Source organism: Camellia sinensis, chromosome 3 (genome assembly GCF_055761805.1).
Source record: "Camellia sinensis isolate YWXY chromosome 3, ASM5576180v1, whole genome shotgun sequence".
Classification (NCBI taxonomy): Eukaryota; Viridiplantae; Streptophyta; class Magnoliopsida; order Ericales; family Theaceae; genus Camellia; species Camellia sinensis.
The window spans coordinates 189833279-189896379 of record NC_138963.1 but is presented as its reverse complement, the minus strand read 5'-3'; the positions used below and the strand labels follow the sequence as shown (position 1 = coordinate 189896379).

General features: G+C 37.0%; 1 protein-coding gene across 1 annotated transcript; it reads left to right on the top strand.

Moving 5' to 3' along the window:
• The first annotated feature begins 2375 nt into the window (after positions 1–2375).
• LOC114285988 (uncharacterized) lies at positions 2376–13161 on the top strand. The gene is made up of 17 exons (XM_028229074.2): positions 2376–2635; positions 2780–2842; positions 3271–3392; positions 4322–4381; positions 5776–5898; positions 6189–6308; positions 6448–6561; positions 7944–7971; positions 8675–8845; positions 8981–9136; positions 9385–9491; positions 10039–10129; positions 10256–10397; positions 10490–10646; positions 10911–11027; positions 11858–11993; positions 12874–13161. Exons 1-17 carry the CDS (start codon positions 2483–2485, stop codon positions 13123–13125), a joined length of 2112 nt encoding a protein of 703 aa, XP_028084875.2. The 5' UTR covers positions 2376–2482; the 3' UTR covers positions 13126–13161.
• The last annotated feature ends 49940 nt before the right edge of the window (positions 13162–63101 follow it).

Genomic DNA, 63101 nt, shown 5'->3' with positions numbered 1-63101 from the left:
GTTCATGAACAAGCTCGGCTCGGCTCGTTTAGTAAACGAGCCGAGCTCGACCTCGTATAAGCTCGGCTCGTTAAACTTGACTCGTTTATCTTTATTTAAATTATATAATAAATATATTATTTATATAATATAAATATATTTTTTATATATTTAAATAATATAAATAATATTAAAAAAAATTTATCGAGTCGAGCCGAACCGAACTCGAGTTTCATTAAAATTAACGAGCCGAGCCGAACCGAGCTCGAACACAATAAACAAGCTCGACAAGTAAACGAGCCGAGGTCGAGCTCAGCAAAACTCGGCTCGGCTTGTTTCGTTTGCAGCTCTATCTCCAACAAATTCGATTTGAACAATTGGCCTCCTATTAAAGTTTAAGTGTTCTGGCCAAACCAAGTATTGCGGGTGTCTGCTGTAACAGGACTCATTATTCGGATTATGTTTTAATAATTCGTATAGTTCATAATATAGGGTTGGTTAATTATATAATTTATATAAAAAATAAATTTCATCGGATAAAATATAATTTTATGATCAAGCCGAATAATAAGTTAAAAAAATTATTAAAATTATATTAATCGTTTATTTTTTCCTAAATATAATTGTGATCTTATTGTAAATTACAAATATCTAATTAATTTAATTTTTTTTATAAATGATTTACTTAACAAACTGATTTAAATTATTAAAATAAATGAGACACACCTTCAAAGACTCACAACAGTGTGTTGTGCCTTTAAAGAATGAATAATGTTATTTACACCAATTAGTGTACTAACTAGTGTATCAATTAATGATGTAACATAATTTAAGAAATTTTTGGTATTGGTAATGTGATTAATGATATACCAATTAGTGTATTAACTAGTGTACCAACACTAATTATGACATTATTATTGACCACACTCATTAATCACATTACAAATACCAAAAGAATAATGCTATATGCATTAATTAGTGTACACACTAGTATACTAACAAATGATGTAGCATAATTTTAGAAGTTTTGGATATTTGTAATTTGTATAATAAATGAGGTTTTGAATATTTATAATTTGTATAGTAAATAGAGTCATTAATGATATCACTAATTGGTGCATATAACACCACTGATACCAAAACCTCTTAAATTAATCACATCATCAATTGATACACTATTTAATATACTAATAACTATATATAATATTATTTCAATAATAATATCATAACTAATATTGATATATTAATTAATACAAGTAACCATACCGATAAAGAATAGCACCAACCCCAAGTTCCTAAGGAAAGTGACTAGCCCCATGGTTGATTATATCAATATTCGTTGACCAAATTCAGTAAACATATATTCTTTCTTCTTCTTCTTCTTCTTTTTTTTTTTTTTTTTTTTTAAATATTCAAAATATATATTATTTCCACGAATGTTTGTATAAAATATCATTAAAAGTGTGATCTAATAAGTTAATTGCATGATTGGGCATGCTATGCTTGGCTTTCTTTGCACGTTGACCTAAACGGCTATATGAAAAAATATTAGAGATTCCAAAAGTTTTGTTAAATGGGTCTAGCTTTGGTCCAGTCCGTCATCGCATTGAATTATATTGTTGAGTTCGTGGGGACTTATCATAGGTCTCGTTTTGAAAATCTGAACCGTTCAATGTGTAGAACTCGTTGAGTACTATACATTTACCAAAAAACCCCTTTGATCGGATATTAATAGCTATGCGATCAAATCAGTTTTGTATAAAAAAATGGACGGTGAATAAATTAACAGTTGATAGAAAACTGTTTTGATCACATAGCTATCGATATTCGATCAATGTAATTTTTCATAGATATATAGTACCCGACGAGTTCTACACATTCAACGGTTCAGATTTTCAAAACGGGACCAGTGGTGGGCCTCTATGGGCCCAACAGCACGGTCTACTCCGATGGTGGACTGGAGCAAAGCTAGGCCCTTGTTAAATTTTCTATTAAATATTTCATATAGGTATGGAATTCATATGAGACCCATATGGTGTGGACCCCATACCCATGACACATTTAGTAGAAAATTTAGTCATGTGGATCCCACACTTATATAAAATATTTGATAAAAAAAAAATTAAAGGTATGTTTGGTTTGAGTTTTAGAGATGAGTTTTAAAAAAAAAATTTCAAAAAATTGTTTGGTTTGAGATTTTTCTCAAAAAATTTCTAAAATCACTTTCTCTCTCTTACATATCAATCAATCACTTTTTCTCTCTCATCTCTCCTTCTCAATCACTTTTTCTCTCACACACATCTACTCAATTACAACAAACTATCAAATCATCCCAAACTCCCAAACTACTTCAAAATATACAACCAAACAAATCAAAAAAATTTCTAACCTCTCTAACCAAAATTTTTTTCAAAACAAACCAAACAAAATTTTTAGCATCTCTGACATTACAAATTACTCATGAAACAGTGGCATCAAAGTAAAGAGACTGCAACAGAAAAGAATGTTTGTCTACCCTTTTAAGGAACCTCATAGTTATTATGCACACACCAAAATGGCTTTCAAGCTTCTTCCCAATCCTTCTCCATTCTTTTTCTTTCTCTTTTTTGCTTTTTTTTGGCTGTGCCAATCCTTGCCCATTCAAACTGCAAAAGAGGCAAGGGTGGAGATGATGATTCTGTGAAATTTTCATTTTTCATATTCAATTCTGGACAATAATATATATATATATATATATGTATATATTTGACATCACATCTTTAGTTAATTCATTTCGTGGTTTCTTCAAAATCTCTTGCAGGAGATAGCTAGGCCATCAAATCTGTCTGCTACCCCGGTGCACCTGAATATTCAAGATGATCACGTAAATCTTTTTTTGAATTATTGGGTTATTTTACCTCTTGTGTTATATATATATATATATATATATATTATGGTCTTCAATAGATTCATAAGAATCAAATCATATATCTCAAAATTTTATGCGTCTCCTTGTCTCAATGCACTCTCAATAGAACAATCGTGCCTCCAAATGCTACATATAATATGTAGATATCATGGTCTTCAATGATTCATAAGGATACAAACTGAATCACGTGTCTTGGATTTTTCTTCTCTTTTTGTGTCAATGCATTTGCAACAGTAAAATCATGTCTCCAGATTATCATGTTTTGAGTTTCTCATATGAGATTTCGGAAGAGGGGATGTTTGGCTCAGAAGAGTCCTACTTGGGATTGTTCATTACTATGTTACCATCATCATGTATAGAATGAAGCATCTTTTTCGGTGCAGGTGGTGATAGACAATGGCATACTCCAACTCACACTGTCAAATCCCGGAGGAACTGTCACCGGAATAACATATGGTGGAATTGAAAACTTGATCGAACTGCATAATCAGGAATTGAATGGAGGGTACGTACATCGATGGTTATATATCTATCTTTGCTCTTTCAATTCTTCTTTGTTGTGATTGAATTCTGTGCATTTAGAAAATTTCTAGTTCTTTTTCAATACCTTTCAGATGATGAAGCACAATCTTGGAAGGAACCCAGAAAACAATTAGGACTAGTCAGAAAAGCAGTTAGAATTTTTTCGGTTCTTTTATAGTACTTTTCAGATGATGAAGCATAATGTTGGAAGGAACCTAGAAAACAATTTTACAAAAGAAAAGTAAAAAAGACTCTTTGGCCAAAACTAAAAAACTAGCTTAATTTTTGTCTTTTGTGTACTTATTTCAACTTTGAGTTGAATTTTTTTACCTTTTAGGTTTGTGTCGACTAAATGATTCTAAATATTATCATTAAAAAGTTTACTTGGAATCATTTTTTTTAGTTAAAAAGTCAAAAAGTTATTAAATTAGTCAAAAAGTCAACAACCCATACCAAAAAGTCAAAGATTCTCTTTTCTCTCTACTTTTTGCACATCTTTTTGTAAAAAGCTAAAAAATCATCCCAAACATACTAGTTTTTTTTAACTCATATTTTAGCTAAATAGTCAAAAAATTACTAAATTAACCTGTTTCTAAACGAGGCCTAAATATGAAAATAAGTTAAGTTTTATATGGAGAAAAAAATTGGCTTATTTTGTTTTGTTTTTTTTTTTTTTGGATTTTTTTGAATTTTTTTAAGTTTTAGAATCGTCCCGTCGAGACAAATCTAAAGACCAAATAAATCAAACTAAAATAACCAACTCCCAAAAGAAAATGTGTGACAACTATTTTAGAAAACATAATCATTTTTCATTTGCAGAAATTCATACACAGGTTTGAATAATCAGCTGTTAAATTGATGCAACTGGTAGTTAAAAGAGAAGGTAAGTTTATGTTCCGGTGGACTGTGCAGGTTCTGGGATCTTAATTGGAGCGAAGCTGGGAGTCCAGGAACAAGGGGAAAGTTCGATGCGTATGTAACCCCCCTCAACCCGAATAATTTTTTTTATCTAGCTAATAAATTCTTTTTCCTGTTATCAAATTACCGTTAGTCGTGAATATATTATTTTCAAACCAATGCATTTATATGATCATGTCTTAAATTTTGGTATTTTAAAATTTCTGTCAACAACGTGTTATTAGAAGTGCATTAGTGACCTTGAGACAAATTTTAGGAAGATCCCTGCCAATGATAGACTGAGTATTGTGTACCAATTATGTAAGATGCATTTAAAATGTGGATAGCTGATTTTATCATGCACTCATTCCTGCATCAATGGAAAAAATACCAAATTGGTGTATAGAGAATTACCCAAAAATTATTGTATGATCCAAATTTAACTTATGCATTGCAGGATCTACATGTAAAATGAATCTGAGGCGCGCAATAATTTTTTGAGCAATGCTTGGTAGCCCAAATACGAGGTTGGCTTGGATGGCTCGAAATTCACTTTGCCGATCGTCCGGCAAGGAGGCTGATAGCCGCGGTCGACAAAGGTGACAATCGCGGTAGAAAATCTTTCACCCGGTCGTCAAAGCAGACGTCCGGCCGGTCATTCGGGAGACGACCGGCCAATACCCATTCGAGCCCTTCCAATTCGACCTACCACACTTTTTCCTAATTTTTTTTGAGATGTTTAGGGATGGTTTGAAATGTTCTAAATAAATGCACTTTTTGAGTTTTTATAAAAAGATGTACAAAAAAATAAAGAGAAAATGTTGATTGATATAACCCAAAAAAAATAAAAAAATAAAAAAATGAACTAAAATATTATATGCCAAACAACCCCTTAATGAGTTTGACATGATCAACTATTTAAATCATAGATGTGAGTTTGGGATAGGACCTACCTAAGAAGACAGCACAGCCTACAGCAGAGACCCATGTGGTTGGTACATGAATATAATAACATAAAGATTAAGAGCTTGTTTGGTTTGTATTTTAATATATAACTTTTGATTGTTTGGTTTAAATTTTTAAATATTTTTTTTTTAGAATCATTTTTTTTTTATATACATCAATCGATCACTTTTTTCTTTCTCCTCTCTTCTTCTCAATTACTTTTTTCTCTTACACACGTCTTCTCAACTACAACAAAATATCAAATTATCCCAAACTTCCAAATTTCAAAACTATTTTCAAAATATACAACCAAACAAATCAAAAAAAACTTCTAAACTTTTTCCTCAATTTTTTTTTTCAAAATTTATTTCAATACACAAACCAAACACACCCTAAAAATCATATATATATAGGCACTGTTTGGCCCAAGTAATTTTCAAACTCTCACCATGATTACCGTGATTATGTTGGTTGGTAGCTTCAGAGTGAAGCTAGTTTCATAAACTGAGAATTGACAATTGCAGGATTGAAGGAACGAGTCTTAGAGTCATAGTGGAAAATGAGGAACAGGTGGAGCTTTCATTCCTAAGAATGTGGGACCCCTCAGTGCAGGACAACAAGCATTCCCCCTTAATTATAGACAAAAGGTTTTTTTTTTGGCTTAAATCATATTTATTCATGAGAAAAAAAAATCAATAAATTAATTGTAATCAGTGAGTGCAAGTAAGTGGAAAGTGAAAACTGTATCCAGAGGCTGAGGGTATATTTTTTACTTCTACTAGCCCACATCTTATTTGCACTGAATTGATTTGTAATTTGTTTCTCTATTACTCATTTGTCTATTTTTAAATAATAAAAAAAAATTATTTATGCATATTTAATTCAATAAAGTTTTTGATTGACAATAACGATGATGTTGATTTTGACTTTTATATAGGTTTATAGTGCTTTGTGGTAGCTCGGGATTTTACTCCTATGCAATTTTTGAACACTTAGAAGATATGCCTGCTTTCAACCTTAACACTGCCAGGATTGCATTCATGCTCAACAAAGACAAGTACATGAATTTCCTCTCCTATTTACTAATCAAATTAATTTTATTGTCCATATTGCGCAATAAAACTTTAGAAATAAATTTTTCAATAAATAAAGAAATAATTAAAAATAATCAATGTTAGTGTGTTTTGAGTTGTTAGGTTTCACTACATGGCCATAGCAGATAACAGGCAAAGATGGATGCCTCATCCAGATGACCGGTTACCAGGAAGAGGCCAACAACTGGCCTACCCAGAAGCAGTCCTACTTGTCAATAGGAATGGCAATGGGGGGCAATGGGGTGGATATTAATTCCCCATCCCCATTCCCCTATAATAAATTTTCCCCATTCCCCATTCCTCATTCCCCATGGGTACCACCCTCCCCATTTTTTAATGGGTATGGATTTTCCCCAACCCACTTTAATCCCCATTTTTATTTTTTATATTTAATGTTAACAACCACTTTTTTTTTTTTTTTTTTTTTTTTTTTTTTTTTTTTTTTTTTTAAGGTTCACAACAAAAACTAAATATACCTTCAATCTTTTTTCTTTCTTTTTAAATATATTTAATGTTAACAATTTTTTTTTTATTTTTTTTATTTTTTTTATTTTTTTTTTTTTAACAAAAAAAATATATTTAGCTTTGGTAAAAAAAAATTTTATATATTGGATGAGTTACCTACTCTTTAAAATATATATATTTAAATTATAACCAAAACTAAATATATATTTAATTTTTTTTTTTTTAAGATTCACAACCAAAATTAAATATATAAATTATAACAAAGTCAGAACCTTTAGCTCTTCCAACCATGTAGTTCCATGTATAATTGATAACCATCAATTAATTACCTTAAATATTGCAGCGATATGGCAAACGATTGGAAGTTGTTTTCTTTTCCGAATTTAAATTTTTTTTTTTTTAAAAAAAAGTATAAATGGAAATAAAGTTTCCACACATGGAGTATATAACAAAGTCAGAACCTTTATAAAAAAGTCAGAACCTTTAAATTTATATAACAAAGTCAGAACCTTTATAAAAAAAAATTAAATATATATTTAGTTTTGGTAAAAAAAAAATTAAATATATATTTAGCTTTGGTAAAAAAAAAAGAAAAAAAATTAAATATATATTTAGCTTTGGTTGTGAATCTTAAAAAAAAAAAATGGTTGTGAACCTTAAAAAAAATTAAAAAAAGGAAAAAAATTAAATGTATATTTAGCTTTTGTTGTGAATCTTAAAAATTTAAAAAAAAAATGGTTGTGAACCTTAAAAATAAAATAAAAAAAGATTGGACGTATATTTAGCTTTGGTTGTGGATCATAAAAAAAAAAAAAAAAAAAAAAAAAAAAAAAAAAAAAAATGGTTGTGAACCTGAAAAAATAAATAAATAAAAAAAAGAAAAAAGATTGAATGTATATTTAGTTTTAGTTGTGAATCTTAAAAAAAAAAAAAAAAAAAAAAAAAAAAAAAAAAAAAAAAACATATGGGGAAATTAGTGGGTACCCATCCCCAACCCATCCCCTGTGGATATTTAAATAATATCACCTACCCTACCCAATGGATAAGAAAAAGAGGGGAAAACCCATGTATTTGGGTTGGGTCTCCATGGATACCCACAGGGTAGGTTATCCATTGCCATCCCTACTTGTCAACCCTTTGGAGTCTGAATTTAAAGGAGAGGTACTTCCTTCCTTTCACACTATACATTCCTATATTTCATCATTTTATTTCACCTCTTATGTGTGTTATTATAATATGTGTATAATAAATATCATATTTACATATGTAATTCATCATATTTAAAAATAATAGGAGCCACATTAGCACATGAAAGCAACATATATAGGTTGTAAATATAGTAGTCCTAAATGGTAATATTAAATTATTTCTCACTATTCCATGTCATTTCTTCCATAACAAATTCTCAGGTAGTGTTTGGTTCGTTTGGATGAGTGATAGATCATTCCATTAAGAGACCAAGGAATGAACATCCCGTTACATTCTACTTTCATTCCAATAAAGCAAACATAGCATTAATTCTCCCAAATATATCGTTTTATCTTTTCATTTACTAGGTATGTAGTGTTTAGTTCACTAGAACGAAATAGAATGGAATGAAATGTTCATCCTCCCTTACCCTTCTTACAAAATGACTATTTCTTTACAATTTGTGAACGATGATTATGGTGGTGCTTCTAACTCACACGAGATCTTCTGTTTCTATTTTTTTTTCAAACCTAATTTCTTTGATTCTAATCATGTGGTAGAGATGAAGTTTGGAATAGAGAACTGGGAGATGAGCATAGTGGATCTTGTCTCCATGTGACATTAATTGCAATGCTACATCTATTGTTTTAGATGTTGATTCATTCCTGATGTGCAGGTGGATGACAAGTACCAATACTCAACTGAGGACAAAGATAATCGGGTTCACGGGTGGATATGCTTTGACCCCCCTGTGGGGTTCTGGCAAATCACACCCAGCAATGAGTTCCGGACCGGTGGAACCTTCAAACAAGACCTAACCTCCCATGTCAACCCAACAACCCTTGCTGTAAGTGACAACCCATACCCATTTTTACTTACAAATAATTACATGATCCATGTTGATTTCACTAATTTGTATTAATGCTTTTGGTGATTATCTCCAATTGATACATAATCTTGATCAAAATTGCATGTGTATCAGATATTTGTCACTTCTCATTATGCCGGACCAGATCTTGTAGTAAAATTTGAACCTGGTGAGATATGGAAAAAGGTTTTCGGTCCGGTTTTTATCTATCTTAATTCTGTGCCGGATGAAAATAATGCGCTTTCACTTTGGGACGATGCAAAAGAACAGGTTTGACATAATAATTATAGTGACACAAAAAAATTCTAAAAAAGTGCACATAATGTGTAAGTGGTAGCACTGCACTCTTGTATGGGGCCATGTTCCACCTAGATGAATGCATTGCTGCTAACACTACATTTCATGCACTTTTCTATGAAAAGTTTCTGTGCTTACAGCATTTTTATTGAGATAAATAACATAAATATAGGGAGTTTTTTTTTAAGGTGAATAAGAAATTTCTGCAATTTTTTCTTCAGATGAATATTGAGGTCCAGAGCTGGCCCTACAATTTCCCAGCATCTGAAGATTTTCCACCATCTGATCAGAGGGGCCAAGTTAGTGGTAGATTACTAGTCCAAGACAGGTACTGTTGCTTTCTTTGTAACATAGTTCATTCCTCTTTGGTTTGGGCTTCCTCTAGTGTGATGCTTTATGGATGTCAATCAAAAGCATTTTTTAACATAATTAAGGGCTTGCAATTGTGACCTGAAGCACCGAGATAATTATTATTTTTTTTTTTGGGGGGGTTACAATTCCAATATTCTATTACTCTGTTTAGTGTAGCTTATTGAGATTGTTTATGACTTTTTTATTTTAGAATTTGTGCTTTAATGTTTGGTACAAATTCTGAAACAAAAATAGTTTAAATAATCCGGGGGAAAAAAAAATGGTTATCACGAAACTGTATGAGAAATGTTTTTAATTTCTATTTCTTGATTATCAACTTTTTAGCTTATAAAACATTACACCAGATATGAATTATAAACTGCAGTCTCACTTCTAGTACACATGATCATTGGATTCAAAAATATTGGAAATACTGCATGGATGTGAGTCCCACGGTTCGGTAATCTATGTCCACAGGGAGCATGGTTGCATCATATTTATCTGATTGAACTTTAATTAGCTAGGTATATTAGCAAGGACTATATACTACCAAAGGGTGCTCATGTGGGGTTGGCTCCACTAGGAGATGTTGGATCTTGGCAAAGAGAATGCAAGGTAATTTTTTTCATCAACATTCTCAATACTATCATGCTATGGATAACCAACAATGTCACTGTTTATTCCTTGGGCAAACGAACTAAGGCCTCATTTCTGTGTTCTATCTCTGTAATCTCTTGCTAGGGCTACCAATTCTGGACCACAACAGACGAAGAAGGCTATTTTACAACTAAGAATATACGTGAAGGCAACTATAATCTTTTTGCATCGGTCCCCAGTTTTATTGGAGATTATCGATACGACGTTGCTATTAATGTAACTGCAGGTCTTAAGTTTGTCACCTTCCCAAGAAAATTTCAAATTGAACTGTGAAATCTGTAAATTTTTAGGGGGGTCTTAATAATCTGTATTTGGCAGGCTCTGCAGTTGATACGGGTGATCTTGTGTATGAACCTCCAAGAGATGGTTCCACATTGTGGGAAATCGGCATTGCGGATCGTTCGGCTGCTGAATTTTATGTTCCTGATCCTAATCCAATGTACATAAACAAACTTTATGTAAATCATCCTGACAGGTTAGCTCTCCTTATTGACAATTTTTATTGCACGACCTAAAAAACTTACTGAAAGTATTGTACTGACCACTCACAGGTCGGCAGGCCCACACAATGTGGGTTTTGCTGGCCCCAAATGACCTGTAAATGGTCGATACACTTTCAGTATGATTTTTTTGGGTGTCCACAAACTTTTCCATTTTTGTGGAGTGAATAATGTGAAATTTCTCAGTTGAGTATTCCAAAAACTAATCCATTTCATGGTAATCTTTGTTTTAAGAGCAGGTTTAGGCAATATGGGTTGTGGGAGAGATATACAGATTTATATCCTGACGAAGATTTAGTGTACACCATTGGTGTTAGTGACTACAAAAAAGATTGGTTCTTTGCTCAAGTAACCAGGTACACTTCTTCCATATATATGATGTCTATTTCTTTCAAGTCATTACACTCCTTCCCAAAAGGTTGAAAATTAATACATTCTTTAGACAATGTATGCGAATGTGTTTTGTTTGATACAATTTGCTTCACTGCTATATATATATTGATTCACGTATCACATGAAATGGTAAACTGTGTCCTGTTGCTAATGCTTCCTTTCTTTGCCTAGTACTTACATTACATGGGTTAAAGGTGGTTATAGTAATTAGGGATGGCAAAAATCGATCTGGTTAACCGCCCGACCCTTCTCAACCCTAATGAGACGGGTTTGGAGTTTTTTAGTATGATGAGGTGGGTTTTGGGTGGAATAAAGAATCAAATCGTGTTTGGTGCGGGTTTTGGGTGAGGAAGGATAACCCAATCTTCTTTTTTCTTTTTATTTTTTTTGGGTCACTTGTTACAACCAACACTAGTCTAATCTAAGAGGAAGGGGAAAGGGGATCAACCCCACTGCCCCACATGGGGCTTGAACCCACAGCTTCCACCATGGAGATTGGAAAGCACATCACTGGGGCACAAGGTCTTGTAACCCAATCTGATTATATGTACTTTTACAGTATTCTATTTTTCTTTTTTTAATTAATGCATTATCATATAAAATGATCTTTAAATTTTCTTCACTTGTATTCACTGCATTATATATCAATATTGATCAACGATTTATAAAATCACATGATTGGATTTGTTAATGTTTAAGAGGGTATTAATCATTTGGACTTGATGTTCTTACTACTACAGAATAGCTAGTTGTAGTACATGTCCAATTACTTACCAGTTCAATTGAATTGCAGGAAAATAGGTGATAACACATACAAAGGAACTACGTGGCAAATCAAATTCACACTTGAGAATGTAGATCAAAGTGAAACTATTGGTACCTACAAATTAAGACTCGCACTCGCATCTGTACATAACTCTGAATTGCAGGTACTATTTGCTCTAGGTAGTCTATCTTGAACTAAATAATATGAGCAAGGATCCTCTAGAGTGATTTTTCCCTAAAGTTTCCTAGAGTGCTACATTGTGTGGTTGAGATTTACTGGCAAGTCACATTAATTTTTCTGATGTGACTTGCCAGTAAATCTCAACCACACAATATAGCACTCTAGGAAACTTTAGGGAAATTTCACTCTAGAGGATCCTTGGTGAAACGTATATGGTTTAGACTGGCTTCTTTGTTTTGGTGAAAAAACGTTTTTTGGAAAATGTTTCTCATTTTTTGGTGTTTGGTATGCCGAAAACGAAAGCTAATGGAAACTATTTTCTGTGTATTTGGGGAGAAGATATCTTTTATTTTTGAAATATTTTTACTTCTGATATATGAAAAACGTTATTCAAATTAAAGTCTCACGAATACCACTATGCTATTGCCACCACCATCACTTCCACCACCCCAACCATCACCACCACCACCACTTCTAATACAACTAGTGGCACATTAGTTTCAAAATCGCAACCAAACATATGAAAAATGTTTTTTGCAAAAAATATATATATTTTTTAAAACGAAATATTTTGCTGAATTGACCGAAAATTTATCCAAAAAACAATGGTTAGTTTAGATTCAACTCTTGTTTGGTGAGGTCTTGACTTAAAATGAATCCGGGTCATACATTGATTTTTCCGGACTACAATGCCAAGTATGTAGCATTGCTCAATAAAATATACGATGAAATCAACACGTAAACATAAATCTAAACCACACACTAATTTTTCTAAATATATATTTGGGCACAAGTTCTAAGTATGTAGCATTTCTCTATAATATGTCCTGAGGCTTGGTTGGTTTTTTTTTTTTTTTTTTAAGGTTAGGGTTAATGATGAAGAAGCAAATCCTCCTTTATTTACAAGTGGAGTAATTGGGGGAGACAATGCAATTGCAAGGCATGGAATTCATGGAATATATTGGGTTTTCAATGTGGATATACCAAGCAGTCAGCTCATGCAAGGAGGGGATATTAATTCCATTTATCTAACCCAAACAAGGAATAACAGCCCTTTTCAAGGGATCATGTATGATTATATTCGTTTGGAAGGCCCTCCTGATTCTACTTCCTAGCTTTTTTTATAAAAAAAATCTCATTTTACTTGGTCATTCAAGATTAGAAAATTAACCCTTTATATTTCAGACTACCTCAGTTTTGGTCCCAATTAATTAGTGATGGGAAATTAGGCCATAAATCCCTCCTAGCTTCTTTTTCTGGTTAAAAGGACAAAAATAAATAAATTAGTACTTTCAAAAGCCCCCTTTCATATTATAAAGTCTTGTATGAAGGACAAAATTTATTATTTGAATATTTTATTTGACTATTATACCCTCTCTTTCTTCTTTTTCTTTTACAACACACTCTTTCTCTCTCTTCACCAACTCAATGTTGTTCATTGTTTCCATCATTTTAATTGTCTATCGGCGTCGCTTATGCTCACCGTTGGCCGGCAACCACCATTTTTACTGTCAAATCACCACCATCTCAGATTTGATACCTACGAACTCATATTAGAAACCAATAACTTCAGATCTGAGATAAAATAAAAAATAAAAAAATAAAATAAAAACTTGGATATGACAGAAAAATGAGAAATCAAGATATTACAATGAAAAATCAAGAGTTTTTTATTTGTTTGTTCATAGATCTAAAAGTAAAATTTGACTAGTTTGTTCATTTAGTATGTGCTCTATTTTCATAGCAATAAAATTTTGCTCTGGTTAATAACATGCTAATCTGCTTAACCAAACCAAGCCTTAAGTCTCATCAAATGGGGTCGGTTACGTTAATCATTCTTCTCCACGCTGATATGCTTAATGACAGTAAAATTTTATTTTGAATCATTTACTCTGAATCAGAGTAAAGTTTATTATGATTCAAAGTAAAATTTTACTCTAAAACAAGCTCTGAGGATGGCTTTATAGGAGAGTGTTGTGTCATGAACCAGAGTAAAATTTTACTGTTGGAAGAATAGAGCATCATGAGAAGAAGAAATAGAGATAGAGATATAGAGTGTGAAAATAGATGATTAAGAAAAGAAGAAGAAGAAGGGGAGAGAGAGAGAGAGAGAGAGAGAGAGAGAGAGAGCATAAGTAGTGAGTGACACACATACACACATAGAGAGAAAGAGAGCATGAACCATCAGAACCAAAGAAAGGGAGAGAGAGAGAGAGTAAAGGATCTCATATTTGAAGTTTGCAAACCATCGCAAATCGTCATTTTTCGATGACGATGACTATGAATGATCTCAGATCTGAAGTTGTGGATGCAACAAGTGATGGTGGCAATAAAGACGGTAGAGAAAGAGTTCCATGGTGAACGGCGGTGGTGCCCGGTGGAGAGTGTCGATGGCGCCGATGAAGAACAACAGTGATAAGAACGACAGAGAAAAGAGAGATTGAGAGTGATTGCAATTTGATATGCACACACACACATATATAAGGGTATTATAGTAAAAGAAATAAGTGTTAAAATACTAAGGGGTTTTGAAAGGATAATTTGATCTATATAATTCTCATTCTTTTGAAGGACAAGTTAAACATTGAGGGGTCTGTCACCAAATCCTCCATTAATGATAGTTTAAATTAAAAAGAGTGATAAAGTTCGAGATTTTACATTTCAAAAATAAAAAGATGCGATTTCAGCTTCTTTTTTTTGTTGGTTTGGCCTACGAGTTGTCGGGACCAAAACTGATATGTTGTTCCTAGATCCCTACTAAAATATCTTGTTACATCATTTTTTTTTTTTTTGTATTATTTTTTGTTTTTTGGTCTTTTAAGTTTTTGGTTTTTAGTTTATGTTTTGTACTCATCAGCCATTTCTTACCCCTTAAGTCAAAGGCCTCTCTAGTGTTAGGATTAAGGCACACTCAGAAATCAATCACACACAATAACACAAGAGATTTACATGGTTCGGCAGTAGCCTACGTCCATGGGAGAGATATTCACTATAGAATTATTCTGGAGAAAGTTTACTGCACTCACACTTCACTTTCTCTCTATAGCTCTCTCATTCACAAATACATACACTCTGTGTTTTTCTTGTAATCAGCCCCTCCTCCTCACCTCAATTTATACACAAAAATGGAAAAACATAGTCAAGCAAAAGAAGTTATTGGGCAGCCAACTGCTATCTTCTTTCCTACTTCTTGACTTGGAGCCAACCCCTATTAATTTCTCCACGTGGACTAGAGCCAACAATTCTCTCCGTCTACGCCCATATGAAAACTGACTTCTCACTTGAAGTCCATCCCAGTCAGATTTTTGCAAACTTCTAGCTTGTCTCTAGTGACAATCTTGGTCATCATGTCAGAAAGATTCTTGTCCGTGTGAATATTCACCAGCTTTATTAGCTACTTTTCCATCACTTCTCGTATTTAATGATACCGGACATTAATGTGTTTTGTACGTGAATGGTATATGAAATTCTTACTCAGATCAATTGCACTCTGGCTATCACAATGTACCTTGTACTCTTCTTGCTGTAGACCCAATTCTTGGAGAAACCGCTTCAACCACAATATTTCATTTCCAGCATCTGCAGCAGCAATGCACTCTGTCTCTATTGTAGATAAAGAAACACACTTTTGTAGTTTGGACTACCATGAAACAGCTCCCCCTGCAAAATTGAACAGAAATCCTAATGTAGGCTTTCTACCATCAAGATCACCCGTCATATTGGCATCTGTAAAACTCTCCAAAATTGGTTCAGCTCCCCCAAAACATAGACACATCTTTGAAGTTTCGTTCAAGTACCTAAGAATCCATTTGAGCACCTCTCAATGCTCCTTTCCTGGATTGGCGAGGAATCTGGTCACAACGCCAACTGCGTGAGCTATATCTGGCCGGTTACATACCATTGCATACATCAAACTTCGTACTGCGGAAGAATAAGGGATTGCCTCTATTTCTTTCCTTTTCAGAGCTGATCGTGGGACACAAACACTTTGTCACCTTGAAATGGTTGGCCAATGGTGTGCTAACTGGCTTGGCATCTTTCATGTTAAACCTTTTAATCACCCGTTCAACATATTTCTCCTGTGACAGCCATATCTTCTTGGCTTTCCTGTCATGAACAATCTTTATGCCCAAAATCTGCTGTGTTGGCCCTAAATTCTTCATGTCAAAATACTACGACAAGTCCTTTTTCAACTTGTTTATCGTAGCAATGTAATGTCCAATGATCAGCATATCATCGACATACAACAGTAGGATGATGAAGTTTCTATCTGAAAACCTTCGGAAGTATACACACTGGTCTGCTACTGTTCTTCTGTACTCGTGATCTACCATGAATGAATCAAACTTCTTGTACCATTGTCTCGGCGCCTGCTTCAGGCCATAGAGACTCTTCTTCAGTTTGCAGACTAGATTTTATTTTCCTTTAACTTCAAATCTTTCTAGCTGCTCCATATAGATCTCTTCCTCCAAGTCACTATGGAGAAAGGCAGTCTTGACATCCATTCGTTTTACCTCCAGATTTAAGCGAGCTGCTAATCCCAGAGCTACTTGAATGGAAGTGACCTTCACAATTGGAGAGAAGATCTCATCAAAGTCAATTCCCTTCTTCTGTCCAAAACCTTTGACCACCAAGCGAGCTTTATGCTATAATAGTTTACCGTTGTCATCTTTCTTCAACTTATATACCCATTTGTTCTTCTATGCTCTCCTGCCTCTTGGAAGTGGAACAAGCTCATAAGTACGGTTCTTCTGCAAAGAACTCATCTCTCATTTCATGGCTTGTATCCAACAGTTTTTCTCCGTATGACTCTTTGCTTTCGAAAAACTCTCGGGCTTCCCCTCATTAGTAATCAGAATATAGTGAGAAGTGAGATATTTGGTTGATGGCATTGCAGCTCTTCTAGATCTCCGCAATTGAGGCCCAGTTGCCTCTAGTTGAGGGGGTTGCTCCCCTTGCTCAACACACTCTTCATCCGGGTCTTCATCGTTTTCCTTCTCATCTTCAATTTCTAGCATAGGATCTTGCAACTCTGGCACTTCTTGTTGCACATCATCACATCTAGCATTTTATGATGGCTCGGGAAATGGTAACAAGTCTAGAGTGATGACATCTCCAGACTTTGCAGAATTTTCAAAATCTGCTACTATCTGGTCTTCCACGAACACATCTCTGCTCTTGAACATCTTCTTGTTCACTAGGTCCCACAACTTGTACCCAAATATTGCATCTGAATAATCCACAAATATGCATGGAATGGACTTGTCATCAAGCTTCTGTCTGTTTTCCTTGGAGATGTGTGCGAACGCCTTACACCCGAAGACTCTCAAGTGAGAATATGATACCTTTCTTCTGGACCAAACTTCCTTAGGTATCGCAAAATTTAACGGGACTGAGGGCAACCTGTTGATGAGATAACAGGTTGTACGGGCAACTTCAGCCTAGAATGACTTTGGCAATTTTGCCATTCTGAACATGCATCTGACTTTTTCAACAATAGTGCGGTTCATCCTCTTTGTCACACCATTATGTTATGGAGTACTGGGAACTGTTGTCTCCTGTCGGATACCTCTACTGGCATAATATACTTCAAAAGCATTGGAAATGTACTCGCCACCATTATCTGTGCAAAAACACTTTAACTTCTTCCTGGTCTCTCTTTCCATCATTGCATGGAACTCCTGAAAGTGTTGGAATACCTCATCATTCGTCTTCAGGAAAAACACCCACAACTTCCTTGATGAATCATCAATGAAAGTTAGAAAATACTTGTGGCCGCCAAGTGACTCCACTTCGGTTGGGCCACAAACATCCGAGTATACCATACTGAGCACTTCTGTGTTTCTCTTGCTTGTTGAACTGAATAATACGCGATGCTGCTTGTCATAAAGGCAATGATCACACGGCTTCAGAGCACTCCTTTTGGATAAGGGTATCCTAGATTGTTTTGCCAACAAATGCGATCCCTTCTCACTCATGTGAGCTAGTCTTCTGTGCCATAAGTCTGGTGACTCCTTGCCTTCTGCTACATTAAGACTTCCCAGACAGATCTTCGTTTGAGTCTTATACAGTGTTGAAGACATCTCTCCATTGGCGATTGTCAAAGTTCCTCTTGTTATCTTCTAACGATCATTTCTGAATGTACTTGTATAGCCCTGTCGGTCCAGGGCACTTTCAGAGATAAGATTGAGGCACAAATCTAAAACATGACTCACATCTTTGTGAATCAGCTTGTGTCTGGCATTAGTCTAAATACTAATGTCTCCAATGCTCACAATCTTCGAATAGCTAGAATTCCCCATTCGAACAGTGCCAAAATCTCCAAAATTGTATAAGCTGAAGAGTTCTCTGTGAGAAGTGGTGTGATAGGATAGAACTATGTCTATCACCCACTTTGTACAGCTGTGGTCAGCCACGTGAAAGCAATCCTCCTCTTCACTAACTGCAAGAAGTATTTTATCAGTTATTGTGGCTGTCGTGTTCTCATTTTCCTTTGACTTACTGCTTTAGCCTTTATCTTTTCGGCTGGGGCAATTCCTCTTTATGTGACGCTTTTAGCCACAGTGAAAGCAAGTGAAGCTAGAGTTACCTTGACTTTTACTGTCTCTGAATTTACTCCTATTGTTCCATCTGCCTTTACTCTTGTTTCTTCCTCTGCCTCTTCCTCTACCTCTGTCTATGCCTTTATCTTCTGTGACAAGAGCATGGGACTGATTACCTCATATGTCTTTCCTCCTCGTCTCTTCATTGTACATGGCATCTGTGACCATGCTCACGGTTAGCTTCCCCTCTAGTGCAGAGTTACTTAGAGAAACCGCCAACATCTCTCATTTGTCTAATAAAGAACTGAGCAGTAGAACAGTTTGCATTTCATCGTCTAAAGGCATCTTGACAGTTGCACGTTAATTCACCAAATTCTTGAATTCACTGGTGTGCTTGGCGACAGACACACCATTCTTCAACTTCAGATTACAAGCCTTCTCATCGCCAAGGCTTTGTTTCGGGCGGTCTTTGACTGGTACATTCCTTCTAGCATTGTCCAAAGAACATATGCATCTGTCTTCTAGGCGACATAGTGGAACACACTATGGTCTATCCATTGTTTGATCTGACCGACAGTCTTCCGATTCATCTTTATCCAGTCTTCATCTTTCTCTGCTTCTGGTTTAACCTCTTTTAGAGCAATAGGGGCAAACAGGTCTTTACAGTATAGGATGTCTTCCATCCGCGGCTTTCAGATTCCATAATTTGAAGCATTTAATTTGATCATCGATCCCAAAGTTGAAGCAGATTCCTCCATCATCTTCTTAATTTTTACAAAAACTTTGATTCAAAAATCTGATTGTATAGATCTATGTGGAATACTCCAAATAGTTGGAAACCACTATTCAATCGTCAAAATTGGACTTCAAATGTCTCAGATCTAGCGAAAATAAGTTCGACGGTTCAGATCTGCAAATGTACCTTAGCTGCGTAGCACTAGATAATCCCTCTGCTTTTGGGTCGGGTCAGTCCAATAGGTTGACCAGTTAACAATGTGCTGACGTATCAGACAATGGCGCTGACGTGGCACTGACACGTGGTAGTGACGTCATTGTCACACGCAGAACACTCTTATTCTTCCTTCCGCCGTGCGTCTGGTGCGTATCCGCGACTGGAATGACGCACCGATGCAAGTAACGGTGCGTAAAGCGCATGCCTACAATTGGGTTGCACTCGCCTTCTTTAGGTGGCACGTGAGAGCGCGTGAAGCCTTGTCTGGGGCTATGCTTTGTAGTTCTAGGCTCCTCTCATCGAGAGCTTCCTTCTAATATGCTCAAAAGTAAATTTCGAGCAACTTGATTTCTAGTAGTTTCTAAAAAACAGAGTATTCGAGCCTCTGTTTTACCTCCTTGCTTAACCTGAGCTCTGATACCACTTGTTAGGATTAAGACACACTCAGAAATCAATCACACCAATAACACAAAAGATTTACGTGGTTTGGCAGTAGCCTACATCCACAGGAGAGATATTCACTATAGAATTATCCTGGAGGGAGTTTATTGCATTCACACATCACTCTCTCTTTATAGCAGTCTCACTTACAGATACATACACTCTGTGTTTTTCTTGTAATCAGCCCCTCCTCCTCACCTCAATTTGTACACAAAAAATGAAAAACAAAGTCAAGCAAAAGAAGTTATTAGGCTGCCAACTGCTATCTTCTTTCCTACTTCTTGACTAGGAGCCAACTCTTATTAATTTCTCCATGTGGGCTGGAGCCAACATCTGGGCACCTTTTGTTCTGTACTCGACAACCATTTTTTGTCATGAAGGGAAACTTTTGGTTTCATTTAGAGGTGTGCAGTTTTGTTGTAAATTAAAAGTTGTAAATTTAAAAGTAGAAGTTAAAAATATTCCTCACTTATTAATTTTAGAAATCAATTTTTTTTTTATCTTATTAAGTTATTTCTGCTTATTAAGTTATAAGTATATCAAATTCTATAATGAAAAAATGTTATAAACAGTTAGGTATCACTCCATACTAATCATCAATTAACTCCCTTGTCTATTAGGCAAAATAATCAATACAAAATATTAGATTATGCAATAATAAGCAATTATATCTAAATTGTGTGCCACCTAGCAATGTCCAAAAAGACCAACTTCTCATTTTACATTTTTTTTTCTTTTTCTTTTTCTTTTTCTATATCAATAGCGCATTTTTTTTTCTTTTGGAATAGTTATTAAGCAATTGTATTTAAATAAAAGTTAACATTATATAGATCAAAAAAATGACCAAACAAGACAACTTACTAAAACTACAAAATCAAACTATAAGATTTGTCAAAAAATCAGCAGTCATATGAAAAAAATCACTAGCATTGTTGCCATCACCAGCGTCCTTGCCACCCGCTGCTCAATTCAGCAGTTGCTGTCGCTGCCTTTTTTGTAGATGAATCACCGTCAGAAGGCAGAGTTGAAAAAGAAGAACACTCACAATAGTAAAAGAGGAGAATTTAAATAAGAGAGAACCATAATAGATGTTGAAAATATAAAAATCTATACTAAAAATTAGGTAGAAAAGCTCTCAATCTCTTCCTAAGAGCATCCCCACTAGTTTACCTAAAATTTACCTAAAATATTATTAAAAAATTCATTCCCTATTTAGGAATCACTTTTTCATTTACTTCCCCAAACAGACTCCCTATTCTTTCTCTATTCTATTAACAAACTCCCTATTTTTCTTTATTTTATTAAAATATAATTTTTAATTATAAATTTTAAAAAAATAAAAATCATAAACGAGTATTGCAATTTCTAAACAAAGCAAAGCAAAACAAATATATATATATATATATAAGGGAACTACAGTGACTCCTTACAAATAGGGAGCTACAGTGACTCCCTACAAATAAAGAGTCATTGCAGCAAAAACTAATTTAAAGGATTATTTAGAAGAGCTGATGCAGATATATAGGAAGCTATTTATCCCTTAAAATAGGTAAGGATGAGCTTTAAGGGAGCTGGCAGGATGCTCTAAGCATAAAAAATTTAAATTTACACTTCAAAAGTGTTTTTACATCAATAGCTCTTTTGTATGTTGAATTTAAGCCCATTTTTTTTTTCCGCAATGGGAGTGTTTGGGAAGAGAGTTAGGCTAAAATAACCTACTAAAAGATAAAATAGATTAAAATAGTTAGTAAAACAAAATGTTACATCCAATCAATAATCATTTCATTTTTTCTCTCGCAATTATCAAATCAACTAAAAAAAAAAAAAGCTAACTAACTTTTCAAACAAACCATTTTAATCAGACTAAAATAATCAAAAAAAACCTAACTAACTTTTCAAATAAACTATTTTCATCAAATCAACTAATCAACTACCACCAAAGAAAAAAAAAAAAAAAACTAACTTTTCAAACAAACTATTTTAATCAGACAAAAATAATCAAAAAAAAAAAAAAAACCAAATATTCAACTTCCCAAACAGGTCGAATTTCAACCCACAAGAGTTTTAAATTTGAGAGCAGCAGCATGGTAGCGTGTGGGTCTGCATGCAACGTGCCAAAGACTTTCTTTTTTTTTTTTTTGGTGCAAGCCGAAGACTCAGGGTTCGTTTGGTTTGTATTTCTGAAAAATTTTTGAGAAATTTTCTTTACAAATAAATTTTTAAAAGTAATCAAATCAAATAAATTTTCTCAAAAAAATTTCTCAAAACTTGTAAACTAAACAAGTTTTCCAAACAAATCTCTCTCACACACACATCAAATCAATCACTTTTTCCAAAACTCTCTCTCAAAATAATTTTCCAAAACATCTTTTGAAAAAAATCAAACCAAACAATTTTTCGTACTTTTTATCTCTAAAACACATCTCTCAAACACAAACCAAACATTCTTTGAGACTTCATCGACTTGCGCTTCTTAAAATAACTTCCCAAATTAAAATTCAGAATCACTACAAATCTATAAAAATATATCTATATACATATAAATTACAAATAGGTCATATTTTTAGGATTTATTACCCATTAAGTTCTATTAATAAATTTATCAACGTCTCTTATTTTTATGAATAAATTTGTAATGATAAGTTTATCAGTTAAGACTTGTAAGTAAATAAGTTTAATTAATAGGACTGATTGGTAAGTGCGCCTAAAAAAATTTCAAAAAAAATATTTAGAATTTAAAATTAATGGTTAACATTTACTTAAGATTTGACATCACAATATAAAATTTAAACACACACCATTAATCAAAAGGAATTTGTTTCTCTCTAATCCAAAATTTAAACGAGAGGGTGTTGTTAGCTCTGTAGAGATTATTATGGGTCTCATTTCGACAACAAAATGAAGAGTTTACGATTATCAGATCGATCTATTTTATTTTTTTTAAAATACTCTACAAAATAAATAGTTTGGATTATTAAAACGACACATGTGGTGAACTATACAAGTTTAGATAGTACCCTCCACTCTAACTATTGAACAGTGGTTGGGGGGTGTCTCTTCGTACAATTGCTCAGGATTCGATTTTTGAGATCAAGCTGCGAGAAAGTAATTTTTTTTAAATTTTCTAATCATGGCGTGAATGGTCTGCATTTGACCAGATCGAAAAAGAGACTAGTCAAGATTACACATAAACTGGTCCAGACACTCTGACCACTAAACCAAAAAATAATAATGATAGACAAATAAATAAATGAAATCCTTAACACTGTGTTCTGTTAGAAGATTTGAGAAGTGATTTGGAAAATAAAAGAGAAAAGATGTGTAAAACTAAGTGAAATGTAAGTATATTTTATTCACATTTTACTCATATTTTTTTTTCTTTTTAATTTTTTTTTAAATTCTTTAATCAAACACAACATACAGAATACCGCAGCTTTTTTTTTTTTAAAAAAAATGCTTCCGGTATCATTAAGGCATCTTCATGTGCGTACAGTGACCTCATTATTTAAAAAACAATAATGATTCATCCTCCCTTTTCCCCCCACTCTTTTGACCCCCTCTCTCTCCCATTAATTACATTTTCTTTTTCTTTTTCTTTTTCTTTTTCTTTTTTTTCCTGCTCCTCCAATCACCACCCGTCACGTGACAAAGGGGGGTGAGGGAGTGACCCCAAAAAGGGGTCCCAAGCATTATTCTTTAAAAAATGTACAGCATTCTACCACCAAAAGTCTTAAAAAAATGTATAGCATTCTACCACCAAAAGTCAATACAGAATTTTGATCTGGGATGATGTGGCCATCTTGAATTTTATTACCTCTAAAGAAAAATAAAAATTTATCAGTGTCACTTATATTTTATCAATATCACTTATCAATTTTAAGAAATGTCGCTCATATTTTTCAAATTTAATTATTTTGTATGAATTTTGTGTTTGTTTGTGAATGACTTTCTCATTTATTCGAAGCACGTCAACTAATAATTACAATGACTAATCACCCAATGCATACTGATCCTCACCTTACTGTAATATATAGTATCAAATTAATAAATAAATTAAAAACTTTATGCACACAAAATAGAGGTAAATGATAAATCACACCTTTTTCTCTACTCTATGCAAGTAACAAATTTAGGATAAAAATTATAACAATATCATATATAGAATAATTATCATCTTGAATCCTGCTTCTGCGCCTAACCTGAGCCAATGCATCATATAATAATTAAAAAAAAATAATATGTGATTTAAATTCATTTCACATGTGAGTTTTTATTATAGAAGAGTTTAATTTAAATTATATATATATGTTGGTTCAAATTTTTTATCTCTTAACATTATTGAAAGTATGAGCATGCCTTTGTGAAGGTCCCATGTAAAAAATAAATAAATAAAACAAAAAAAAAAATTACTTTAGTGCAATCATGATTCTATGGGTGTTTCAGGAAGATGGTTAAAAACTAACTTTTTGATTTTTTAAACTTTTTTTAAAAACATGTGAGATATGATATAACTCAAAATGAATTAAAAATTGATAAATAACTTTTAACCCACTTTTCAAAAAAGATAATATCAGTATCAACAGTCATCAATTTCTCGTTATTTACCCCATTGTGTGGGTGAAAATCTGACCACACTGCTTGCTTAGTGATCAACTGGAGAGTACAGGCAGAATAGATGGCTTCAGCAACCTGAAACAGAAAGAATAGGCTCCGGCGGTGGTTCTTCCACCCGGGGGCACTCCGACGATCAAGTCAGTATATCTCTCAAAGATAATCAAGTGCAAAACTTAATACTCAAAACATAAATTGCATACCTTAGACCCACGGGGGTGCCTCTCTTTTATATTATACTCAATCCAAGTCCCACTAGAAGTATGACTTCTATGTACTCCAATTCTGTGCTTACTTTGGACTCCTCAAGAGATAAAGATAAACTCCCTAAGAGCTTTATCCTTATCTTGGTTAAGTCCCCTCTTCTTCTTAGGACTCTTGTCCCTTATCCGTTTATCTCGGATTCCGATATCTTCGGAGGAAACCTCGGCCTAGCCGAGATGACCTCGGCACAATGACCAAGACACGTGGCACGTCGGCTGACACATCGGCGTCACCTTGCCACGTGTTGGTACTCAGAAAATATATCCCCACAACTGCCCCTAGGTTCTATTACCTCGGCATTCTGAGGTGATGGAACCTATATTGACATTTCTTTCTGCATTGTGGCCAAGAAACTGTTTAGCCGAGATAATCCGCTTCCAGCCGATGTGTTCTTCTTCGGAGAACAAGGTTTCGAACGTACTCTTCCACGCGCATGAGCTGTCATGCATATCTAACCGTTCCTTTCACGTGTTTTATTTTTATTGGCCCGTTCCTGCGACGCGCCTTAAGGCTGTCTCTTCATCCGTCTGCGCCGTCTGACGTACATGGTGCTCCAGGCGTAATAAGTGCCCTATTTTTGCCGCCGTTTCAAGTTTTTGATAAAACTTTTCCTTCCATCTTTTCCTTTCTTTACTTTTTGTATTCTGACTTCTTGCATTCTCTCTCTCTAAACTTTCTGAAATCCACCATTGTTCTAACTCGAAGTTCTGCGATTTTCTTTCCCTTCACCTTAGCGAAGTTTCCTCTGTTTCGTCGTGCCTGCAATCGTTACCATTTCTCAGCGTCGTTCCTTCCGACTTCATTTGTTCTGGTAAGGCCCTGTTCTCTTTACTCCCAATCTTTTTCTGTGTTTTTACCATTACTGCTTTGTTGCTTGATTTCTCTTATATTTTGAACATTTGCACTGTTTCAACATTTTTCTTGCCACTGTTCTTGATTTTTTTTCACTTCTGTATTTCTTTTGTTTCTGAGAACTATACCTCTGGTCTTGAATCTGAAACTCCGTCTTTGTTTTCTCTTTTTGTATCTGCCCCAGATCTGTGCCTTCGATCGTGATCTTTATAGTTCTTAGACTTGGGATTTGTGTGTAGAACCTTCAAATTTTAGGAAAAAACCGAAACAAGCCTAATCAGTCCTTTCCTAGGCCTTTGGCGAGGTTTTTCCAATCCTTCTAAAACGCCCATCTTCTGAAAAACACTCCTTTTTGTTTAGGCCGACGTAATGGGTATGTGGAGGCATAGGGTAAATACCCCAACAAAACTCGAATACTTTAGGTAGGAATTCTCTATCCCAGCCGATGTTCATCTTAAGCTAGCTGGGGATAATGATACCATTATGCCTACAGACCATACGATGCCCTTTCCTATAGTGGCTTTCACCGAATGTGGACTTCGGCTTCCACTTGATCCCTTGTTTCGCGAAGTTCTTCATTTCTACAGACTGAACCCCATGCAACTTACTATCAACTCCTACAGGGTGATTAACGGTATTATAGCTTTAGCTAGGCAGGAGAATTTTAGGATCACCCTGGCCGACCTTCAGTACTGTTATACAATGTGCCCCCTCAACCTGAAAGATAGGGGCTTTGTTTGTTACCTTAAGCCGAGGTCAACTGAGTTTAAAATTGTAGCCGACCTCCCAAACTCCAACAAGGGGGCTGGGGATGACTTTCTTATTGCTTCGGGAAATTGGGAATTTGGCCCAGATGAAGATGTCCACCTCTACCCTTTTCCTCGAACATTTACAGAGGGCAAGGGTAAGAGCCCTGAGCCAACACTTAGTTGTTTTTATTTAAGTCTTTAATACCTTCTGTTTCTGACGTCTGTTTTTTTTGTCCTGCAGATCTTCATCAGCCACCGAAAAACTTCCGTCAATCCTTCTTCACAGGAACAGATCTGAAAAAACTCCTTGACCTTCCAGTCCATAAACTAAAAGCCCCACTATTACTAAACTTCATCCCTACATATAAATCCACTTTACCCGACGTCCCGAAAAGGAAGAAAAAGAGTCTTTCTCCTCCTACTGCCACAACTGTAACTGCGTCTTCATCCCGAACAGATCAAGGATCCACCTCTGACCCAGCCGATCTTCCATCCACTTCGGCCCCCTTCTCAATACCTATTCCAGAACGTAAACGTCGACGAAGACTTGTAAAGACTGCTGAGATGGTTCGTCCAAGGCCTGTCGTTCAAGATCTTCTTGCCGACCTTCCAACCGACGCTGATGCTGAACCATCGCACGCGATGCCCCTACCAAAGCCAAAGAGAGTAAAAAAGGCCCAGCCCAAGCCCAAGGCTACTGACACCGAGGTTGAGGATGCTTTGCCTATCTCCCAGCTGGCAGAAAGCAAAAAATCAACCTCTGCTACCACCAAGAAGTCTGCTGGAACCCAACCCTCGGGGTCCACACAATCAAAGAGGCCAAGGTCATCGTCTGCGACGACCTCGACGTCAAAGAAGCCCGACGTTCCATGGGCTCCTGAACTTACCCTGGAGGATAGGCCTATCATGGCAGTGAAAGTGCCGACGATATCAACGTTGGTGTCGCCCTCAGCACTGCTCTTCTTCTTCCAAAGGATTTGAATCGAAATGCTGAGCTTAGTGAGTATGAGAATTACGCTCTTATGCTCCAGCACTCCGTTCAAGTAAGTGTTCCTGTTTGTACTTGTGATTCTTCCTTCTTGTTTCTTACTGATAATATTTTCTAATACTTCTATTTTTTCTTCAAGCCATCCAACATGCCCATTCATTTTCAATGCAATCTTTTGAAAATCGACAAATGTTGGTTGATATGAAGAGGGAAGCATCTTCCATGAAGAAAGAGATCAAATCTCTTGAATCAAGGATGAAAAAATTGGAAGATCAGGCCGAGGCGGCTACTAAGGCCCAAACTTTAGCTCTTGAGAAGGCCGAATCCGCTGAGGCCGTTAAAAAAGTTGCAGAGGCTGAGAAAAGAGAGGTCGAGGCTAAGAAGGCCCAAGCGGAGAAAGAGCTCCAGCAAGCTCTGGCCACCAAAGAGGCCGAAGTCAAGGAGGCCGATGAAAAGGCCTATGCCCAGGGCATAGCCGACGTCGCAGAGGATTATAAACTTCAAGTCAGGCAGGCATGCAACAGGGGATTTTCCCTTGGTTGGATGTCTCTGATAAAAAAACTTGATCTTCCTGCTGACTCGCCCTTTCGTAAGGCCGATGCCATTCCTTTACCATTTCCTCCTCCAAGTCAAGTTGAATCAGAGACTGAGGCTGATGCCGAAGATGAGAATGAAGGAAAAAATGATGATGAAGCCTTGGTGAGAAAACCTAAGGATGCTGCCGATGCTAAGTCCCCTCCTCCTGCTGAGCAAGTAATGGACTTAACCTTGGATGAGGAGGGTGATGAGGTTGGGGGGGCACCCAAGGAAATTGCCATCGGGCAACTATCATCCGACCTTCTTTTGGCTGAAAGGAATCTAGACAATACGCTGGCTGAGATTGATGCTGAGATTGAAGCAGAAAAGGTTGCTGAGGAGGTTCCACCAGAATCGTCCGAGGTCCCAGTCTCTGCAGCGGCTAACACTGAAGAGTCTTGAAAAAAAAAATGTCTTTTGTACTTTTTTCTTCTTTTTCTGTACTTTGCAATTTGTACTCTCTTTTTAATTTCTGGACAATGAAAAACTCCTTCTTATGGCCGACGTAGCTTTTTCTCTACGTTACTGTAACTGTTCCTTCTATGAATGTTTTTAATCTTCTGATGTTCTGTTGATTGCTTCTTCATAGTTCTATACTTAGAGATTTTTGCATGCTTTTTCATTTTGCTTCCTTTGTGTAATCTTCTCGGATTATATACCTCGGGTATAACAATAAAACTTTTACTTCGGCAAGATACTGACCTGCAAACTTTTCATAAATTTTAACAAGTATAAACATATACTACTTAATGTAAACTTTGCAAGTTTCTTCTCAAGTTTCAACAAGTATCAAACAGTGATCTCGGTCTAACCTACTTGTAAATTGCTACAAATGTCAACAAGTGTTTAAATAATATACTTATCCTTTACTTCAATCGGTAAATTTCTGTACACCTTAGCGGGTGATCATATGTCGGCTTAACATAAACTTGTAAATTGCTACAAATTTCAACAAGTGTTAAGCATCTTCCTTAGGTTTAAGCAACCCACATATTGCTATGAGAACTTAAGCAATAACCTCGGCTTAACTTCAACTTGTAAATTGCTACAAATTTCAACAAGTGAAGATAAGGAATCAGCTTAATTCCAACTTGTAAATTGCTACAAATTTCAACAAGTGAATTAAGGAATAATCTCGGCTTAACTTCAACTTGTAAATTGCTACAAATTTCAACAAGTGAAGATAAGGAATCAGCTTAATTCTAATTTGTAAATTGCTACAAATTTCAACAAGTGAAGATAAGGAATCAGCTTAATTCTAATTTGTAAATTGCTACAAATTTCAACAAGTGAATTAAGGAATAATCTCGGCTTAACTTCAACTTGTAAATTGCTACAAATTTCAACAAGTGAAGATAAGGAATCAGCTTAATTCCAACTTGTAAATTGCTACAAATTTCAACAAGTGAATTAAGGAATAATCTCGGCTTAACTTCAACTTATAAATTGCTATAAATTTCAACAAGTGAAGATAAGGAATCAGCTTAATTCCAACTTGTAAATTGCTACAAATTTCAACAAGTGAATTAAGGAATAATCTCGGCTTAACTCCAACTTATAAATTGTTAAAAATTTCAACAAGTGTTAAGGAATAATCTCTGCCTTTTCTTTGTCCCCAATGTGAACCTGAATTTGACTTGGGTATTAATTATGTCTTCAATAAACATCAATGCATAACTTTCTCAATCATATGTGTTGAAAGAATTCTGAAAAGACTTTATTGATGATATCGGCCAAAATATGATGTACATCTAATGATAGAAAAATCTCAAATTACAAGTATTCCAAGGTCTGGGCAATGCTTTGCCCTCATTGTCCTCAAGCCGATAAGCTCCATTGCCTAATACTGAAGTGATTCTGTAAGGTCCTTCCCAGTTTGGGCCGAGCTTGCCTTCCCTGGGATCCTTCTTGTTTCCGACGACTTTTCTCAGGACTAGGTCGCCGACTTGAAAATCTCTTGGATTGACCTTCTTGTTGTAAGCTCTGGCAAGCTGTTGCTGGTATACTGCAAGCTGAATTGCAGCTTTCTCTCTTCGTTCTTCCAACAAATCCAGATCTCGGGCTAAGTGTCACGCCCCCAAACCGCCCCTAGTAGTTTGGTGCCGTGATGGCCAATAACCCGAGGTTACCGAAGGCCGACTTATAAAAATCACACACGATCAGAGTATGAAATATGGGGCTTACAAGTGCGGAAGCAATATATACAAAAATCTTAGTAGTCCATAAGAGCCGTGCATAAGTCCAATGGAATGACATACATTTTTACAAAGCCTTAAAGTTAAATACAATAAGGAAATAAGATACAAATACATCTTGACCAAAAGGCTTCTCAAGCCGACGTATACAAGTACACATGAAACATAAGCTAAGAAGCATGATCTTCAAGATGGTACAAAATGCAATCCCAAAACAGGTCGACAATGCAACCAAAAACATGTCGGCATTACGTCTAGGCCTCATTGCCTTCTTGTTCATCACCTACATATATATAGAGAGGGTGAGCTTGGATACTCAGTGAATGATATTAGAAATAAAGGTTTTGCATGATTGATATCCAGGGTCTCTTTCAAAACAATACATAGCATACTTTACAATCAAGGGGAAAAATCAAGTTCACTGCCGGTCTTTCAAGTTCCTTGGATGTTAATAACATCTACATATTACAAAGGGGCGATGACATGTCAAGACAATAGTGCAGTTGCATTACAGTCCCCTGGCACTAAGGGCTTTCAAGACAAGAGTGCAGTTGCATTATAGTCCCCTGGCACTAAGGACTTTCAAGACAAGAGTGCAGTTGCATTATAGTCCCCTGGCACTAAGGACTTTCAAGACATGTCATCAAAACAAGATAGTGCTTGATATACAAACAGGGATAGTCATTCATGCTAAATCAAATACTTTTCATCAAAACAAAGCAAAACGAGATTTATCAAAACAAGTATAACATAGCTTTATTAAAAATACCACTCACCTAGCTCTTCAAACGTCAGGGTCGAGACAAGCCCAAGTCCTACAAACACATGGCAATGCCTATTGAATGCACTTTCAAACAAGTTTCATATGCAAACCAATGATCTCGGAAAAACATGCTGGGCACTAACCAGGTCTAGGCCGAGGTTCCACACCTCCTTGCCGAGGTGTGTCCCCGAGGGCCACATGCAAGGAAAAGAGGTCGGGAAACTCTGGGTTTCCCTCTGCTGATGAACATGAAGAACATGAGTACGAAAACATGAAGAATATGAATGCTCATTTACAACCCGTTATTACAAAATCTGGGATTTTCATACTACGAGTTTGAAAACATGGACCTGGGTACCCATACTTGAAGTTATTGCGGAAATAAACACAAAAACATGATTCTCTATGCAAGCTTCCGGATCAAAACAAGACTTTTTCTTCAAGAACGTATGAACATTATTTTCTCTTTCTAAAATCAGTTTCAAATTAATGCATGACGTGCAAAACAGGTTCGATCATGCAATGCAGCTAGATAAACACAAGGAACAACAAGAGTAAGCCAAGGATCTAACCTCAATACACGAATCTGACGCTTCGATCTCTTGGAATCAAGCTTGAAGACTTACTTTCTCACTCTAAAACTTCCTCTTCCTCCTAGAGCTTCTCTCTCTAAAAGGCAAGGTTATGATACCAAATGATAGTTTCCCTTACCCGGTTCTGGGGTTAACCCTCAGCGGGGACACGTGGCGGCGACTGGTTGGATTTTCCCTGAAAAGGTGGCTGACAGACCAGATAAAGCATGGCGAAAGGGTGTTCAACAAGTAAAGCGGTATGGGCTCTCTGACGAGGCAATGACATCGGCTAACAAAAGGGCTTCGGCAACTAAGGTGACAATGACCTCGGCTAGGAAGGACAACTCTTGACTAAGCTGTGCCACACCTTGGCCTAGATGTGCCACACCTCGGTCTAGGTCATACCACTCCAGGACGAGATCACTTGGGTGCAAAGGTAACATCTCGGCCAATGCGTCAAAGCAAGGATGGAGGTCAACAAAGGGGTTCCAAGATACTTCTAGGCTGAGGATGACCTCGGCTCGGAATGGTCTAGGCGTAACGTAACCTAGGCTTGGCATAACATCGGCTAATCATAACTTAGACAAGGCGTGACCTAGGTTTCACATCAAGGAGGGAGCAAGGCAAGCACACAACACTTAGACAAATCACAAAGGCATCAAAACAAGACATGGATCTCACTCACTTAAGCAGAACGAGTCACAAACATACACATGCAAGCTTAACAAGCCATAATCATACAGATGCTCATGAACATGATTAAGACGTAAAATGTGGGTTCCTACACTAAGAGTACGTCATTGGTGCCATTCTCTACTCCCTGGGTTCTGATCCCTGGGATGCCGATCTCCAATGGGATGACTGCTTCTGTGCCATAAGCCATGGCAAAGGGGGATTCTCCTGTTGATCTTCTCGGCGTAGTCTGATATGCCCAAAGTACGTTGGGCAACTCGTCTACCCATTTTCCTTTTGCTGCCTGCAGCCTCTTCTTTATTCCATCTAGTATTACTTTGTTGGATGCCTCTGCTTGCCCATTGCTTTGAGGAAAACTTGGTGTTGAGAAATAATTTTTGATTTTGAATTTTGCACAAAAGTTCTTGATGAGTTTGCTGTCAAACTGTGTTCCGTTGTCGGCAATTATTGCTCTTGGAATCCCAAATCTGGTGATAATGTTTCTCCATATAAAATTCTTGACGTCCACATCTCGGATTTTGGCAAGAGGTTCTGCCTCTATCCATTTTGTAAAGTAGTCTGTTGCTACTAGCAAGTATTTTCTCTGTCCAGTTGCCTGGGGAAGTTGTCCAACCAGATCCATGCCTCATTGGGCAAACGGCCAAGGGTTGGATACTGGGTTCAGGTCAGCAGCTGGCTGATGTATCAAAGGTGCAAACCTTTGGCATTGTTCACACTTCTTCACATAGGCTTCGGCATTCTTTTGCATGTAGGGCCACCAATACCCCTGGGTAATGGCCCTGTGGGCTAATGATCTGCCCCCAGCATGGCTTCCACAAATTCCTTCATGAATTTCGTAAAGAAAATCTTCAACCTGCAAAGGGTGTACGCACCTTAAAAGCGGCCCAGTGAAGGACCTTCTGTAGAGATGGCCTTCTGCTGTTAGACTGAATCTGGCCGACTTCAGTCTGATTTTATGTGCTTCCTTATGGTTTTCTGGCAACTTCCCCTCTTTTAGGAATGCAATGATTGCATCCATCCAGCTTGGTCCCAAGTCTACGCACATTGCTTCTTGTTCGGTGCTCTGTTTATCTATGCTCGGGGCCGACATGTAGTCGATCATAATTGTCCTTGTTCTTCCAGTTTGAATTGAACTGGCCAGGTTAGCCAACGCGTCGGCGTGGGTGTTGTCATCTCGGCTAACTTGGAGTAATCTGCAGTTCTGAAATAGGGCTGCCAATCTGATGACTTCCTTTGCGTATGCTGACATTCTTTCGTCTCTGGCTGCAAATTCTCCTGTTGACTGGTTAACAATGAGTTGTGAATCACAAAAAACAATTACCTCGTCTGCCTCTACTGCTGCTGCCAGCTTTAGCCCTGCAATTAATGCTTCATATTCTGCTTCATTGTTGGAGGCTTTGAACCCCAAACGGATGGACTGTTCTACTATTTCTCCATCTGGAGAGATCAGCAGTACTCCTGCCCCTGCTCCCTGGCGGTTTGAACTTCCATCGACGAATAGTCTGAATGAATCGCCGATGTAGATGCTGCAGGGTCTGAGCTTCTCTTTCTCTTGTTTTTTTGTCTTTGGCTAGGATTCTTTTTGCTTGTTGGGACAATTCTCATCTTGGCTCGACGGAGCCCGATGTGTGATGGCTTCAGGTGTGAGTTCTGCGACGAAGTCGGCTAAAACTTGGCCCTTTATTGCTATTCTCGGCCTAAACTCCAGGTCAAACTGGCCCAGGGTTACTGCCCATTTTGCTATCCTTCCTGTTAAGTCTCCTTGTTGCAACAAGGACTTCAGTGGGTGCTCTGTTAGGACCACAATCTTGTGTGCCTGAAAGTAATGGCTCAATTTCTTTGAAGCCATTACCAAGGCTAGCATTAATTTTTCCAGTGGTAGGTATCTTGTTTCTGCGTCGGCCAAAGTTTTACTTACATAATAAACAACCTTTTGTTCTCATTTTTCCTCTCGGATTAGCACTGCACTGACTGCGTGTTCTGAGACTGCTAAGTACAAAAACAGTTCCTCCCCTGGTACTGGGTTGGAAAGAACCGGAGTTGTGGTCAAGTACTTTTTTAGGTCGGTTAAGGCGGCTTCACATTCTTCTGTCCATAGGAAGTCCGTGGCTTTTTTCACCAGGTTGAAGAAAGGTCTGCACTTATCTGAGCTTCTGCTGATGAATCTGTTTAGGGCTGCGACCCTTCCAGTAAGCATTTGAACTTGCTTTGCCGATGTCGGGCTCTGTAAGTCCAGGATGGCCTTGATTTGGTCAGGGCTGGCCTCAATTCCCTTTCTTGTTACCAGATAGCCTAAAAATTTACCTGATCCAACTCCAAAGGCGCACTTTGAGGCGTTGAGTCGGAGCCGATATCTTTTGAGTATGTCAAAGACCTCTTTTAGGTCGGCGAGGTGACCCTTTGATTCCTTGGTCTTCACGACCATGTCGTCGATGTAGACTTCTACTGTTTTGCCAATCAGGTGCTTAAACATCTTTGTTACTAACCTCTGATAGGTTGTTCCTGCGTTTTTTAACCCAAAAGGCATTACCTTGTAACAGTACAGGCCTTTAGGGGTGATGAACGCTGTCTTCTCCTCGTCTTGAGGGTACATGGCAATCTGGTGGTACCCTCTGTATGCATCCAAAAAACTCATCCTTTCATGTCCTGAAGTTGCGTCTACCAGTTGGTCGATTTTGGGCAGAGGAAAGCTGTCTTTGGGGCAAGCTTTGTTGAGGCTGGTAAAGTCTACACAAACCCTCCATTTGCCATTCTTCTTCTTTACTACTACTGTGTTGGACAGCTATGTTGGGTACTGAACTTCTCGGATGGCCCTGGCCTCCAAGAGTCTGTCTACCTCTTCTTCTACTGCTTCGACGTGCATCAACGTCGGTCTTCTGGCTCGTTGAATCACAGGTTTTGCCGATCTGTCGACATTCAGTTTGTGGCAAGTGACCTCAGGGTCAATGCCTGGCATTTCATAAGTTGTCCAGGCGAACACCTCTATGTTTGCCCTTAAAAAATCTTCCAGTTCTTTCTCTTCTTCTCTAGCTAAGCCTGAGCCGAGAAGAAAGAAACGCTCTTCGTCGTCCTCTTGGACGAAAACTTTTTTTAGCGCCTCTTCGCTCTTTTCGGCTAGTTCCTTCCCGACGTCTTCTAGGACCTCCATGTCCTCATCTTCAACTTCTGCTTTCCTTGGCTCCCGTATACTACAGGTGGATTTCATTGCTGTCATGGAGCAATTTTTTGCTTGCAGTTGATCCCCTCTAACTTCTTCAATCCCATGCTCTGTTGGGAACCGCAGTAGTTGATGCAATGTTGAGGGAACTGCCCCCATTGCATGCAACCACGGTCTTCCCAAGATGATGTTGTATGGTGAGGGCGTGTCAATTACCAGAAATTCCGTCTGGATCTTCTTAGTGCCGGCTTGTACCTCCAAGCTTGTTGCGCCCAGTGGCCATGTCGGCATTCCATTAAAGCCGACCATCGGGCCGCTGGATTGTTCTAAGTCATCAGGGTGAAGGCCCAGCTCCTTGTAACATCTGACATACATGATGTCACAGGAGCTGCCTTGATCTATTAGGATGCGTTTCACTTGGCACTCCCCAACCTGGAGGGATGCTACCAAGGCATCATTATGCAGATGTTGGACCAATTCCAGGTCGGCTTCAGTAAAGACTATCATCGGCCCTTGGCATTCTTCTGGCCGATGTCTCTTCTCCCCGATTTGGTAGATATGCTGTAAATGTCTTACCCTCTGGGTCTCTCCTCTGACTTCGTTTTCGTTGACCCTAGAGTGGATCACATTAACTACCCTCAGTCCTCCTGCTGGTGGTAGTTGTGCTGGGGGAGGCGGTGCTACTGGTGCTTGAGGCAACCTTGCCTGTTCTTCCCTTGTCCTGGCCTCATCGACCAGGTCCCTCAGAAGGCCTTGTCTTACCAGGTCCTCCAAGTGTGCTTTCAAGGCTCTACAACCTTGAGTTTGGTGCCCTTCTTCATTGTGGTAGGCACAACGTCTACCAACGTTCCTTCCCATGAATTCCCCTGGTGCTCTTGCCGGAGCCCTGAAATAAGGTTGATTTCGAATCTGATCTAAGACTTTATGGATTGGGATCCGGAATACCATTGTTACCGCCTATTTATTTCTCAACTCTGTTTCTTGTTTGGTCGGCCCATTGTTGCCTCGGCTTCGCTTCGGCGAGCCGTTTCCCTTTTCTTGCTTTATCTCTTTGTTTCCCGATGTATCTTCTTCGGCTCTGGCATACTTCTCGATCCTTGCCATGAGTTCTTCCATGCTTTTTGGCAATGTTTTTGCCAAAGACTTCCGTAGCGGGCAGTCATCTTTCAGGCCGTTCTTGAAAGACACGACCGCTACCTCTTGGTTGCATTCGGGTATTCGGTTGAACACCTCGTAGTACCTCTTTGCATAGGCCCTAAGGCCTTCTTCCTTGGTGATTCTTAGAGTCATCAAAGCATCAACCCTCAGGGGTTGCAGCTTGTTGGTTACGAACCTGGCCACAAACATCTCAGCCAGGCCTTCCCATGTCTTTATGCTTCCCTTTGGTAATTTATGGAACCAATCAGATGTAATTTCCCCAAAGGATGAGGGGAATACTTTGCAGAGCAACGGCTCGTTCCCGCTATATAACGCCATTGAATTCAGGTATAGTCCAACATGAAAGTTTGGGTCTGACTTACCATCATAAATTCGAAACCTCGGCATACTGAATCTCTTTGGTGGTTCGAATTTGTCCAGTTCCACCGAGAAGGCTGTCTTCGGTTTTATTGGGAGTTTACCTCGGCTTCAACATTCTGCTGCCTCCTTTTTAGGTAGTCCCTCAGGTCTTCTTTACTCCTCCCTGGAGCTCGGCTGTCTATGGATTTTAGTCTTTTTGGTACACTGCTTTCGTCCTCGTGGTGGGCCCGTTTGGATCTTTCTCCATGGGTTGTGTCAAAGCAGAGTGCTTGCCTTTGAACATGCCGATGTTCTTTGGGCTCTGGATTCTTCATGTGGTGCGTCCTTCGGGACTCTTCTTGCCTCGGCTCTTCTCGTCTGACTTCCCTGGAAGGCCGGTGAGAATGCCTTCCGCTCCTGGTATGCTGAGGGACGTCGGGGATTTTTTTTCTTCCGCCCTTCTGGGCGTTGGTTGCTGGCATCGACGTATCTTGCAGCGGGTATGGTGGCTGCATAACATTATTCTGCATCATGAAGTTGACGACTGACTGAAGGTCTGCCAACTTGTTCGCCAATTCTTTTACTCCCTCATCCCTCCGTAGGCATCTGTCCCTCCATACCTGGAGGTTATCTTCATTGTAGTATTTTCCTTGATCTGTCCTTTTTGACGTGTCACCCTCCTAGATGATGTCTTTCTCTCTGTGACCCTGGTCACGGGCTTCTGTATTGTGGTTGTCTCCTTCAATGTCGAGGTCAATTGGTCTGCCACTCCCAGCGGGAGCGTTATCCCCAATATTTTCCTGCTGTCCGTTACTGGCCATCTATTCTTCCTTCGTTCCCACAGATGGCGCCAAATTGTGTGGGTGAAAATCTGACCACACTGCTTGCTTAGTGATCAATTGGAGAGCACAGGCAGAATAGATGGCTTCAGCAACCTGAAACAGAAAGAATAGGCTCCGGCGGTGGTTCTTCCACCCGGGGGCACTCCGACGATCAAGTCAGTATATCTCTCAAAGATAATCAAGTGCAAAACTTAATACTCAAAACATAAATTGCATACCTTAGACCCACGGGGGTGCCTCTCTTTTATATTATACTCAATCCAAGTCCCACTAGAAGTATGACTTCTATGTACTCCAATTCTGTGCTTACTTTAGACTCCTCAAGAGATAAAGATAAACTCCCTAAGAGCTTTATCCTTATCTTGGTTAAGTCTCCTCTTCTTCTTAGGACTCTTGTCCCTTATCCGTTTATCTCGGATTCCGATATCTTCGGAGGAAACCTCGGCCTAGCCGAGATGACCTCGGCACAATGACCAAGACACGTGGCACGTCGGCTGACACATCGGCATCACCTTGCCACGTGTTGGTACTCAGAAAATATATCCCCACACCCATTATATATATATAATAGTTATATAAAAAAAATTATATATATATATCAAGTACATTTGTTATGTGTAATTTTATTATTAATTAATAATACTACCTTATGAGTATCACCGTGATAATTCTATGTTGATGTAACTATTATTACTATATTTTAACTTGTATATTTTGGTCCTACATAATTTGTTACCGTAAAAAAATTTCAATAATAATAATTAAATATTACCAAGATGTCGGTCAATTTGACTAGACGAAAGAAAGGCAAAAGTGATCATGAGTTCAGGCAGCTGAGCTGCTATTGCACTCAATCCGCACTCGTAATTTTGATACCAAGATGTGCAGATTGAGGAAAACGTCACGTCACAAAAGCATTCAATAATTTAGGGAGAATAATATAACAGTGGTGGTAAAAAAAAATAATTATAAAAAAAATAAATATATTAAAAATTATAATTTTTTACATTAATATATAATATTTTTTAAAAATTATCAATAAATGATAATTTTCTTAATAAGTGGCATTGATGTGAACCTACAGCAATTTGTCTGCATGTTTTGAGTAAAGTCGGATGACAAAAATTAGGAGCGTTTGGAAATTAGTTTTTTTTTAGATTTATTATGCAAATATATGTTAAAAAGTAAAGAGAATGATTTAATAATTTGTAGTGATTTTTTTGACTAAAAATTAAGATGTCCAAACAAAGTCTTAATATATGACAATATTGTTGGATTTATTTTCTGGTGTAGTCCAATAGCCTATATATCTTTTATATGTATTTTATTTGAACTCTACAACTAGATAAAGCCAATATTTTAGATAAAGTTCAATAATTAAAATTTTAAATATGGGATAATTACTCTTCTAAGATAAGAAGGAAATTCTAATGGACATGAATTCTTCTAATAGAGTTTATCTAACCCTCTTTTCTTCTCTATATAAGGATGAGTGACTCCCCTTATGTAATATGAGTATTTTTCCGTCACTCTAAATTCTATAGTCATCTTAATTAAGAGAAACAAATAGAAGAAGGTGAGCCAAAAATTAAAGGTTCAACTATTAAAAGTATTTTCTCAATTTCTATAATTCTATAGCTAACAAAGATATATTCGTTTTATTTGTATTAAATTCAAGATCCTACAAAGTTTAATTCCGTATTATTATTATGGTTACATGTATATTAATTTCTTGCATGTGGTATCAAAGCCTTAATTTTGTGAATCAATACACCTTGAAATAATAATATATTTATGAATATTATTATTGTATTATAATTATAATTATTCATGATACTAAGGCCTCGTTTGGAAATCCTCTCTTTTAGCCAAAAAGTCAAAAAGTTACTAAATTAACCAAAAAGTCAACAACCCATACAAAAAAGTCAAATATTTTCTTTTCTCTCTACTTTTTGCACATCTTTTCGTAAAAAGCTAAAAAGTCATTCCAAACATACTAATTTTTTTAAGCTCATATTTTAGCTAAATAGCCAAAAAATTACTAAATTAGTCTGTTCCTAAACGAGGCCTAAGTGCGGTCCCTTGCTTTTTTCTAATATGTCCTCTGAGGCATAAGTATCTGAAACCAATTCACCTAGTAAGGTTAAAGAGGTGAGCAGGGCTATCGACTCCAATAATGAGGGACCGAAATTGCATGATAAACGTGCAATATGCATACTTCGATTTATTATAAATTTTTTAGCAATAATAATTTTTATAATCATTATAATATGACACTAAATTGGGTGTAATATTTATATTACCTGCCGTTATGACAAAGTCCATAGATTAAAATCAATTTGTTGAATTGTTCGGTCTATTAAATAAATATATTTATTTGATCATATTATGTTAGAGAATTATGGTTTTACCTTTCATGATTATGTACACTTTTTTTTTCTATCATTGTTGATATTTATATATTTTCATGATTTAAATTTGATATCATGATATAATTTTATGACATTAAATATTAAGTATTGAAGTGGTTAATTCATATTAGGTGTAATTCTTATTGACCATTATAGGAGATATTCATGATTGTCGTATTGCATAATTTGATATATATATATATATATTCATGTTCGTCTAGAGTTATTATTATTATTATATTGGTAATTGCAATCACATAAAAGAAATTTTAGAAATCATAAATAGTGATTTCATTAAAATAATGATTGAATTAATGATAATTAAATAACTCAAATTAGTGCATAGAGAATATAGTTGGTTAGTTCCATATTCATGGGGTTTACTAATTTAATAGCTGTCAAAGTAGCCTAAATTTGTAAAACTTATGAATATAGAACTACATAAAAAAATTGTTAAAATGGTAACATTAAGGTCAATAATATTCTCAATTGCAGTTATAATTAGGAGATTAACTAGCCCAAAGGAGAGTCACTTTCAAAAAAGTATGAACTGGGTAGGGTAATGTAACTTATGTAATTTGACAGAGTAAAATTGAATACCCAAACGTAACATGACTAACTGAAAAGTTGCATAAATTACTTTAGACTTACATAAGTGATTCTTGATGAGTGGACAATAGATATACTTAGGTTTTGCCCAAAGGAAAGACTTATATGATATCAATAGTTCATCATTATAATTCTCAACGCTTTAATATGTATATTGTTTATGATATATTGTTTATGCCTATTTCTGCGTTACTTGTGAGACCTTGTATTAATACCTCTTAAGATCTGTCAAAAAGATAGCTTACTATCTAAGGTGGTTGGACATAAAAATGAGGCCATATTAACTCTTTCGACCTTCTTGGGATCTTGCTTGGTTATTGACCAAAGGACTCTTTAGTGACGTTACCCTAATCGTTAAAGTAAATTTTGGGGCGTCATATGTTCTATCTTATTTCAATGATAGTTCCCACCTCATTGCACTCTCTTACATCGAGTGTCCCTCTATTTACTGGCGCTATTATGGCTGAATTGACAACAATGAAATATGATGGCAACCGAGGAACTCAGTATCACATCTTCAATATGGCTGACAAAGCTGCAAAGCTTAAAATTTTAGAGATGCAAGTCGATGAAACTTTTCTCGTGCAGTTTATTCTCAACCCACTTCTATCACAGTTCGGCGCATTCAAAATTCACTATAACACCAATAAAGTTAAGTGGAGTTTGAATGAGCTGACTAATGTGTGTGTTCAAGAAGAAGTGAGGTTGAGGAACGAAGGACACCAAACTGCGTTGGCTGTAACTCATGGAGTTATAAAGGAAAATAAGGGTAATTTTGTAAAATCAAAGAAAAATCCACCCAAGAAAAAAAATGGATTTGGGGAAGAAAATCTGGCTCAGAATGATTTCACTGTCAAGTGCTACTTTTGTGGCAAGAAGGGACATGTGAAGAAAGACTGCAGCAAGCAAAAGGTGTGGTTCGAAAAGAAATGTAAAAAATTTTCTTTTGTTTTTTATGAATCAAATCTTGTTGAAGTACCTTCTAACACGTGGTGGATTGACTCTGGGGCCACAACCCACATTACAAATTCTATGCAGGAATACCTCTCAACTAGAAAACCAAAGGAAAGTGAAAGATTTGTCTATATGGGGAACCGTCTCAAAGTTGAAGTCGTAGTTGTAGAAACCTATCGACTGATCTTAGAGACAGGTCATCAGATGAATCTAGAAGACACTTTTTATGTTCCTTAAATTTCTAGGAATTTAGTTTCGTTATCCAAATTAGATCGTGCTGGATATTCAGTTTTATTTAGTTATGGAAAACTCAATTTTATCTTTAATTCAATAATGATTGGTTATGGTAATTTATGTGATCGTTTATATAAAATTACCTTAAATTATGAGTTTGCACAATCATTAGTAACTCTACATTCGAATATTGGTTTAAAACATGGTCTAATTAATGAAAAATCCTCAATCTTGTGGCATAGACAGTTGGGGCATGTCTCTAGAAATAGAATTGAAAAATTAGTAAAGAATGAGATTTTGGAAAACCTAGACTTCACTGATTTTGAGATATGTGTGGATTGCATTAAAGGAAAGCAAACCAAACACACCAAGAAAGGTGCCACAAGAAGTAATGAGCTTCTTGAGATAATTCATACAGATATTTGCAAGCTACTCAACATCACATGTTTTAGTGGTGAAAAATATTTCATCACATTTATAGATGATTTCTCACGTTATGGATATGTGTATCTAATTCATGAAAAGTCTCAAGCTGTTAACATCCTTGAGATCTACATAACTGAAGTTGAGAGACAATTAGATAGAAAGGTTAAAATAGTGAGATCAAACAGGGGTCGTGAATATTATGGTAAATATGATGAGTCAGGCCAAAATCCTGGCCCATTTGCCAAATTCTTAAAAAAGAAAGGCATTTGTGCTCAATATACAATGTCTGGTACGCCACAATAGAATGGAGTTGCTGAAAGGTGTAATCGTACACTTAAAGATATGGTTAGGAGTATGTTAAGTTACTCAATTGTATCCATTTCATTGTGGGGTGAAGCTTTAAAGACTGCAATATATATCTTAAGTAGGGTTCCTAGTAAGGCGGTCCCAACAACTCCTTTTGAGTTGTGGACTAGTAGGAAACCTAGTTTGAGACACTTACATATTTGGGGTTGTCCAGCAGAGGAAAGAATCTTCAACCCATAAGAGAAAAAGTTGGACTCAAGAACAATATCTGGATATTTCATTAGTAATCCAAACAAGTCTAAAGGATACAAATTTTATTGTCCTAATCACAGTATGGGGATAGTGGAGATTCGTAATGCTAGATTCATAGAGAATGGTGAAATTAGTGGGATTGAGAAAACACGAGTGGTGAATTTCGAGGAAATTATGGTGGATGTGCCAAAATTTGACCCTTATCAAAAAATTGTTGCTCCTCGGACTATTCCACAGGCTGAGGGTAATGAACAACATAATGAAAATCCTTCACTACCTCATGTTTCACCACTTTATGAAGATATCACCATTGAAAATATTGTAGAGCCACCACAACCGGTAGTTCTGAGAAGATCTCAGAGGGAAAGAAAGCCTGTCATTTCAGATGATTACATGGTGTGCCTACAAAAATCTGATTTTGATATTAGGATTAACAAAGATTCAGTCTCATTTCACAAGCCATGAATAGTGTTGATTCTACTAAATGGGTCAATGCTATAAATGAAAAGTTAAAATCCATGGAGCAGAATGGTATTTGGGATCTCATCGAATTGCCTAATAATTGTAAAAAAGTCAAGTGTAAATGGGTCTTCAAGACCAAGCGTGATGCAAAAGACAATATCAAACAATTTAAAGCCAGACTTGTAGCCAAGGGTTTTACTCAAAAAGAAGACATAGACTATAAAGAGACCTTCTCTCCAGTATCTAAAAAGGACTCGCTTAGAATCATCCTAGCATTGGTAGCTCGTAATGACTTAGAGTTGCATCAAATGGATATGAAAACTGCTTTTCTAAATAGGAATTTGGATGAAGAAATTTATATGGAGCAGCCAAAAGGGTTTGCGAAGAAAGGTAAAGAACATTTATCTTGAAAATTAAAGAAATCCATATGTGGTCTTAAATAAGCTTCCAGACAATGATATTTAAGATTTAATGATACCATTACCACCTTCGGATTTAAGGAAAATACAGTTGATCAGTGCATATATCTAGAGGTTAGTAGGAGTAATTTCATTATTTTGATGCTATATGTGGATGACATTTTTTAGCTAGTAATGGCCTTGGCTTATTGCATGAAACCAAGGAATATTTCTCCAAAAACTTTAAAATGGTTGATGTAGGTGAGGCAAACTATGTTATTGGCCTATAGATCTTTACGATCGATCTCGAGGATTGCTAGGACTATCTTAGAAATGATATATTGGTCGTGTTTTTAAGAGTTTCAATATGCAATTTTGTTCAGCCGGTGATGCACCCATCATGAAGGGTGATAAATTAAGTGAAAAACAGTGTTAAAGGAATGACTGGGAAAGAAAAATGAAAAACATTTCATATGCATCAGTAGTAAGGAGCTTGATGTATGCCTATACATGTACCAATCTAGATATTAGTTTTGCAGTTGGAATGTTGGGAAGATTCCAAAGTAATCTTGGAATGGAACATTAGAAAGCAGTGAAGAAGGTTATGAGATATCTTCAGGGAACAAAGGACTATATGCTCACCTATAGGAGATCAGAACAGTTGGAAGTGATCGGATACTCAAACTCAGATTTTGCTGGTTGCCTTGATAGTAGAAAATCTATATCAAGTTTTGTTTTTCTACTATTGCTTCATCTACTATGGAGGTTGAGTTTGTGACATGCTTTAATGCTACAAATTATGCTTTATGGTTGCGAAATTTGATCTCAGGACTTGGTGTTGTTGACTCAATTGCCAGGCCGCTGAAGATATATTGTGACAATACCGCAGCAGTTTTCTTCTCTAAGAATGGAAAGTACTCCGTGGTTCCAAACACATAAAAGTAAAGTACTTGGTTGTTAGAGAAAGAGTCTAGAAACAACAAATGTTAATTGAAAACTTAAGCACCTCTTTTATGATTGCTAATCCATTCACAAAGGGATTGCCACCAACGACATATAAAGAGTATGTTATCAAGATGGGTCTTTTAAGCAACCTTTGATGTGTATAGTTAATCTTGAGTGCTTATTTTTATTTGACACTATTTGCGCAATAATAATTTTGTTTCTATTTTTCCTGTTCTAAAAGTGTGTGTACACATTAATTGGAATATTGATAAACAAGAAATGTCTTAACAAGACAAATTACAGGGGCCTTTTAGACAAATAATTACATATCCCGATAATGGATTAGGTTAGTGAAGGTTATCGATGGTGTGGTGCATAGAAGGAAATATGAAATAAATGTTATATAATCGCTATGACTCACACATTGGTGATCTGAAGTAATCACAGTATTATAGTCTTTAATATATCTGAACTTATTGGCTATTTTTAAAATTTCTTGATCACGTGTCAAAATTTTTAGTGTGGAATCCAATTTATAAATTGCATATTTTGAAAAAATCTCATAGTTGCATCATAATTGGCTTAATGGGCCAAGTGAAGAATGTTAGATTTATTTTCTGGTGTGGCCCAATAGCCTACATATCTTTTACATGTTGTATTTTATTTGGACTCCACAACTAGATAAAGCTAATATTTTAGATAAAGTTCAGTAATTAGAATTTTAAATATGAGATAATTACTTTTTTAAGATAAGAAAGAAACACTGATGGACAGGAATTCTTCTAATAGAATTTATCTTGCCCTCTTCTCTCCTCTATATAAGGTTGTGTGACGCCCCTTACATAATATGAGTATTTTTCTATCACTCTAAGTTCTATAGTCATCCTAATTAAGAAAGATAGAGAGAAGAAGGTGAGCCAATAATTAAAGGTTTAACTATTAGGAATATTTTCTCAACTTCTCTAATTCTATGGCTAACAAAGGTATATTCGTTTTATTCTTAAGTTGTATTGAATTTAAGATCCTACAAAGTTCAATTCTGCATTATTATTATGGTTACATGTACATTAATTTCTTACAAATATAACACTGAATAATTTTAGAGCAATAATGTTAAATACACATAATTAAAACGACACAAAAAGAACATAGAAAATACGGCGACATTCATCTTGAATCTGATATAAATAACACTTAAAATAATATTTCAATAATTCAATACATTTTTATATTCTTTCTATAATTTAATTATGTGCACTTGATATTACTAATTTTTTAATATAAATAAATGAGAAGAAGACTTGTGCACATTTATGGCACCCTGAAAGATTGTGACTCATGTTTGGATATTGACTTTGTGGAAACTTTGAAATTTGACTAGCAGCTTCAATAATGGTAAATTATAAACACATCCCTTGAAATTTATTTAAATTATAAATTATCTTTTATAATTTTAAAAATTACATTATGTCCTTTAAAGTTTTTAATTTCATAACAAATAGGTCATTTTGTTAATAAATCATCAAGTTAATTAATAATTTTTAATAATGTTAAAATTTTATTTCAATTAATAATTCAGATAATTTTATTATTGTATAGGTAAACAATTAGAAATTTCACTTTTTCAATTAATTCTGTTAAATAGAAAATTATGACAAAGAGGTATTTATAATTTTTCAAACTATAAGGAATAATTCATATTTTAAGTAAATCTCAAAGGATGTATTTGTAATTTACCCCTTCAATGAGTAGCCCCATCCTACAAATGAAATACAACCCTAATTTATTAAAGATTAATTGGTCCTTGACCACAAGATCAAATGATTTGAATACAAAATTATATTTGTAATTCTTATAATTCTGTGGGGACATATTTTTGGGTAGTCCACGTAGTCGAGGTTGTTAGCCGAGGTACCACGTGGGTGGACCATGATGCCGAGATATGGTGCAATAATACCAGAATCTGAGATATTTGGATAGAGGACTAGAGTCCTAGATGACATCAAACTACCTATTTGGATAGAAATGGGACTCTTGAGAAAGTTCATCTTAATCTGAATAGTGTGAGTTGTGATAGATGTTATCCTTGTAAAGGATAGAGTCCCATGAAGTAAGACTTCTAGGGGAAGATGGACACTGACCACTATAAAAGTGAGGCACCCCCATGAGTCTAAGGTATGTTTTTTATGTTCTGTCAAGTGAGTTAAGCACTATTGGTTATCTGTGAGAGATATTTGATTACTGACTTGAGCATCAAAGTACCCCCGAGTGGACGAACTACCGCCGGATTCTTATCTTTCTGTGACAGGTTGTTCGGGCTTAATCTATTCTGCCGGTGCTCTCCAGCTGAGTTCCCCCTTTGGTTGTGTGGTCGGAAATCAACACCCACAATTTGGCGCCGTTTGTAGGAACTTAGTAAGGATACATGGTCAACAACGAACATGAAGTGAGGATTGTGGACGACATCCACAGTAAGAAGGAGGAGCATGTAGATCCTAACACTGAAGGAATGAACCATAACGGAAAAGTGCAAGAAGTGAATCCTAAGGCAAATAATGTCACCAAAGGCCGAGAAGGGAACAAGAAGGGTAGCCGAGATGAGTACTATTGAGAAAGGGACCTTCAGGTATGGAGGGACAGATACCGGAGAAAATACGAGGAAACTGAAAAACATGGAAAATATGTTGACAGATCTATAGACAGTAGTTAACCTCGTGATGTAACCGAACATCCCCATTACAGGACATGTCAGCACCAAAAACCAAAATTGGTGCCCAGAAGACAAGATCTCGACCTAGATAATTAGGTCCGAGGAGACAAGAGCTCAGCCGAAGTGAGCAGATCCCGGATTCCAAATCCCAGATCTTAGAAAACACGATCTCGGCCTAGATGATTAGGTCCAAGAAGACAAAAGCTTAGTCGAAGTGAGCAGATCCCGGATTCCAGATCCCGGATCCCAGATCCTAGAAGACAAGATCTCGGCCTAGACGATTAGGTTCGAGAAGACAAGAGATTAGATCCTGGATTCCAGATCCCGGATCCCAGATCCTAGAAAACACAATCTCGGCCTAGATGATTAGGTCCGAGAAAACAAAAGCTCAGATCCCAGATTCCAGATCCCGGATCCTAGATCCGAGAAGACATGATCTCGACTTAGATGATTGGGTCCGAGAAGAGAAGAGCTCAGCCTGAGTGAGCAGATCCAAGATTTTAGAAGATAAGATCTCAGCCTAGATAATTAGGTCCGAGAAGAGAAGAGCTCAGCCTAAGTGAGCAAATCCAAGATTCCAAAAGACAAGATCTCAGCCTAGATAATTAGGTCCGAGAAGATAAGAGCTCAGCCTAAAGTGAGCAGATCCCAGATTCCAGAAGACAAGATCTTGGCCTAGATGATTAAGTCCGAGAAGATAAGAGCTCAGCCTAAAGTGAGCAGATCCCAGATTCCAGAAGACAAGATCTTGGCCTAGATGATTAAGTCCGAGAAGAGAAGAGCCCAGTCGAAGTTAAAGACTTTTTATATACGGACTGCAAAGGAGTATGTTGAAGCCATACAGGGGGGCAAATCCCTTGCCCATAAAGCAATATCACAAGGATTCTTTTGGCCTTACATGCAAAAGGAAGCTGAAGCCTATGTAAAAAAGCATGAAAATGTTGTTGAAATCCACCTGCAACATGCGAGAGAACAACAATTTGGCTGGGGGCATACCAATAACAACTTGTTAGGGCTTACAACAAGAAGGTCAGCCCAAGAGAGTTCAAGGTTAGGGACCTCATCCCGAGAAAGGCCGTCGGCAATAAGAAGGATCATAAGGAGGCCAAACTTGGCCCAAAGAGAATCATCTCGCTTACCAGCAATGGGGCATATCGGCTGAAGTAATAATAAAGTGCTAGTTTGATTTTTGTGAATTTGAAATCTGTGCTATAGGACCGACCAGTCCTATGACGATGTTTCTAAATGATACATGACGAATAACTTAGACTTATTATATGGCAGAGTTGAATTATACTTGCATATAATAGAGTTGAACTAAGTTGGTGATGTTTCTGAATAAAACATGGCAAGTAACTTAGACTTATTATATGACAGGGTTGAATTATACTTGCATATAATTGAGTTGAACTAAGTTGGTGATATTTCTGAATGAAACATGACGAGTAACTTAGACTTATTATATAGTAGAGTTGAATTATATTTGCATATAATAAAGTTGAACTAAGTTGGCAATGTTTTTGAATGAAACATGACGAGAAACTTAGACTTATTATATGGCAGAGTTGAATTATACTTGCATATAATAGAGTTGAACTAAGTTGACGATGTTTCTGAACGAAACGTGACGAGTAACTTAGACTTATTATATGGCAGAGTTGAATTATACTTGCATATAATAGAGTTGAACTAAGTTGGCGATGTTTCTGAATGAAACATGACGAGAAACTTAGACTTGTTATATGGCAGAGTTGAATTATACTTGCATATAATAGAGTTGAACTAAGTTGGCGATGTTTCTAAATAAAGCATGACGAGAAAACTTGACTTATTATATGGCAAAGTTAAATTATACTTGCATACAATAGAGTTGAACTGAGTTAGCGATGTTTCTAAATGAAACATGACGAGTAACTTAGACTTATTATATGGCAGAGTTGAATTATACTTACATATAATAGAGTTAAACTAAGTTGAATTCACCTAGACTTGCCATGTTGGCAGAGTTAAACTCAGAATGAAACTAAGTTTGCTTTAGAGAAACCAAGGTTGAACACCTCGGCTAGTCTTTGTTTGAATCAGACTTCGGTGAAATTGAAGATGCATGCTTAACGTGAACATAAGTGACACTTGGGTTCACATTAGGGGGCAGGAAGCAGGAATAAGGAATAGGCTTGACACTTGTTGAAATTTTTGAAAAAATTTACAAGTTGGAGTCAGCCGAGGTATCTAGATGAGGGGACACTCGAGTTATTGGATACCTGAGATCACCAACCAGGTCATCAAACCTGGGAATGTTAGAAGGGTGAAGTCTTGATAAAAGACAGCAAGTACAAGTAAAAGAAGCAATACTTGTTTAATGTTATTCAAAGAATTTTTACAAAGTGCCCGTTGGCCGAGATCACAGTAAAAGGTGAATTTCGAGGTAAGTTAGTCCGAGGTGACCAACTAATGGTGCACCCAAGATTAAGTGGATCTGAGGTAGTACATGCCAGATGTGTTCTGACCCGAAGTGATTACACAATTAAAGTATACTTGCGAGAAGTACAAAAATATTCTAAGTATGGAATCATACAAGACAGTAAAGACAGAGACAAGCATTCAACACTTAGCCAAAAAGAGGACTTGTATTCAAAAAGACAACTTGTTCAGATACAAAAGAAGACACCTCAGCCCAAAGTAAAACAAGATATCAAGATGGAATTTGACTCCACCCTCAAATGCTAGATACTACAGGGAAGGGCATATATGTCTCTCCAGGCATCACGGAATCCTCCTCCCCAGCCAACCTTAAATGAACGTCGGTTGGAATGAAGAATTCCTGACGGAAGTATTCTAGTTTATTGGAGAAGTTTACCCTCTATTTGAACATCCCCATGAGCTCGGCTAGGAAAGCTGGAATATGTGGGTTAAAGATCTTGGCGAAACCCTAAGGACTGCTGGGTTATCAGTTTTAGGGTTTTGAGGAAGGTTTGGGGGCAAAATTTGTTTTAGTTTTCCTAAGTGTGGATTCTAGCAAATCCCAAACCTACGTCTATGCAAATGTACAGGATTCAGAGGCAGTAATCTACTAACAAGCAAGAACAGACAGAAGAAACAGGTCTCAAAAACATGAAACAGTGATCAAAGACTCAAGAACATGAGAAAAACAGAGCATTGATAGATTCAGGGAATAAACAAAATTGATAAAATTCGATGACAGTGTGCTAGAAGATATGTGCCAAATACAGAAAAAATGTGAAGATGGGCTCAAGAACATGAAGGACAAAATATGAGTCAAAGCAAGCGAAGGCATGTAGAACAATGTGATTCGAATATGAATACAAGATGACAATGTAGATGCAAATACGGATACTGTGTGTGATGTGTAACAATCCACAGAAGGAATATATTTGAAAACAGTGGAGAACTGAAGTTAAAATAAAAGAAATCAAGGACTTACAAAGTGAAGGCGAGGAAGTAAATGTCGAAAAGGGATTCGTCGTAGTCAAACAACGTTATGATTGGAACAGAACTGTTAAGTGCACGCCAGAAGTGGTGACCAGAGTTATCATAGGAATGAATGCTTTAAGAACAGCGATGATGGTTTGCAGAGGCCAAGAGAAAGAGAGTCTAAAGGCATAAGTAGACACGAAATGAGAAAATGAAAAGGTTTTGCTAGAATTGGAAAAAGATGGTAAAAAGTTATGATTTTGATTCCCAACGTGCCCGCGCTGACATCAAGCGGCGGGGGGCAGAACTGATGCAACACAATGGGGACGTGATTGGTATGCTCCAATCTAATGATGATCTTGATTGAGAAGTGTGATCTTAGTTGAAATATTGATCTTGGTTGAGATGTTGAAATTGGATGAGGGCAGAACTTGTTTTTTTTGGTTTCTGGTGAGATGATACTAGGATCTTGATATTCTTAAACTAGCAAGTCATGATCACTACTAGTAATGTGATCTTTGTTGAGATGTTGGACCTGGATGAGATAGAACATGATGGTTCTTGATTCTTGATTCTTGATGAGTGGACATATGAGTCCTTATTTCTTAGTGCCGACAAGTCACAATCTCAGTCGGAGGAGTACATGTATAGGTTCCATCACCTTAGTTTGTCGAGGTAATAGAACCTAGGGGGCAGCTGTGGAGACATATTTTTGGGTAGTCCACGTGGTCGAGGTTGTTAGCCGAGGTACCACGTAGGCAGACCATGATGCTGAGATATAGTGCAATAATAACAGAATCTGAGATATTTGGATAGAGGACTAGAGTCCTAGATGACATCAAACTACCTATTTAGATAGAGATGAGACTCTTGAGAAAGTTCATCTTAATCTGAATAGTGTGAGTTGTGATAGATGCTATCCTTGTAAAGGATAGAGTCCCATGAAGTAAGACTTCTAGGGGAAGATGGACACTGACCACTATAAAAGTGAGGCACCCCCATGAGTCTAAGGTATGCTTTTTATGTTCTGTGTAGTGATTTAAGCACTATTGGTTATCTGTGAGAGATATTTGATTACTGACTTGAGCGTTGGAATGCCCCCGGGTGGACGAACCACCACCGGATTCTTATCTTCCTGTGACAGGTTGTTCAGGCTTAATCTATTCTATCGGTGCTTTCCAGCTAAGTTCCCCATTTGGTTGTGTGGTCGGAAATTAACACCCATAAATTCTTTTTTTTTTTGTCAATTTAATTTTTATATTTTTAATTGTAATAATGTTTCCCTATTGTATTAGTTTTTATAAATATTTGAGAAATAGCATAGTGACATATTTGGCCCAGTTTGGTATAATTTATTGTAATTTAAAAATTTATAATCAAAAAATAAAAACTAAAAACACCTTTCCTCAACTTATAAATAAAACAAATTATCAACAGGTCATTTAAATTGTAATTTTGTGAGTTAATTCACTGTAATATTGCCCTAAATTTACCGTTTCCACTTGATTGAGAGAGAGTCGCTCATGGCCTAAGCCACTAAACCAGTGGTTTTAAGCACCAATTCGAAAGAGGCCCGGTTTATTTATTTATTTTGTCTAAAAGTCTAATAAAATTTAATTTTAAAATAAAGTACACTGATGTAAAAAATAAAAAAATAAAACCCTTCTTTTTAATATACCTAACTAGAAATTATTTTATTTGTCCAATGCCCTGCAAATAAAATCCTTGATGCTAAGACCGAGCTAAAAAAAGAAAGAAAAAAAAAGGCCACTCTCTCTACACACCAGAAAAAAAAAAAAAAAAAAAAAAAACCCTCAATTGTAAAGACTGGAAAAAAAACCCTCAATTGTAAAGACTGGAAACATGTAACACATAAGGAGCTCAATTAGCAGAGGATTATTGGCATGATTCCCAATAATCAACAGAAACAGGATTCAAGAAATCATCTTAGTAAATGATACCAAAGATATAAGATGTTCACTCATAATAAAACAATAATATAACTTTCTAAGCATATCATATGTTTGCATTTCTAATCATAACTTTAAGAACATAACTTTACTACACTACTACTCATAGTTGGCTTATTCTTCAGAGCTAAACTCTTCGAAGCTTGACCTACGAAACAAGAACGAGACATTGAACTTCCTAAACACAAACAATATTAATCGGTTTTCTCTTTTCATTATTAACCTAACTCATTTTAAGTTGTCTTCTAAGTACTTTTGATTTTCCTTGAGGTTTAAAATGCATATAAAGGTATCCGAGGATCGAAGGAAACGACGAGAAAACGAAGCGGTGTTGTACCCTACAAACTGCACATGCAGTGGTGCAAGGCCGTACATACGAAACCCTGGCCGCACATGCAGGGGCACATGCAATTATTTCAAAATAAAAGATGTTGCTGGTTCTGTTGGACGCATGTGCGGAACTGGGTGAATTGTTGCTGCCTAAAATATCTGTTTGTTCTAAGCTAAGTTCTTCCATTTTCATGCCTAGGGTTCAATCCAAATCACTCAAAAACATGTAATATTAATAGAAAACATGAGTTTTTGGTTGTTTACTAGATCAAAACATCAAAAATATGATGAAACTTCAAGCTAGAAATATCAAAATCCTTGTTTTAGCGCTTTTTCAAACTTTTTCAAAACGTCTCTTTTCTTGCTTCAAAACATGGATTATGATTTAAGCAAGAAAATAGAAGTTTTGAAAAAGAACTAAAACAAGGATTTTGATCTTTCTAGCTTGAAGTTTCATCTTATTTTTGATGATTCGATCTAGGAAACAACCAAAAACTCATGTTTTCTATTAATATTACATGTTTTTGAGTGATTTGGATTGAACCCTAAGCATGAAAATGGAAGAACATAGCTTAGAACAAATAGATATTTTCGGCAACAACAATTTACCTAGTTCTGCACGTGTGGAGGGGCTTCCAGCACGTGCGGCCCACAGAACCAGCAACATCCTGTATTTTGAAATAATTGCACATGCCTCTACACGTGCAACCAAGGTTCTGCATGTGCGGCTTTGTACCACCGCACGTGCGATTTGTATGGCACAACACCATTTTATTTTCTTATCATTTTCTTCAATCCTCGGATACCTTTATATGCATTTTAAACCTCAAGGAAGACCAAAAGCACTTAGAAGACAACTTAAAATGAGTTAGGTTAATAATGAAAAAGACACGTGAAAATCGATTAATCTTGTTTGTGTTTATGAAGTTCAATGTCTCGTTCTTATTTTGTAGGTCAAGCTTCGAAGAGTTTAGCTCTAAACAAGAAGCCAACTGTGAGTAGTAGTCTAGTAAAGCTATGTTCTTAAAGTAATGATTTGAAATGCAAACATATGATATGCTTAGAAAGTTATATTATGAATGAACATCTTATATTTCTGATATCATGTACTAAGATGACTTCTTGAATCCTGTTCCTGTTGATTATTGGGAATCATGCCAATAATTCCCTGCTAACTGAGCTCCTTATGTGTTACATATTTCCACTTGAAGTGGACCCTGTTTTGTTCCGAAATGCTTCAAGAATGTCATCACTATGTATATGTATGCAAGTCAAATTTTGTTACCATATGTAGATTATGCTATGTACAAAATACTTGTGTTTTGGTTTGAAAAAATTTACCAGTACTCATTCATTAACCATTTTACTATATTACTATTCACTGAGTTTTGGCTCACCCATTTCCCCTATATATATGTAGGCGATGCCGTGGATCCTGTTATGAATAAGAAAGCAAGCTAGAAGTCTTTTCTTTTGTGTTTCTTCTTTTAAGAGCAAGAGTTTTGGTTCAAAACACAACTAAAAATAGAAAGATATTTTTTTTAAAAAAAAATTATGTAGAAAATATTTTCCATCAAAAAATATTTTTTGCTAATATAAACGGAGTGTTAATAAACAAAATTATTACAATTGAAAGTACGTATTCCAAATGGATACAAGTAATAAATTATAGGGACAATTGATATAATTTTTCTAATAATCAATTTTTTGATATAAGAAGGTTTGGTAGTATGCCTAACAATGACAATTTAAATAGACTTTCCCAATTTGCACTTATGCTAAGCTTGAAAGGCCAGTTGAATCCAATAATGTTAGCCTATTTTGTCAATAGCTTTTGTACCCTTATACTTATTCGGACATTATAATATTATACTTTTTCCATTTGTGTGCTCCTTCTTACCTTATGAATTGTATTTATAATTTAATTTACCAAAAATAAAAAATAAAAAAAAAAAGAAACAAAGACAAACTAATTTTTTGTATAAAGTTAATACTAAAATGAATATTTTATTGGGGTATGTGTGTTTAGACATTTTATACGTGGTGATCTTTATTTGTCTTGCAATTACAATAAACTTTCATTAGAATTAAGTGATTTCATATTTTGAGATTATTTTATCCTTAACATTAGATAATTTATTATCCATATAAATGTTTGTAAAATTAGTTAAGTTATTTATCAACATGAATCAATTTAAATTTACTTTACCTTTAATTAATACTTTATTTTTTAAATTTTAAGTTCAAATATTATTTCTAAATGTCAAAAGTTCATCACTTGAAATGTAAAACTTTGCACAGACACAACACATTCCAAATAATTAGCTTACGACATTCTAACAGATTAATTAAATTAACTTCTTTTATTTAGTGTGGGGACATAATTTTTGAATGATAACACGTGGCCGGGGTGGCACCGAAGTGTCAGCCGATATGCCACGTGTGCTGGTCATGATACCGAGGTAATCTCGGCAAGACCGAGGTTATCTGCGAGAATACCAGAATCTGAGATAAGCGGATAAGGGACAAGAGTCCCAAAATGAGAGAGGACTTCAATTTGGATAAAGATAAGACTCTTAAAGAGTTTATCCCAATCTAACTGGGAGTCAAGGATTAGCATTGAGGCAGAGTCCATTGAAGCTAGGCTTCTATTGGGATTAGGTTAGTATTGGTTATTAAAGAAAGGCACTCTTGTGGGTCTAAGGTACGCTTTTTGTATTCTAAGGGGTTATTTGGGATGACCTAAATAAGTGTATTTTTTGTCTTTTTATGAAAAGATGTGCAGAAAAGTAGAGAGGTGATGTGATGAAAAAAACATAAAAAGATGGATTATTTTTGAGTTGCCAAACTTGGCCTAAATAGTGAGTTAAGCACTTTTACTATCTTTGAGAGATACATGACTTGATCGTCGGAGTGCCCCCGGGTGGACGAACCACCGCCGGGTGGACGACATCCCTACTGGGAACGGTAAGCACATTGACCTTGACATCGAAGAAGACAACTACAATGAAGAGACTTGTGATAAGAATCACGGGGATAAAGACGTCGGCCAAGAGGGCGACGTACCAAAGAAATCAGACCGAAGCAGGTATTATAACGAGGATGACCTCCAGGAATGGAAAGATAGATGTCTGCGGAGGGACGAAGAGATGAAGGAAATAGCAGACAAATTAGCAGATCTGCAAACGGTCGTCAATTTCATGATGCAGAACAACATCATGCAGCCACCGTTCCCGTTATAAGACACGCCGATTCCAGCAGCCAAGAACAATGCTCAAAATGAAGGGCAGAAAACAGTCAGTCCCTGTAGCCCCCCAACACGTCAAAACCAAGGAACACTCTTACCGGCCTTCAAGGGAAGGTTCAGTATGCCAAGATTCCAGATATACGACGGTAAGTCAGACCCCAACTTTCACGTTAGCTTATATCTAAACTCGATGGCATTATACACGGGGAACGAGCCATTGCTTTGCAAGGTGTTCCCCTCGTTCTTCGGGGAAATTGCATCAGACTGGTTTCACAAGTTGCCGAAAAGAACTGTGAAGACCTGGGAAGGCCTGGCCGAGATGTTTATGACAAACAAGCTACATCCATTAAGTGTGGACTCCCTGATGGCTTTGAGAATCAGTGAGGATGAAAACCTTAGGGCCTATGCCAAGAGGTATTATGAGGTATTTAACTAGATACCAGGATGCAACCAAGAGGTGACGGTCGTGTCTTTTAAGAACGGCCTGAAAGATGATTATTTGCTTCGAAAATCATTGGCAAAGACACTGCCAAAAAATATGGAGGAACTAATGGCCAGAATTGAGAAGTATGCAAGGGCCGAGGAAGACACGTTGGGGACAAAGGCATCGAAACAAGAGAAGGGAAATGGCTCGCCAAAGCGAGGCCGAGGTAATGGTGGATACAACAAACAAGAGACAGGATTAAAGGCTATACAGGCAGTCACAACTGTATTCCGAATCCCAGTCTACAAAGTCTTGGAAAAAATCCGAAATCAGCCCTATTATAGAGCACCAATAAGGGTTCCGGGCGAATTTATGGGAAGAAGCCTTGGTAAGCACTGTGCTTACCTGTACACACCCTATTTCTAACCGCCCTTAAGACTTGGGCACTACTGATGGTTTACTTGGTGGTGAAAGGTTCACAGGGCAAAGGTTCAATTTCTTCGGCAAGGAGAGAGTCAAATCCCAACTTCATACCCCTTTTTGGACTAAAAAATCTTGATCAAAAGATTTTAGACCTTAAAACCCTCTCTTTCAAAATAGTTTTTGAAAAATAATTTTACGATGTTCCGATGCTCGCATTTTGTTGAATGTTACGCTTTTCGGTAAACTGAGTAAGGACAAAGTGGAAATGAATGAAAAAGAGATGAAATCATTGAAAAATCTTTCAAAATACCTTGTTTAGGGGTTTGGAGTTGAAGAAAAGAGGAGAAAAGGGAAGAAACCAAGTTGGGAAAGAATATGGGCATGAATCGCTAAGAGAGAGTCAAGCAACCCTCGCTAAATCAGGCCTATCCGTTTGCATACTTAGATTTCAGCTATGAGGCCACCACAGTTGGAAAGAAGATTTCTGGGGTTTCATTTTGCACTCAAGAATCTCTTGAAGCCGAGTCCAGACAGGAGAGATATAGCTGGTTGAAATTAGGCATCAATTCGATTGGACCGAAACTGAGCAATCTTCACTAAAAGAGGGATATATCTTAGCACACTTTGAATTTTGATGCAAGTCTACCACAATTGGAAAGCTTACTTTTGGGGCTTCAGTTTAGGCACAAGAATGACCTGAAAAGGAGTCCAGATGAAGGAGTTATGGCCATTTGAAGTTAGACCTGGAAAGTAAAATTTTGCCTGTCGACCAGAAAAATGGGCTGCCGACCAGAAAAGTATCCAACCGACCACTTAGGTGGTCTACAAGTGGTCTGCAGCTGGTCTAGGTGGTCTGCAGCCATGCCACTACCTTTCTCTCTCTGTGCAGACCCTCTTCCCCCCCTTGTCGACCAGTTGTTCTTCCTGCAGACCACTTTTTCTGGTCGGCCGACCAGTGTAAGTAGTTGGCCGACCACTTCAACTAGTCGGCAATTTTCCTACACTTTCTGCAGATATTTTTCTTGCTAGCTGTGCTAGCTGTTGGACACAAAAAGCATCCTCCATACACGTGTATGGAGGGATTGCTTGGAGCTCCAAACTTGTTCAACAAGCTTGATGCTTGGTTTTCTATATAAGGGAGCCTCCTCCCTCTTGTCTCAAGTTCAGAAAATTTTTCTTAGAACTATAGATATATCGTTCTATCTCTATATTGCTTATTCTCTCTATATTTGCATTGTTTTGTGCCTTAAAGTGTAGTTTCTTCACACTTTTACACACAAACACATAGTAAAACACCACACTCTTGTTGCTGAGGTACCTAAAGGTCTTGTTTGAACTCAAGAGTTGGTTTTTAGCTCAGAAAAGCTGCTGGAGTTGCTGCTTTGAAGTTGTTCTTCAAGGGTGAGTTTCTAACCCTTTAAACCTTTGTTTTTGATTAAGCTTTTGGCCCTATTTTCACGATGTTTTAGGCTTAACTTTCAACTGCAAAAAGTTATGATTTTAAGTGCTTGAAATGTTTGTTTAAGGTCTCTTTGGTGTTGGGGGTGGTCTACCCCCCTTTTGTGCCTTGTTTTGCCTTGTTTTGGGCCATCACTTTAGACCTTTGTGATCACCTTTGTTTGGCCTCTTCACCACTGAATTCCAGAGGAATTTCAGTGGTGGAAAGTGTGTTTTGAGGCCTCAAATGGGTGGGGGTTGTCCCCCCTCCTCTTCTCTTATGTGTTTGTGTTGATGGCTCATCAAAGTAGCATGTTTGTTAAGCTTGTTTTGGCTTGTTCTCAGCCTATTTTTGGCCTTGTTTCAGTATGGCATACCTCTGTTTTAGCTTAGTTTAGGCCACCCTTGCATGCTTCTTGTATGTGTAGTGTAATCCTACTTATAGCTCATCAAAGTAGCATGTCTTTCTAGCATGTTTTGGCTTCATCTTAGCATGTCTTAGGCATTATTTCAGCATGTTATAGCTCTATCTAGGGTTGGTTTGATTACCTCTTGCATGCTCCTTGCACTTGTAGTGCAATTCCACAAACTAGCCTAATATGCATCATGCTTTGGACCATCATTTTGGCATGATTTTGGCTCAACTCCAACAAGCTTTTACGCATGATTTACCATGCCTAAGCTCTGTTTTATGTTGTTTTGGTCATGCATGCCTTGCTTTGTATAGCCATAGTGCATTCCAGTTCACTAGCTTTGAATTCCCAAGTCACTAGTATGCATTGCTTGGGCTATTTGCATGATTTGACATAATTTGTTATGTGATTTCAGAGCATGTTCCACTATCATGTCCTTACATCTTTCACTCTTTCAATGCTTTGGAGGATTGGTGCTTTATGCCTTAAGTAGGAGCCAATATGTATGCCATCTTGCCTAAGCTTTTGGACTGCCATATCAGTGTGTTCTTAGTGTTGTTTTGCCATGATACAACTCTGATTTTTGTTGGTGAAGTCATCTCATGCTTGGTTTTGGTAGGTGTAGTGTAATCCTCCTTATTGGCCTTGTATACTCCATACTTCATGCCCTTCATGCTAGCATGTGTTAGCTCTACTCCATACATGTTTTATCATTATTTTGACATGCTTTAGGACTATTTTGAGTCACCTTGGCCCTTTGGGGCTTGCTTGATATGGCTATGGTGCAAGTGCCTTTGCTAGCCTTAAGCCTTGAGCCTCTTAGCATGCATTGCTTAGGCTATTTGCATGATTTAGCATCATTTGGAATGGTATTTCAGAGCTTATGTCTTGGCTACACTCCCATATTTATCATTCTTTCATTGCTCTTGAGGGTTATGCCTTGTGCCATGTTTGTGAGCCAATGAATGAGTACACTGTGCTTGCCCTTTTGAGCCTATGCTTTATCATGTTTTGGCCTTGATTTAGCATGCCTCAACTCTGTTTTGTGTAGTTTGGGTCATATAGGATTGGTTATGCACGGTTGTAGTGCAATAGCTTTGACTAGCCTAAATGATTTAAGGTCCTTAGGATGCTATGCTTGTGTTGTTTAGATGATTTGGCATCATTTCTTACATGATTTCAGAGTATATTTCATTGCCACACTCTCACATTTTCCACTCCTTCAATGTGTTTGAGAATTGTGCCCTTATGCCTTGTTGATGAGCCATTACATGAGCACCATTATCTTGCCTTTCATGCCATCATTTTAGTGCATTTTGGTCATTGTTTGGGCATGCATGAGGTTTGTTTAGGGTTGGTTTGGTCCATTGAGCATTGCATTACATAGCCCTTGTATTGCATCCTTCACTAGCTTTCATGCTTAAGGACTCTAATTTGACATGCTCATGTTGCATTGCATTGTGTTTGGCATGCTTGAGTCGCATTGCATGTGTTGGAATTGAATGTCAATCCAAACGCGAGAAACGAGGAACGTTTCATACTTGAAGTGATGAAATGTGCCTCATTTATCAGTTGCCGGCCCTCTTGATCATGCATGATAGAGGTTAAGGCCCTTATGTGTTATTTGTGCATTTATTGACATTGAATTGTACAAACTTGGCTTCTCGGCCATCATGCATTGCGATGCTCGGTTGGTGGCTCGAGAGTCGAGAACCACACTCCCTTGAGCTTAAGAAATGATAGGGAGGGTGGTTGTGCACACATACCTTGCAAATACACTGTCGTGCCCCTTCTTGTTCTCTGTTGCAACAAACTGGAGTTTGGCAGGATTTTCTGGTCTGCAGCATATGTAAGTGGTCTTCAAGTGGTCTACAACACCACTAAGTGGTCGGCGGCCCTCCTGGAGGTTCCCATGATGGAGTAGAAGCTATCTGGAGGTTTGTGCAGTGTTCTGAAATCAAATGCAAACAGAGGCAAGTTAGGGCATAGCGATGGATTTCCGAGCGAGGCGACCGAGCATGCATGCACTTCTCGCCCCGAGGCTCCTTTTAACTGTTTAGCTTAGCTAGTTAGCTATTTGGTTCTGTACTTAAGTAGTTAATGCGCTTAGCTATTCATTTGCATTGCAATAACTAATTAGTTAACTTGTTAGTTAATTAGTTTCGTTTTGTAATAATTAGTTTAATTAGCTTAGATTAGCTTGTTAGCTTATTATTCGAACCCTCCGTCGAGAGGGCACAACTATTGTAATAAGTGTGCGTGTGTGTGATGCATGTCTTCCAACCCCCATTTCTTTTTCCCTTTTACTTAACCGCTTTCGATGGTTAGTTTAGGGCATATTTCGATTAGCATACCTTTTGCTTTGCATACGTGCATCATTCATCTATCTTGCATGCACCGGGCTCGGTGCATCATTCAAACTGCATTGTACTTCAATACACTTTCTTGAATATTTGTTTCAAAGCATGTTATCAAGTGTTGCATTCATATGCCATTCTAGATAGCTGGGCCTATTTTAGTTGCATTTTTGCATGCGTTGCATTAGGCATCTGAACATAGATAGGATCATGCATTAATTACTAACTAGCTTCTTTTTTCGCTCGAAGTACTAGGTAAGCTTTTACGCTTTAGCATCCTTGCATGCGTGTAAGTGATTGCCATGATAGCACGCTTTCCATGAGACTATTTGCTTAATTGATATAACTGCATGAATGCCTGTGGATGAAGGCTTCATCGTTTGAATTGGAACAATTCATCAAATATGAGTTTTAAGCCCACTTGAAGTGGCAAAATCATGTTGTTTTCTAAGCCCACTTGAGGGTGGCAAATCCGCATTTCAGCCTACTTGCGAGTAGCAACTTCAAACCATTTTCAAAAAACAAACATGAGATGTTTTGTTCCAAATTGAGTGATTTAGTCTATACTTGTATGCTGTGCGTATCACATAGTAAGGTTAGCTAATAAACCGGAATAAGAACGCATGTGTTTTCAAAAATAGCGTATCATGTTAGTAGAGGCCGATCCTTTGATCGAGCGAGTGGGGGTGCTCATTTCAGGACCTTCCCCTCTTGTACCCAAGTTTCCGAGCAGAGGCAACTTTGGTGATGACAGACACGTGGCCTTAGACATAAGTCAGGGTTTCCTAAACTTCCCCAAAACAAAATATTTAGGTGGCGACTCTGAAATCTGGCAAAGCAATCCATGTTTGGCGCTTTTGATTAAAATCAATTTTTCAAAATGATTTTCCAGATTTGGACTCTTTGGTGATTTATCAGTCTCATATTACACTTCGTGAGATTAGATTCAGAACCGTGACAGGAGTCCGGACTATAGTAGCCAGAACCACAATTCGCGCCCTCGCGCACGGAGCGGAGTTCTGGGCGGTCTACATTACAACAACGAAGATGAGCATCTGACTCAGGGGTGCAAAGCCCTGAAGGCACATATGGAAGACCTGGTAAGACAAGGTCATTTAAGGGATCTTATAGACGAGGCCAGGACAAGGGAAGAGCAAGCAAGACTACCTCAGGCACTAGCAGCACCACCTCCTCCGACACCACAACCATAAGTAGGCGGACCTCGAGTGATCAATGTGATTCACTCAAAGGTCAATGAGAACGAAATACATTGGGAGACTCAGAAGGTAAAACACTTGCAGCATGTGTACCAGGTTCGGCAGAAAAGACCTAGGGCAGACGAGTGCCAAGGACTAGTGGTGTCCTTTACTAAAGATGACCTAGAGATGGTACAGCATCCACACAACGATGCCTTGGTAATATCTCTCCAAATTGGAGAATGCCAAGTGAAGCGCATCTTTGTAAACCGCCCGAACTTCTTCCGCGTGGCCCCCTTTCGTTGAGGACGCGGATTTGGGTTCATAGCTACTACAGTTCGGACTCCTTTCACGGTTCTGAATCTAATCTCACAAAGTGCAATGTGAGACTGATAAATCACTAAAGAGTCCAAATCCGACAAATCGTTTTGGAAAATCAATTTTAATTAAAAAGCACCAAA

Bases quoted from the DNA above. Each gene is read 5' to 3' on its own strand.
- LOC114285988 (XM_028229074.2), top strand. From the start codon at position 2,483: ATGTTTGTCTACCCTTTTAAGGAACCTCATAGTTATTATGCACACACC. The intron at 8,846-8,980 runs GTAAGTGACAAC...CATGTGTATCAG, and splicing joins TCAACCCAACAACCCTTGCT to ATATTTGTCACTTCTCATTA. The intron at 9,137-9,384 runs GTTTGACATAAT...TTTTTTCTTCAG, and splicing joins GGGACGATGCAAAAGAACAG to ATGAATATTGAGGTCCAGAG.